The 72,089-nt window shown below is 39.1% G+C and overlaps 2 protein-coding genes across 2 annotated transcripts; both read left to right on the top strand.

Moving 5' to 3' along the window:
- Window positions 1-33,286: 33,286 nt before the first annotated feature.
- Window positions 33,287-37,236, top strand: LOC133794560 (proteasome subunit alpha type-6). The gene is made up of 9 exons (XM_062231851.1): window positions 33,287-33,471; window positions 34,165-34,259; window positions 34,392-34,473; window positions 34,681-34,777; window positions 34,979-35,037; window positions 35,203-35,285; window positions 35,471-35,566; window positions 36,317-36,376; window positions 36,987-37,236. Exons 1-9 carry the CDS (start codon window positions 33,396-33,398, stop codon window positions 37,077-37,079), a joined length of 741 nt encoding a protein of 246 aa, XP_062087835.1. The 5' UTR covers window positions 33,287-33,395; the 3' UTR covers window positions 37,080-37,236.
- A 629-nt stretch (window positions 37,237-37,865) lies between these two features.
- Window positions 37,866-42,164, top strand: LOC133794559 (uncharacterized). The gene is made up of 8 exons (XM_062231850.1): window positions 37,866-38,154; window positions 38,524-38,839; window positions 38,922-39,119; window positions 39,236-39,508; window positions 39,687-39,789; window positions 40,196-40,314; window positions 40,712-40,888; window positions 41,072-42,164. The coding sequence occupies exons 2-8, from the start codon at window positions 38,537-38,539 to the stop codon at window positions 41,885-41,887; spliced, it is 1,989 nt and encodes a 662-aa protein (XP_062087834.1). The 5' UTR covers window positions 37,866-38,154; window positions 38,524-38,536; the 3' UTR covers window positions 41,888-42,164.
- The last annotated feature ends 29,925 nt before the right edge of the window (window positions 42,165-72,089 follow it).

Raw genomic sequence — 72,089 nt, 5'->3', positions numbered from 1 at the left:
AAAGATAGACAAAAAAAATTTGAGAACAACAGAAAACAACTTTTTATTGTTCTCAAATTTTTTTGTTTTTTGTAACTTTATTTTTAAAAATTATTTTTTGAAAACAATACCACACACCCCGAATTTGTTTTCAAAAATTAATTTTTAACTTTTAAAAACAAAAAACAATTTTTTAGTTAAGAAAACAAACACCGTCTAATTGGTGCTACACTTCCAAACTCTATAGAGTCTAGACCGTCCAACCAATTCCAAACTCCCCCAAATTACCCTTCATAGACTTGAGGCTGTTGTTGTTGTTCTTTTAAAAAAAAATGAAACTTGAGGTTTGACCAAGCTTAGAAACGATATGTATTCAGTTAAAATCTTGCACCAATATATATTAATTTTTCGAGTTAAAGTTATAAAGATTATTATTTAATTGAGTAATCACACCTACATCGTAATTTACAATATTTTATTATCAACTCACCAAGTGTAATGTGTTTTTGACCAGCATCATATTTACAATTTTTTATTAGAAAATAACTGTGTAATGTATTAGTAACAAACAAGCATATTCATAATATTTTTTGTAATGTCCTAAAATTCTTAATAAGGTTTATGACTTTGATTAGGAGGTCGGGAGGGCCATAATTGATTGATTATGCCATTAAATGATTATATGTATGTTTATGTGAATTATATTATTATATGATGATAAATGCATGTATATGAGTCACATTTTATTATAAGAGCATTTTGGTAATTTGACCCGTTGAGGGCGTCATTGTGTATTTTCATGCATGTGGGTGGATTATGAATATTACCACATTATATGTGGATTGGTTCAAGCCATTCGACATGAGACGATCTTGAGTGCAAAGTAGCGGTTTAGTCATAATGAGATTAAGTTCGGGGCTTGAGGTGAGTCTTGGGGTGATTTTAATAATTAGAGCATTGCGGGGAATTAAATGGTAACGAGATATGAATTATTGGTGTTTGAGAATTTTGGAAGTAGCGGGAATTGGAGGGTGTTAATTATAATTAACGAAATAGGTGCGAAAGGATGATTTTTCCCTTGGTGACTGTTAAGGCTTTTATTTAGGCATGAGGGCATTTAGGTATTTTCACCCTAAGTTTATAATTAGCCATTAGAAGGCTGTGGAAGTGAACCAAAACAGAGCACCTTCTCTTCCTTCTCCCGTACACCATTTCCTCTCCATTTCTTCTTGAATTTTGGAGCTCTTTTTGAGGAACCAAGCCAAGGAACTAAGCTGTGATAAGCTAGGGTTGTGTTCCACTGTAACGCCCCAAACTCCAGGGACCGTTACGGTGTGCCTTGTAAACAGTGCTAAACTCGCTAATCGAGTCATTTGGCCAAAATCGTGAACTAAGTATGATTAGCGGTTTAGGGATTAAAAACTTTGGTTAGGATGTAACGTTTCACTAGAACGTTTAATTTATACATTGGGATCCCGAAAATAAGTCTCAGAGTTTATTACAGAAAATATTTACAACAGGCCGTTCTAAGCAGCAAAACAGGGTTCAACCCTAGTTCCACTTTAAACCTCGGCCGTGGCGGACGAGCAGCTGCATATGTACACGTCATCACCTAAGCTCTCCAACTCAAGGATGGTCCAGCTTCCTCTTGCCTTTACCTGCACCACGTAGCACCCGTGAGCCGAAGCCCAGCAAGAAAACACAATAAAGCATGATATAATATCAACAACGATCATAATAACCATTCAGGACTATCAGTCCAAGCAAATAGGTGACAATAGCCAAAAGTCACAATAATGAGCATCGCTCCTTCTAGCCATGTGACGATAGGGTCACCAGGGCTCAACCGATAAGTGTTTCTTTCTTAAGTTTGATTAGGACAGGTGCATGGTGAATGGTCACCAACATAACCTTCCTCCCGACTCTAGAGTCGTGCTATGGACAACGTCCCTGGGCCATGTGACAAACAATTACCGGGGTCATATATCTTGGCCATAAACATCTGGTCATAGACCAGGCAAGCGCTTATAAGTTCTTCGACCTTAGGGTCGGTCTAGCATTTATGCCATAGAGCCATTCAATGCGTGATTCTCGACTTAAGCTTGTTTAGGACAGGTGCAAGGTGATTAGTCACCAACATAACCTTCCTCACGACTCTAGAGTCGAAACTATGGACAACGTCCCTTAGCCATGTGACAAACGGTCACCGGGGTCATATACCTTGGCTATAGTCATCTGGTCGTAGACCAGGCAAGCGCTTATAAGTTCTTCGACCTTAGGGTCGGTCTGGCATTAATGTCATAGAGCCATTCAATGCATAATTCTCGACTCTAGAGTCGGTCCCTGACTAGTCAGTGTCTTTCACTAGTAAGACATGCCACCAATCACATATCACATGTTCCACATCCATAAACGAGGCATTTAGCATGCTTACCAAACAGGTAGTAGTGCTATTAGGGCCATGCATAAATACAGAGGCTCAAGCTCTGAACAGTATCATACTCAGTATATAAAGCATGTCCCAAACACATGTTTCACATGCATCATATGCAATATCCAGCAATCTAACATGCATCAATAACAGCCATGCATGTCACGTTTAATAGTCAACCAACATGCATCAAGAATAGCCATGCATGTCATACATAATAATCAACCGACATGCATCATATAATAACCACGCATGTCATACTCATTAATCAACCAACATGCATCATAATAGCCATGCATGTCACATATACACAGGGTGCAGTTTTCTTACCTCAGATTCGAGCTAGAACCAATATAAGAACGACCCTTGAGAACGATCAACCTTTAAGCCCTTAGCGGTCACCTAATCATAACCAAATATAAGGTATCATCAATAAAAATGATCAACATAAGTTTCCAAATCAATATCTAGCCTCCGGGACATCAACCCCTACTTAACCGAGTACTAGGTGCAACCCCGAGGCCTATGGCTTGAATCCCCAAGCTTAAAAACACATTTTTAGCAAAATTGACCTTAAGGGCCGCGGCCCTCCCCTGCTGCGCCGCGACGCGCCCTCAAACAGAGAGGGCTCTCCCTCCGCCAGACGCCAAGGGCCGCGGCACACCCCTGCTGCGCCGCGGCGCCCAGCCCAGAACAGCAAGAACGCCCACGCACGAACCAGTTTTCCCTGTGCGATTTCCTCTCAAACCAACCCCTCAAACCTTCAAAAAACCTCCCTCAAACATGTAATTAAACCCCCACATAACTCCCTTAACTCACTCACATCAAACCCCAATCAAACCAACACTAAAACCCCCTTTGATTCACACTCCCCACATCAAAACTCTAAGGCTGAAACTAATGATCAAAACAAAGCATGCATAAAAACCAGTGGCTAAAGCTCACCTTGGAACCGGTTTTGGACCTCCCTCACAAGCCAAATCAAGTCTCCAATCCAGCCCTTAAGTTTCCCTAGCTTGAAACTCCACCAAAAACTCAAAAACCCTCAAAGGGGAGGTGAAGGAGATGATGTATGGGAGAAGAGGAAGCAAACCCCTGCTTTGCTCTGTTTATTCCACCACCTTCTACAGCCTTTTAAATCTCATGTATATCCACCCCCAAAATGACCAATTTGCCCTTGTGTCATCTAAAGTCTTCCAAGTTACTCTAGGGGTAAAGTTGGAACTTTTAGCTTAATCTGTTAATCATAATTAACGCTTCCCAATTCCCGCTAATTTCAATATCCTCAAACACCAATAATTCATATCCCGTTACCCTAAAATCCCCGGTAACGCCATAATCATAAATATCACCCCAAGACTCACCCCGAGCCCCGAGCTTAAACCCGTTATGACTAGACCGAACACTTACATCTCATGATCGTCTCATGTCGAAAAGCTCGAACCAATCCACCTTATAGTGTGGCTATATTAATTAATCACAACCATGCACCCCAAAATATACAATTACGCCCACAGTGGCCAAATTACCAAATTACCCTCATAATTAACATATGAGCCCATATGCATGCATTCACCATCATATAATAATATAATTCACGTAAACATGCATATAATCATTAAATACTATAATAAATCAATTATGGCCCTCCCGGCCTCCTAATCAAGGTCCTAAACCTTATTAGGAAATTTGGGGCATTACATCCACCATTGAAGATGGTGTGTTGCTGAGATTGAGGCAAGTTTTTAGCCATAGAATCTCTTGTTCTTACTCTGTTTTTCTAATTGAGTTTTAGCTGGTTTTTGAGTTGGAAAGTTGGGAATTGATGGGAGTTTTGGCTAGGGTTCTTTGGGTTATGATGCCTAGGTTGTATGTAGATGATATTTGGGTTCAATTAGGGGTTTAAATGATGTTAGGAAGCTTTTGGTTTGGGTTGGAAATGGTGGAGCCGAAGGGAGAAGTTTCTAGGCAACTTCAGGCTGGGTGTAGCGCTATAGTGCCCACAAGGGGGCGCTACAACGCTACTCACGGATGCTTGGGGCGGTTTTGGTTCTGTGAAGAGTGCTAGGGCGCTAGTGGGTAGCGCTGGGGCGCTACCCTATTTCTTCAGAATCCCGTTTTGAGTGTTTTTAAGGGATTTTGGCTCGGGGTTTCAATCCTTAAGGCCCGGGATCGAATCTACTCACCGTGGGTACATTTCGGGGTCCCGAGAGTGGAGTTTAGGTTAAGACCCTATTATTGATGATTTTCATTAATCGAAGATTATATTTGGTTATGACTAGATGACCGCTAATGTAACGCTCTGGTTACCCCAGAACAGTTACGGTGAACGGTGGACCGGAAATTTGACCCACTACCCGAGTCCCTTGGTCAAAAACGTGCTCTAAGTGTAATTAATAGGTTAAAGTGGAAAACTAATAAAAAGGAATGGATATTTTCATTACAAACTGCTCTGTAGAGCTAATCAAAAAATTTACAAGTAGTTCCCAGTACAAAAGGTCATTACTGTTTCAAATTTACAATCCCGCCGACCTAAGCGGCAAAAATAGGGTAAGCTCCCTAGTTCCTCTGAGAACGCCTTGGCCGTGGTGGTCAAGCGGCCGCATATGTACACATCACCACCTAAGCTCTCCGCTCAAGGCTGGGTGAGCTTTTCTTTCCCTTTACCTGCACCACATAGCACCCATGAGCCAAAGCCCAGCAAGAAAACACAATAAAGCATGATATAATATCAACAATGATCGTAATAACCATTCAGGACCAATAGTCCAAACAAATAGGTGACAGTCGCAACAGTCACAAAAGTGGGTACAGCCCCTTCTAGCCATGTGACGGTAGGGTCACCAACATAACCTTCCTCATGACTTACAATCATAACCCTGGAACAGCGTTCCCTAGCCATGTGACAAACAGTCACCGGGGCCATATGCCCTGACTCTGAATAACTGGTCTTAGACCAGACAAGCGCTTATAAGTTCATCGACCTTAGGGTCGGTCCAGCGTTAATACCCCATATGAGTCATTCTTTGCTGATATCGATTAGATCTAATCTTCATTTGGCTCGGCGTTCATGACGCTATGTCATTTCTGACTCTTTAGGTCAGTGTCCCTGACTAATCAGTACATATACAAGTATTCAACATTTGCTAGCATTTAATAGGCAATCCATGTCCACATTTATCAGTCAACATGCCTCAATAATAATCACGCATGTCACATATACACAGGATGCAGTTTTCTTACCTCAGATTCGAACTAGAAAGATTAAAAGAACGACCCGTGAGAAAGATCACCTTTAGTCCTTTAAAGGTTACCTAATCATAACTAAACATGGGACATCATCAATAATAATGGTCAACATAGGTTTCCACACCAATATCTAGCCTCCGGAAGATCAATCCCAACTAATCCAAGTAGTAGGGACACTCCCGAGGCCCATAGCTAAGTTCTCGGGGTCAAAACGAGCAAACAAGGTGAAAACAAGGCAAGGGCTGCGGCCCTGGCACCATGGGCCGCGGCCCCCAGAACTTCCTGAAGCAAGGGCCGCGGCGCCCAGCAGGCACAAAGAACCCCACCTGCTTCTTCAAGGCAGGGCTGCGGCACCCCAAGAACAGGGCCGCGGCCCCCAACTCTGGGTCATTCCCAAACGTATTTTCAACACTCCAAAGCCTCCAAAATCATACCTAAACATTCCCCAATCATCAAAAAAAAGTTCCCAAGCTTCCCAAAGCTCCAAAACCCTCAAAACATAAGGTTGAAGCCAACCAAAAACTCAACAATTTACAAAATCAATTCAAAGCTTAGAAACTCGAAAAAAATCAAAACTTAAACTTCGATTACCTTCGATTGGATTGTTTTCCGTCAAATCCTTCGGTCAAGAAGCTTCTAATCTTTCCTAGGATCGCTATGCCTCAATCCTCGCTTGATTCCGACTCCTAGAACTCGAGATATCTTCGAAAATGCTCAAACAGTAAAACGAACTATTGAAAGGGAGAACGAGAGGTTTTCTAATCGTACGTTCTATCTGACAGCTACTTCAAGCTTAAGTAACCTCAAATAAAACCTAATGCTCGGGGTCCTGAAAATACCCCCGGGGACATTATAGTCAAAACCTCTTAAATTTCACCCTGATCTCAAATATTCCCAATTTATCATCAAATAAACATTTCTATTACCCCAAAATTGACCCCGTTATGACAAAACCGCTAATCCATTATATATGACCGTCTCATGTCGAATAGCTCAAATATATCTCCATAATAATGGAATCTCATTCACAAATCACATTATACACCCAAATACACATATCCACCCTCAATGGGCCAAATTATCAAAATAGTATAATTATTTAAATGTGGACCCACATGCACGCATATAGCATCATATCATAATATAATTCACATATACATGCATAATATCATTTAATGACATAATTAAACAAGTATGGCCCTCTCAGCCTACTAATCCCGCCATTAAACCATACCGGAGAATTCGGGGCATTACAACTATCCCCTCCTTACAGAAATTTCGTCCTCGAAATTCACCTGAACAGCTCGGGATACTGATTCCGCATGTCTGACTCCAGCTCCCAGGTCGCTTCATCGACCTTGCTGTTCCTCCACAATACCTTAACCAAAGGTATCGTCTTGTTCCTGAGGACCTTATCTTTTCTGTTGAGTATCTGGACAGGTTGTTCCTCATAGGAGAGATCTGCCTCAAGCTCCAGATCTTCATAGCTCAAAATATGATTAACATCAGACACATACCTCCGAAGAGATGAAACATGAAATACATTATGCACGGCACACAACGCCGGAGGCAAAGCTAACCTGTAAGCCACCTGACTAACCCTCTCTAGGATCTCAAATGGACCTACATACCTGGGGCTCAGCTTGCCTTTCTTCCCAAACCTTCTCACCCCTTTCCATGGTGAGACTCTAAGGAAGACATAGTCTCTTACCTGGAACTCCACGTTCCCGCGTTTGGGATCCGGATAGCTCTTCTGTCTACTCTGAGAAGTAAGCATTCTAACTCTAATCTTCTCTATGGCCTCATTGGTCCTCTAAACTGCCTCAGGACCTAAGTATCTCCTTTCACCTGTCTCATCCCAATGAATGGGAGACCTACATTTCCTACCATACATCATCTCATAAGGTGCAACCCCAATGGTAGATTGATAACTATTGTTGTAGGAGAATTCTATCAAAGGCAGATACTTACTCCAAGATCCACCAAAGTCCAGCACACATGCCCTCAGCATGTCCTCCAAAATCTGGATCGTCCTCTTAGATTGCCCATCTGTTTGAGGATGATACGCATTACTGAACTTCAATTGCGTCCCCATGGCCTTCTGCAAACTCCCTCAGAACTTGGAAGTAAAAGTGGGGTCCCGATCTGACACGATCGTCCTAGGCGCACCATGGAGCCGCACGATCTCTCTCACATAGAGATCTGCATACTGGTCAACTGTATAAGTAGTCCTCACTGGCAGAAAGTGAGCTGACTTGGAGTAGCGATCCACTATCACCCAAATAGAATCATGCTGACCAACAGTCCTGAGTAAGCCCACCACAAAATCCATCGTGATGTCTTCCTACTTCCACTCTGGAATAACCAAAGGCTGTAGTAGCCATGCCAGCCTCTGATGCTCAGCCTTGACCTGTTGACATGTCAAGCACTTAGCCACATACTCTACTACATCTTTCTTCATCCCTAGCCACCAATATAACGATTTCACATCCTGATACATCTTTGTGGTGCCTGGATGCAAAGAGTAAGGTGTAGTATGAGATTCAACCAGAATCTCTCCCTTCATTGCAGTGTCTAACAGAACACATATCTGCCCCTTGTATCTCAACAAGCCTAGCTCAGACACTGAATAATCTCTGGACACTCCAGCCAGAACATCCTCTCTGATCTTGATCAGCTGGGGATCACTCAGCTGACCCTCCTTAATTCTCTCTAACAGCGTAGACTGTAGCGTAATGTTAGCCAACTAGCCCACCAGCAACTCTATACCAGCTCTGGTCATATCATCTGCTAGTTCCCTGGCTATCAGCCTCCCTCATACCATGAATCTGTCCCGGACCCTTCCAGCTTAAAGCATCAGCTACCACATTGGTTTTTCCTGGATGATACAGGATCTCACAATCATAATCTTTTACTAATTCCAGCCAACGCCTTTGCCTCATATTCAAGTCTTTCTGGGTGAAGAAGTACTTCAGGCTCTTGTGGTCTGTATAAATCTCACACTTCTCTCCATAGAGATAGTGCCTCCATATCTTCAAAGCAAAAACCATAGCTGCTAACTCTAAATCATGAGTAGGATACCTCTTTTCATACTCCTTCAACTGACGAGAAGCATAGGCAATAACCTTCTCTGATTGCATCAAAACACAGCCCAAACCCTGATGAGAAGCATCACAATAAATCACAAACTTCTCCTGACCTGTCGGAAGACTCAGGATCGGAGCTGTAATCAATCTCTGCTTCAGTTCCTGGAAGCTGTTCTCACACTTATCTGACCATACAAATTTCTGATTCTTGCGTGTCAGTTCAGTCAAAGCACTAGCAATCTTTGAAAACCCTTCCAGGAAACGTCTATAATACCCTGCCAATCCAATGAAACTTCTAACCTCGGAAGCATTCTTTGGCCTTGGCCAATCTCTGACCGCTTCGATCTTCGCTGGATCCACTTTAATCCCCTCCTTACTGACAATGTGTCCAAGAAAAGATACCTGAGACAACCAAAACTCACCTTTCTTGAACTTAGCAAACAGCCTGTGTTCCCTCAGTCTCTGTAGAACCAATCTCAAGTGATACTCATGTTCTAACTCTAACTGAGAATATACCAGAATGTCATCAATAAAGACAATCACAAACTGGTCCAAATAATCCTTGAACACTCTGTTCATCAGATCCATAAAAACAGCATTAGTCAATCCAAATGACATAACTAGAAACTCATAATGTCCATACCTAGTACGAAAAGCAGTCTTGGGTATATCTCCCTCCTTGACCCTCAAATGATGATAACCAAAACGAAGGTCGATCTTTGAAAATACCTTCTTGCCTTGCAACTGATCGAACAGATCATCTATCCTTGGCAAATGATACTTATTCTTGATTGTCAGTTTATTCAGTTCCCTGTAATCAATACACATTCTCAGAGAACCATCCTTTTTCTTTACAAACAGAACTGGCGCACCCTAAGGTGAGAAACTAGGTCTGATAAAACCCAAATCTAACAGTTCTTGTAACTGCACCTTTAATGCTGGACCGACCCGAAGGTCGATGAAAATTATAAGCGCTTGTCTAGTCTAAGACTAGTTACTTAGAGCCAGGGCCAAAGGCCTAGGTGACTGTTTTATCACATGGCTAAGGGAGCGGAATCCCATGTTAGTGACCCTGTGGTCACTCGATAGGTTTATGTTGGTGACTATTTTATCAAATACCTATCCTGTTTAAGCTAGTGAAAGGATCACTTATCTACTCGATAGGTTTATGCTGGTGACTATTTCACCAGATACCTATCCTCGTTTAAGCTAGTGAAAGGATCATTTATTTATAAAGGGAACGGAACCCACCTGTAATGCCCCAAATTTCCTAATAAGGTTTAGGACCTTGATTAGGAGGCCGGGAGGGCCATAATTGATTTATTATGATATTTAATGATTATATGCATGTTTATGTGAATTATATTATTATATGATGGTGAATGCATGCATATGGGTTCATATTTTAATTACAAGGGCATTTTGGTAATTTGGCCGTTGAGGGCGTGATTGTGTATTTTTATGCATGGGGGTGAATTATAAATAATACCACATGATTTGTGGATTGGCTCGAGCCATTCGGCGTGAGACGATCATGGAACGCAAGTGTTCGGTCTAGTCATAACGGGTTTAAGTTCGAGGCTCGGGATGAGTCTTGGGGTCATTTTGATGACTAGAACGTTACCGAGAATAAAAGGATAATGGGTTATGAATTATTGGTATTTGAGAATATTGAGAGTAGCGGGAATTAGAGGGTGTTAATTATAATTAATGAGATAGGCGGGAAAGGACGATTTTACCCTTGGGATGACTTTAGAAGCCTTTATTTGACCTAGGGGCAATATGGTAATTTGGCAAAGGATATGTATCATTTAAAGGCTGTAGAAAATGTATGAAAAGAAAACAGAGCATCATCATCCTAATCTTTCTTTCTCTCCCGTACTTATTCCTCCTCCTTCTTCCTTTTGATTTTTGAGAGCCAATTTGAGGTAGCAAGCTAGGAGAGCAAGGCTTGAGGGCTTAGGACTTTGGTTCAATCATTGAAGGGGATCTAAATCAAGCTTGAGGTAAGGAATTCATCCATGAAAACAAGCCATACTTTGTTTTTCCTTATGGTTTTTCAGTTGAGAATTTGAGGTGTTAGTGGCGGGAATTCATGGAAGTTTTTGTGTAAGTTTGAGTGGGTTTTGATGAGGGTGTGATATAGATGATGATTTGGGGTTGATTTGGATGTTTGGGTGATGTTTGGAATTGATTTGGAGGGTTGGTATTAAGAGAAATCGCAAGGAAGAAGAACCAGAAAGTTTCTGGTCTGTAATTGCGCAGCAGCGCTAGGCAGGGCAGAGAGCTGGGCTCTTTGACTTAGGAAATAGGGCTACAACGCCATTTATTAGGGCTGCAGCGCTGGTCCATTTTTCAGCAAGCCTATTTTAGGGCTCGGAATGACTTTTAAGGATTGGGGTTTGGTTCCTTTGCCCCGTTTGAGTATATTAAGATTCCCGAGAGTGCGGGATGGATCCCGGGAGTGTGGTTTTAGATTATAAACCTTTTTATGATTTATTTTATTGATGTGATTCCACATTTAGTTATGACTAGGTGACCGCTAAAGGACCAAAGGGTTGATCATTTTCAAGGGTCGTTCCTTTATTTATTCTAGCTCGAATCTGAGGTAAGAAAACTGCACCCCATGTGTGACATGCATGGCTATGATTGATGCATGGTGGATGTTTAAATGTAAACATTGATAGCATAATGAATGCTTGGCAATTTTGCCCATTTGCATATGATTATTATTGAGGCATGCTGGTTGGCTAAATGTGATGCATGTGAAGCACGAGAAACATGAGATTAGGGCATGCCATGAATGATGAATATGAGATTGGTCAGAGCTTGAGTCTCTGTGTTTGCGCAAGATCATTATTATGCTCGCAGTTGTTAAGTAAGCATGTTGAATGCCTCATATTTGGAAGTGTGACACATGATATATGTTTGGTAGCAATGCTTACTTATGCATGGCACTGACTCATCAGTCAGAATTGGCAAAGGTGTTAGTATCAACTATGAAGCTGTGACTCATTAGTCAGGTTCGGCAGTGGTACTGGACACTGGTCACATAGCGCTGACTCATTAGTCAGGACGATCTTAGCATGTTCCACGCAAGCCATGTCGATTAGATCAAATCAACCTTCTGCATTGAATGATTCAAAGAGCATTAATGCAGGACCGACCCCAAGTTCGATGAATATAAACAAGCGCTTAACTAGCCAAAGGCTAGTCATTTAGAGCCAGGGCCAGCGAGCCCCGTGACTGTTAGGTCACATGGCTATGGGCACCGGCCCTTAGTGACATGCTTGTCAGTCACTCATTTGATAAGAGCCATGGCAGGGAAAGCCCAGGTAACGGTGTCGTTACCCGGCTATGGGCACTGGGCCCCTAGTGACTTGTTTGTCGGTCACTCAATATGGTTTAACAGGACCTCAAAGTGATATTCACTCATCTGATCAGAGCTATGAGCTCTGTATGATCATTTTGATCATCATATGCATGGCTTGGGCACTGAGGCCCCTAGTGACTTGCTTGTTGGTCACTTAGCATGGTTTATCGGAACCTCAAGTGTTGCGACACTCATCTGATTAGGATTGACTTGATAGTCATTCAATCAAGAGGGCATGATTTCTTATTTGAGCCCCTAGTGACTTGTTTGGCAGTCACTCATCTGATTAGGTGTGACTTGAGGGTCCTCCAATCAGAAGGGAATGATTTCTTATCCTGGATACCCCAGCTTTGTTTGAACTTATTTGCATGCTGAATAGAGCTATGTTTGCTAGGCATGCCATATATGATTTGATATCATGATATGACTGTTTATGAGCATATGAGTTTTCTTGTTGGGCTTCGGCTCATGGGTGCTTTGTGGTGCAGGTAAAGGCAAAAGAAAGCTGGACCATCCTTGAGTTGGAGAGCTTAGGTGATGACGTGTACATATGCAGCTGCTCGACCAATACTTGGGCGAGGTTTGAAAGTGGAACTAGGGTTAAACCCTGTTTTGCCGCTTAGAACGGCATGTTGTAAATAATTTTCTTGTAATAGACTCTAAAATTATATTTTTGGGATCCTAATGTATATATTAAACGTTCTAGTGAAACGTTATATCTTAACCGAAATTTTTAATCCCTAAACTGCTAATCACACTTAGTTACACGTTTATGGCCAAACGACTCGATTAGCGAGTTTAGCACTGTTTGCAATGTGCACTGTAACGGTCCCTGGAGTTGGGGCGTTACACCACCTTAGTGACTTTTACAACTGTCACTCTTCTGTATAGGGCTATAAGCCCAACATGGCTATCGGAACCACCAGTGTTAAATCACTTATCTGATTAGGATTGACTTGATAGTCATCCACTCAGGAGGGCAGGATTCCTTATCCTGGATACCCATCATTACGTGAACTTATTTGCCTGCATGAATAGGGCTATATTTGCTAGGCATGCGCCTTATGATTTGATGACATGTTATTACTGATCATGAGCATATTAAGTTTTTTTGCTGGGCTTCGGCTCACAGGTGCTATGTGGTGCAGGTAAAGGCAAAAGAAAGCTGGACCATCCTTGAGTTTGAGAGCTTAGGTGACGACGTGTACATATGTGGCTGCTCGACCGCCACGGCCGAGGGTTGAAAGAGAAACTAGGGTTAAACCCTGTTTTTCCGCTTAGATCTGCTGGTTGTAAATATTTTCTTGTAATAGACCTTTAAATTATATTTTTAGGATTCCAATGTATATTGTAAATGTTCTAATGAAACGTTATATCTTAACCAAAATTTTTAATCCCTAAACCACTAATCATACTTAGTTACACGATTTTGGCCAAATGACTCGATTAGCGAGTTTAGCACTGTTTATAAGGCACACCGTAACGGTCCTGGAGTTTAGGGCGTTGCATTTTTCTTGTATTAATTTCACTTTGTATTTCTTCTAACTTTTTATATTTATCTTAAAGATAGTACGTATAATTGTAATTTTTTATTTATTTTTTGTTTTTTTCCTTATAATTTTTTTTAGTTTTGGCATGAGATTTAAAACATATTAGTTGTTGGTGTTAAACTTATATAGGCCACGTGTCCCACAAATAAAGACACTCGAGCTGTAGTTGTTGTTGAAAGTGATTGAACATTAAACAATAATAAAAAATTGATAAACAACAAACTATGCTCAATCATGCATAATTATATCATCTTATTTAAGGTATGGAATTAGTTTTAAGAGAGACATTGCTACCTTGTAATAATGGCTATGAATTATCATGCTTCACCTTGTGCTCATCACATTCCAACAATCTACACACACGAAAGAAAAACAAAAATGCAATGGTATGATGAACATTACTCTCACACTCTCTAAACACCCATGTATCATCTCATCTTACAATGAAAATGTATGTGCCCTTTTATGAGTCACAATGGGCCTATTGGACCTAGATACCCAATGAAAGAGAATTAGTTGTCTTGGCCCAATGGGCTGACCAAAGACGTTTTAGAACGTGTCTATGGGCCCTAAGCATGTTAGTATGTTATGTTCATCCCATTATCACCTGATAATAATATTATGAAATACCGATTATGCACTCATCTTGTTTAACGCCCAAAATGTGACAACCACTAAGCGGTGATTGTAGTATAAGCGAGCGGTCGATCCACAAGGAGGTAACCTAAAATCAAAAGGTTAGTAGGAAATAACACAAAAAGTTAGTAACAAGAAGTAAATAAAATTGTAAATGGAAAGATGTTTGAGATTTTGGTATTGTATTTTTAATAAAGTGATGAAATGAGATAAGTGAAATAAAGGTAAGATGTAATCAAGAGTTTGAGAAAATGAAAGGTTTCAAGAATCATCCATATGCTTGTTTAGTTACTTGGTTACTTGATTTACAAAAATACACAAGTAAATAGTTCACATCCCAACATTTACTTGGAAAATCTAACATTAAAGTCCATAGTTTTTCTAACAAAAGTTCATTTGAGTTATAAAGTTCTTTACTTTAAAAACACAATGTTAATCTTATGAAAAATCTAAAAATGACAAAATACCCAAGGGCAATAATGCAATAGAAGATTAGACATAAAATTATGTATCAATATTACTTTTACTAATTAGAAGCACATAGAAAAAGCATGACTAATCCAATATACTATTAGCATAAGTAAATAAAGATAACAAAATAAAGATAGAAATGAAAGAACATAAATAACTCAAATATATTACATTAAGAACATAGTAAATCAAAGTAGCAAAATAACATCACTTGCATATGGAATCATCCCTAACCTTCCTAGGAAGATTAGGCCATTATGCTCATGATTCTTACAAAATTCTAAGAAGAAAATATGAGAAGAAAGTGAGTGGAAATTTTGCTATAGTTTCTCTACTCTAAAAATTACATACCAAATGTGAAGAAAGTGTCCCTATTTATAGATGGGGAAAATGACTAAAAAGAAATTAAACAACAAAATGAGGTTTACAAAATAAATCTGAAATATTAATAATAAAATATGATTTTGAAAAATCAAATCTTATTATTAATATTACCCTAGCTATTTTTGTGTATAGTCAAAATGCTCTTTTTCTAAAATACCACAAAAACATGATCTTTAAAGCTCAAAATAGCAATTTACAAACCCCAATACCCACAAAACATGGCTGGTGACACAAGAGGGTTTTGACCCATTTTTGGCCAATGAAAACGTGCCACATAGGTGGCTGGGTTGAAGAGAAGGCTGATGGGCTGCTGCGATTTGGGCTTGCGTGGCTGATGAGCTGCTGGAAGGAATGGGCTTGCGTTGGGATGGCCTTTGTTTGGGCTGTTGGGCAGCTTTGTTGAAGGAAGAAAAAGGAGGCTTGGCTGCTTGTTGCTGGGACACGTGGACGGAAGCTGCTGAAGGTTGAAGGAGGGACGTTGGAGCTGAAGGCTGAAGGATTTGAGGTGAAGAAGCTGCCTGGGACGCGTGGCAGGCGTGGAGCGCGCCAGGTGGCGTGCAGAGGTGATGGGAGCTTCAGCGTGGGCCTGCAGATTGGGCTGGAGTCTTGGGCCGAATGCTTTCAAAAGTACCATTTCCTTCATTTTCTTTTTCAGTTTTAACAATTTCTTTGTTCTTTTTTTTTATTAATGTCCAAATGCAATTTATTTCCTGAAAATTAAACACAAATTAAATTTAAAATTAATATTTTTAATTATAAAATATATTACAATAAATTCATGAAAATATTAATTAAAACTTAATTTATTTTACACTTTAAAACCAATAAATTTGCATTTTTGAGCACTAATCACATCTTTATATACTAATAATGACACCACATGAGCAATACTTAATTATGTCAGTTCATATAAAATATTCTTACATTATCTCACTTGGACTACATAATTACACTAATAAGTGCTCAATGAACAATAATGTATATACGCAAGAATCTCAAGAATCATAAATGTCTTAAAACTAATTATGCATCATATTGTATTGATAAGATACACATGTAATACACAATGAGACATCAGAGATTCACAAAGCATGAAGATGAATATCAATATGGATCCACTCGAAACATAATATCGACACTATGCCATAGGCTCGCATCAACAAATGTGCATACACAATATTAAAGAGTGATCCAAAGTATGCATGTATTCAACAACAAATGAAATTCCTTTCATTTCTATTATACATGATAAGATGACTCCCACTAACTAAATACACTTTAGGCACCTAACAAGCCACATAAAAAATGTGTCTTCAGTACACACAATTAGGTAAGCCTTGTTAATGTAGTCGATGACATGTAATCTCTAAGTGCGTGTCATAATGCTAATAGAGGACTCCACTGCTTTCTCATAAAAAATGGAACGTCATCAATACTATTTGAGTAAGAAGACTTCTCAAGTTCCGAGAGAAAGATATTATGCGACATTTATCACATACGTTCAGTAAATTCATAATAGAGTTAGCAACTCTTAATCCTGAAACGAAATATCGCAGTTACACTATATAATCAATGTCCTCGTAATACGCCACTCACTCTACCTCTACGAATGAGGATGCTGTAAGTGTCCATACAACACCTGATTAAAAAATAACTCCTCTTACCAATATACCTCTATGTATGAGAGAAGAAATTGTAGGTGTTTATTTAATTTGACACTTAATCACAAAATAGCTCCAATTATGAATGCTTAGAAATGGACTTTATCATCTATGCAGCCTGTCCAATCGATATCACTAAAACCAAGTCCTGTATGTCATGTTGTTGGTTTTTCGATTGCTAACACATCCTTGGTACCATAAGGATGGAAACTCAAGCATCTACCTAACATCCTTACAACAATTATCAAAAGAGGAATGCGCATACTTGAGAAAATATGAGGCTGCCTTTCAATAAGCATGCACGGGACAATCTCAAATTTAATATCTCGTTATATGTCAATATATATATATGGACTTTGGCATTTTATAACACATCACATGTAAGACTATTCCAAAATTCTCAATGAAATCAAAACATTAATCTCAACAAAAATTAGTCAACGCAAATTATTGTTATATTATTTTATAATATAATGTAATATTATATTATTTTATGATATAATGTTTTAGATTAAATAAATATGACAAAGAATGTCACATATTGTAACATATAATAGAGAGTTACAGTATTTAGATATATGAGAAATATCCAAATATGTAACATATTTGGTGTTACAAATTCAGCTATAAATTTGCAACTTCCAAATATTGCCATATGTGAAATGGCTGTTAGATATATGATTTTAACCCCAATAATGTGTTTTGGGGTTACAAAATCAATTGGGAGGGTATTGGAGCCGTTTGGAAAAATAACACAATTTTTGTGCTGAAATTGGTCAATGGCTGCGACCACAGAATGTTGGTGGCTGCGACTTGTGGGACAGAGAGCAGTGGCCGCGGCCACTAATGTCCCTAACCGCGGCCACATGTGTTTTTCTAACCATTTTTTCAGTTTTTTCCAATTTTGTTGAACGGCTCCAAAATCCCAAATAACTCCCAAATCTCACTTTTAATTCCATAAACATCAAATTAATCATTGGTAACAGCCATGGGGGTTGGTGGAATTTGAAATTCAAAGGGTGTCTCTAAACTCTATAAACAAGTGCCTATTGCTCACTTGAAAGACACAATTTTTCTATCCACTAGAGCACTTGGTTAGAAACACCTAGAGGCTTGATTATTACATAAAGCATTTCCAAAATCTGTGAGAGATCCCTTAGTGCTTGAGTTAGGGGGAAATAAGCTTTTGGATAAAGGTTTCAAACCTTGTTCAAGTTGGTGATCTTAAACACTCTTCACTTTGGTTGTGTGAGTGAGAGTTTATTGTTTTGTTCTTTTTCTTACTTTTTCTTCTATTGCTTTTCTTCTCATCATTCTAGTTCTATTTACTTGTATCTTTGTTTAGAGTTATATTTATTTCTTTTGTTTCAAACACTTTACTTTATTTATATTCTTTTGCTTAGAGTTGTATTTCTCTATTATCTTCTTCTATTTCTTTTATTATTTATTTGTATTTTCAGTCATAGAGTTGTAACACCTTTTAATCAATCATTATTTATTTGTAATATTTTTTCTAGAGTTGTATTTTCTTATCAATTTCCATTGAGGCAAATATATTTTTCGTAACAATTATGAGATAATTCAACCTACCGTTGATCTCATCATGAAGAATCTAAATACTTAGATTATGTGAGGTTTCTCAAGGATTCGTCATTCGGTAGAGATTATCAAATAACGATTTATTTGTCTCTTGAATAGATCAACATCGTAAAAAAAATGAGCAATCCACTATATCTTATTAGGATATAAACATATCATTACTCCCACCGACCTATCACATAATATTGACTAACGATAATGTTTCGAATTGACCATTTTGAGAATTTAATAGTCACTGTCTCGATGTCTTTCCACAAAATGGATTAAATTCATTAAACTCGGGTGTATTTGTCGGTCACCATCTCAATGCTTAATTGAGCCATATGATATTCTTAAATAAGAATTTGGTTCTCACATCCTTGAACATTGATTTCCAAGTCAGCCTTAAATAATAGTGCAAAATGAACCAGTCTCTTCTATCAGAATAATGACTAGCTATAGGCTTTAATTCACCTTAATTTGATTATCAAATAGTATATTCTTAACATGAACTTCCATCAGAATAAAAAATCTCAATTACCATGTAATTAAGCTTAAACTTTCATGCTTGAACATAGTATGGAAATCGTGATGTTATTATATCATCTGACCAATAAGGATTAAGAACTACTAATGACTCTTAATTAACAATTTAGAGGTATATGTCATCAACCTTATTTCTTGCTTAGAATTGCGATTTTGTAATACTGTTTTGATCCTTTATGTGGACTTTCTTATCATATTTTGGCTAAGGGTCAACAATAGTAACAGCGGAAGCTAAATAAAGAACAATTGCATAATATTTTGAACACTCACTAACACCAACATTGCCTCGTAATTCCAAAACTCTCGAAAAATTCATAACAACGAAATCATATTCAATCGCAACCTATATGAGGCTTTTAGGAAAGAAAGACTTAATCTAAATCCTTTTGAAAGCTTGACCCATATTGTCTCTTCAACGTACCTAACATGGTTGTGAATATGGAATTATGTTTGTGATTATATTAGTCCATACAAAATTTCAACATCTCTCCCACTTGGACCAATATAATCAACAAACACCATACTAATCTCCATTATCCAATAGGCAATCATATAAATCATGTATAACATTATACTGATAAGATACATATATTACACTTGATTTAGACTGGGAGATATTCAAATATAATAACAACCATTAAAACAACATGCATGTAGTACAACAATTGAGACTATATATACATCTCGTTTTGTACTTGTCACTTCGTCAAACAATAGATATAAGAAGTGACTGCATATCATTATGCATGTTTGGATTAATCGCTTTAGGTGTTTTCCACTTTGAAGCTTTCTAAGACACAAACGTTTTTTAAAATACCTTAATGAGTATAAACTTTGAGAAGATTGTGCCCAAGATAGCCATGCTAGAGAGATCTCATCAAAAAGGTAATGATCATATTTTGCATCTCTCTCAAAACTCATACATAGTATTATAGATCAATCTTTATGGACAAACGAGTAGAAAACCCATTATCACTAACTTTAACAGCCATTGGTGGTCATTTCATAATGAACATGTGTACTAACCTTGAATAAGTCAAAGCTTAATGCTCTCTAATCTTTTCCATCTTTCCTCCAAAGTTGTGACTAAAACAACAATGTTACTATGTGGAAACTTTTGATCCTAGTTGTAACACCCTGGATAGCCAAGACCGCTACACTGTGTATTTATAAAGGTGTGAGACTTGCTAATCAAGTCGTTTAATCAAAACGTGTCATTAGCTAAAGTGTTCCAGGGCTAAAAGACATTTTGGCCTCAAAAGATACATTTTATAAGTTATAAACAGTTTACAGAAGGGATCCCCAAAACTCAACAATGTTTAAAAGTTGGTTTACAAAATTCAACAGTTAAGAGTAAACATTAGCCATACTAAGGAAAAATACAAGGTTCTGGTCCTCTCGTCCCTGTAATCTCCTCAACCGTGGCGGTTGAGCGGCCTGACATGTACATTCACCCTGCAGAGCTCTCCAATCAAGGTTGATCGGTCTTGCCCTTGCCTTTACCTGCACCACGCAGCACCCGTGAGCCAAGGCCCAGCAAGAAAACAACATACACAGCATAAACAATATTATCAAACAGACATTCCAATAAGCATGTTCAGATATTCAATCCACAACATATAAGCACACTTCAAGGTACAAGTAACCTCATCTATACTCAGATTATTCAACAATCTCATTAATCACATTCATAGCCAAATATAATAATCAATTAACTCAAATACTAGGGTCGACACCTTAGGTCGCACCCTCTGTTTAACCCACTGACTTCGGCTCGCTTAAACCGAGCTCAGTGCATAATAAACTGTCATCGGATACCAGTGTCCGAGCCATGCCAATTGCACAAGTTAGCCGTGGCACGCTTAGGCCGTTGGTTTACAATTTACATGGCATAATACCATTCTTTCAGTCATATATATCAGGGAGCCCTTAGTCCCGTTCAAATATTCAACCGGGTGTAGTTTTCTTACCTTTGACTTCTAGATGAGTTAGTTATGGGCGATACTCCTTGAGCGCGATCCGATCCCCGAGCCCTAGCTTAGCACCTAGTCACAACCATGATGAAGGATACCATTAACAATCTTAAATGAGTTCCTAAACCAAGTTCTAGTCCTCGGAACATTGAACTTCACCAAATATGGTAAAAGATTCAATCCCGAGCACCCTAGGTTAAATTCCCAAGCCTAAAATCTCAAAATCCCAAAATCCCTTAAGCGCCCCGACATAGGCCACCCATGCCGCGACATGGCTCCCAAACAGAACCATCTAAGGCACAAAAACAGGTAAGGGCCGCTGATAACTCTATAAAATAGAGTTATTTTATCACTTTTTATGTGCTAATTATTGCTTAATCCTTGAGTTTTTAATTGATTTATCAAGTCTTTAAGTGATTTTGAATTTATTAGGTTAATTTTGATTTTTATATATTTTTGTGTGTTTTTATAGTATATTATTGAAAATTTTTATAGTTTAATTATTTAAAAATAATATTATTAAGTTAGGAGTAAAAAGATGTAATTTTGAGCTTAAATGTTTAAGTAAATTAAATTTTAATTAATATTTTCATTGAACTTTTGTTGTATATTTCATTATTGAAAATATTTAGTTTTAATTTAATTTATGTTTGTTTTATAGGGAATTTTTTTGTATGATATTTGCTCTTGAAAAGCAAGAAGAATGGTGAAAAAATGGCATTTCTGTAAAGGGAAAGCAAGGAAAGTGGTATTTCTCCATGCCCAAGCAAGGCCCACCTGCTGCCTGGCCCAATCCGAAGCTGTCCTCCTCAGCCTTCAGCATTCCCTCTCCACGCCAGCTGTCCCTGCCACCACTTCATCAATCAGCACTTGCCACCAACGCCAGCTTCAGCCCAAGTCAAATGCCACTTTCTTCCAACGCCTATGCTTCAGCTTCAGCATATGCTTCCAACGCCAGCTGTCAACGTTTTAACTCCCCAGCAATTCCCAGCACCAATTCACGTTCGGCCCAGCTCCAATTCAACCTCCAAAGCAGCTCCAACACCTGCTTATGACCAGCTGCCCATTTCCAGCCACACGGGCCCATTGCATTCAACCCAAGCCCATTTCGGCCAGCCTAGACCAAACACCAAACAACCACCAAAAAGACCCAAAAATCACATTTTCATTCCCAATATTTTTCACTCAAATATCAATTCACTTTTCCCTATTTTTCTTACCTAAATAAACATTCCTAATTTAATTTTTTTACCTTAGCTTTTCATTAATCTTTTTACCCAACCAAACATTTCATCTTTCCAATACCCTTACACTTACTCTATTTATCCTACCACTTCCCAACACAATTAAATTAATCAATTTATTTATTTTAATTTGATTAATTTAATCTCCACATTTTGCCTATAAATAGAGTCTTGTAAGACCATTTGGGGGGCTCTTCTTCTTCATCTTTTTTTCAACATCTTCTACACTCCATATTTCTCTCTTCTTTTCACTATTTTCTACCTACCATTTTCATCTTTTGAAGTGCATGTCAAGTATGTTATTTTGTAATTTTTATCTAGTTATGAGCTTCTAATCTTTTTCAAAGGTTATTAAGATGATGATGAAGCAAAATGTAACTAGATAGTATGTTTTGTTGTATGTTGATTTCCCATTTGTACAACATAGTTTATGGATTTTTCTATCAAAGATATGCATTTTTCATCTATTATTGATTGTTAAAGCATATTACACTTAGTTCTTCATTATACAAAAATATGATATTCTTTGATTAAATGTTTTTCATTAAATTGTTCACATCTAATTCTTAGAGCATAAGTATCATATTTTGCCTAAACATAATCTCTTTGATTTTTTGTAGTTTCATTAGGTTGTAACACAACTAATGCTTAGAAATTATATTTTATATAAGTGAAGAAAAATCCTACCTTTTTGAAAGAGTAACTTGTGCTTGAATAGAAAATATATTTTGAAAAAATATATAGTGTGATTTATTTCAACTATATTAAAACTTGGGAATCATTATACTTATAAATACTATTGAACTTGCATTTTGTGGATTCTAAAATCTTAATAATCTTATTTTACATATCTCATTTAAAAACCATTTTTATCATTAATATTTTTATTACTTGTCTTTTATTTTTCTAAAACAAAATCTCATCAAATATTTGGAAGTAGGTTAGAATATTCTTGCTTTGTTTGAAATAGTTTCTTTTGATGTTAGTCAACTCCCATGGGTTCGACCTCGTACTTACATGAACATTATATTCCGAAACGATTCGTGCACTTGCGAGTTTAATTATTAAAACACCCTCTTTTGGGATCAACAGCCGTGGCATTGCTTGGACCATGTCGCGGCCCGCCCTCCTTCCTCAGCATGCATCAGCTTGGAAGGGCCGCGACTCTCCCTGACCATGCCGCGGCGCAACCCCCAGTTCAGCCAAAATGACAACTCGCACACCAGATTTCTCCCCTGCGTTTCCCTTAGAACCAGCCCCTCAAACCCGTCTCAAATCACCTCCAAACACACAATTAAACCTCTAAACATCACCCATAACTTCCCCTCATCAAAACCCAACCTAAACTTCACTTAAAACCTCCTCAAATCCATACCTCCATCAAGAAACCAAAAGCTGAAAACTAGAACTTAAAAACAGAGCATACTAGTAAATTCACAACTGGAACTCACCTCAAACACGGTTTTGAATCCCCTTTAATGATTGAAACAAGTACCCTAGCTGCCACCTTTGATTTCCTAGCTCAAAACCTCATGATGGCCTCAAGAACACCAAAGAAGGATGAAGAGAAGGTAGTGTACGGGAAGGGAAGAGGATAACCTCTGTTTTATCTCTGTTTTAATCTACCACTTTCCACAGCCAGCAGCCTTTAAATCATATATATCCAAAACCCAAAATGACCAAAATACCCTTAAGCCAATAAAAGCCTCTAAACCATTTCAAGGGTAAAATTGGTATTTTCCACCTATCCCGTTAATCATAATTAACGCTTCCCAATTCCCACTAATCTCCATATTTTCAAATACCAATAAACCACATCCCATTACCCTTTAATTCCCGGTAATGCTCTAATCACATATATCATCCCGAGACTCACCCCGAGCCCCGAATTTAATCCCGTTATGACTAGACCGAAAACTTGCTTCTCATGATCGTCTCTAATCGAAAAGCTCGAACCAATCCACCTTATAATGTGGCTATATTAATTAATCTCAACCATGCACCCAAAATATACATTTACGCCCACTGTGGCCAAATTACCAAAATGCCCTTGCATTTAAAATATAAGCCCATATGCATGCATTCACCATCATATAATAATATAATTCACATAAACATGCATATACTCATTAAATATCATAGTAAATCAATTATGGCCCTCCCAGCCTCCTAATCAAGGTCCTAAACCTTATTAGGAAATTTGGGGCATTACACTCCGGTCTGCGGTGACGTCCACGAGATAACTATGATTAGGCCGCAGCTCGGCTCGCTAATCAGCTCGTGGAAAAACAGGGCGTACACCCTACAACTTCGCACACAAAGCAAGCCTTGGCCCAACACTCGCCCAGATGGCGTCTTTTACATCTCGGGCACTCTGGATAGGTCCGCCATTCCTCGCCGCCACCCTGACGGCCACCTTGACCACCCCGACCCCTCCTATTAGGACCAGTAGCGGTCGAAGTGTCAGGAGTCTTCCTCTTGAAATCACTGGGGCCTCTGCCCCTACCAGACCCAAAATATGGAGGCACCGCTCTGCGGCCCTCCCTTCTTGCTGCACTATCCCTCCATATTTTGTTCTCCGCTTCCTCAGCGGTAAGAGCCTTCTCAACGGCCTAGGCATAAGTTGTTCCTCCAGGTACTGTTGTGATCCTGACATCCCGGGCTATCATAGCATTCAACCCTCTAATGAATTTATTCTGCCTAGCTGCATCGGTAGGCACAAGGTCTGGTGCGAACTTCGCAAGTCTATCAAACTTTAGGGCATACTCAGTAACACTCATGTTGCCCTGAACCAGACTCACAAACTCATTCACCTTCGCTGCTCTGACAGCAACATTGTAGTACTTCTGACTGAATAGATCTTTGAAACCTTCCCAACTCAATGTAGTCACATCCCTAGTCTGCGATGCCACTTCCCACCAGATACATGCATCCTCTCTTAGCATATATGTGGCATAGGCCACCCTATCATGCCCCTCTATCCTCTTAAAATCCAGAATTAACGTAATCATAGTTAGCCACTGCTCGGCTTTCAGTGGATCTGGTCCACCCTCAAATATTGGGGGTTGTTGCTTCCTGAACCGTTCATATAACGGCTCCCATTTGTTACCAATCTCCCTAGACTGCACAACTGGTACCACTGCAGGTGGTACAAAAGGGGCAGCACTCCCTGACGGAGCCTGCTGTTGCAGAATGTGAATCTGCTCATCCTGACTCTGTAATCGAGCCTGCATCTCAGCCATTAACTGCTGCCAATTCTCAAGCACTGGCGGAGGAGTCTGGCCCTGGTCATCACCCCTGGTCCCGGACCTAGTACCGGCTAGTCGTGTAGATTTTCTTGGACGCATAGCTATCCAAGTCAATCTGCAAATAATGACTCGGTAGTCAGACCATGATGACAGGGTAAAAACATCTCCAAGATCCACCAATAGAATATCACCAAACACAAACCATCCACATATAAGCATCCATTCTCATGCACTGGCTGCTAATAAGCACGCCTCCAATCCAATCGCACAAAAGCTATGAAACAGGCATTCATACATGCACAACATACAATTAATCATTCACACATTCAATTACATGCACGCCGATGTTAATAAACATGCCTCAATATTCTCACACAACAGTCAAGGGCCAGGCCCTATCAGTATCTCATGCTTCCTAATAATCCAGTAAATAATAGCATTCATAGCTCATCACAAGCACATAAACACATAAACACATATACACATTAGCGAACCCGGATTTGAGCTTGTCCCTAGCAGCGAATGTACATGTCCAGCCTCTCTTCAGGAACCCTTAAACCTAGGATGCTCTGATACCAAGTTGTAACGCCATGGATAGCCAAGACCGCTACACTGTGTATTTATAAAGGTGTGAGACTTACTAATGTAGTGGCTGATGCATTGAGTCGGAAGGGCCCGGGACAAGTGTTCAGTTCGAGGCAGATATCTAATAAGATAGCTTAGGAGATGACTAAAGCGGGTATAGAGTTGGCGGTTGGTCGGTTAGCCAACATCACTCTTCAGTCTACACTCCTTGAGAGGATCAAAGAGGTGCAAGGGAAGGATTCCCAGTTAAGAGGGCACAGAGAGAGTGTGTTAGTTGGAGCGGCTAAGGGCTTTTCTATCTCGAAGATGGGATTACTGAAGTACAAGGGTCAGATCTGTGTTCCGATGGATTCTGATATCCGGCGAGAGATCTTGGATGAATCTCATACCACTTCCTATTCTTTACATCCAGGTACGACGAATATGTACCAAGATTTGAGAGCCTTGTATTGGTGGTTGGGAATGAAGAGGGACGTGGTAGATTATGTGGCCAAGTGTTTAACTTTTCAGCAGGTAAATGTTGAACATCATAGGCCAGCAGGGTTATTGCAGCCTTTAGGGATTCTAGAGTAGAAGTGGGAAGATATCACCATGGACTTTGTGGTTGGTTTGCCGAGGATTGTGGGATAGCATGATTCAGTGTGGGTGATTGTGGATAGGTATACTAAGTCCGCCCACTTTTTACCTGTCAGGACGACTTATACTGTGGAGCAGTATGCCGAGTTGTATGTGAAAGAAATTGTTCGACTTCATGGGGCTCCGAGGTCGATAGTGTCCGACAGGGACCCCACCTTCACCTCCAAGTTTTGGGAAAGTCTGCAGAAGGCTATGGGCATGTAGTTGCGGTTTATTACCGCATATCATCCTCAGACAGATGGACAGTCTGCGAGGACGATTTAGATACTGGAAGATATGCTATGAGCCTGTGTTCTGGATTTTGGGGGATTCAGATACTGGAGCACCCTTATCATATGAATAAATGTTTATTAATGATTTATGGACATTAACATTAATTTATATACGTACTACTAAAAAAATGGATTAGGCGTCGGTAGGTAACCAGAGTTTTTGCCATTTGTGTTGGTTCTTTAACTGACGACTATTTAGGTGTCGCAATTGATATGGGCATTAGCGACGGTGTTTAACCGATGCTATTGATACCGAAATCATCGGTTTTGCACTATTGCCCCTATTATTTTTTAAAAAATAGATTATATTTTACATTCAATTCATTTATTACCCATAATTGAGTTAAGTCTAATATCCAGAATCAAATGCAAATTAATAGAAACATAATCAAACTCAAAAAATCCAGAACTTACAAAGTCAAATGTCAAACTCTGTATATTCATAATTTACAAACACAATATACCTAGAAATTAGGGGTAAGCATCTAAACCGGCAAACCGCGGCGACCGATCGCACCGCACAACCCTACACCGCAAACCGCGGTGTCAAAAGTGGAATGGTTCGGTATGGTTTGTATCTTAGCTAAACCGCGCGGTACGGTGTGGTGTGCGGTTTGGCAGTGTGAAATTTTGGTTTGCACCACATCGCATCGTATACTTACAAATATGTTAAAAAAAAATTAAACTTTACATATATACTAATTTTTAGTAACCCAATCTAAAACTAGGAGCCCACTTAAATTAGGAGTCCACTTAAATTAGGGTATAACCTTATTCTCTAACACATCATACACGATAACAACTCCTTCCTCTCTCATCTCATTTGCGCCTCCTCCCTATCACCTCTTTATCTCACACATATTTTTTAACACACTTACATAGTGGAAAACCACCCAAACCACACCGCAAAAAATAGTTTGGTTTGGTCGGTTTGGTGCAACAAAATCACACCGCACGGTGTGTTCTAACTACTACACCGCACTTGTGGCGTGGTGTATTAAAAAGTGTTCAAACCACCCAAACCACACCGTGCACACCCCTACTAGAAATTACAAACTCAAATCACAACAGAAAAACCTTATCAAATGAATACAATATCAAACCCATAATTTACAAAAAAGAAATGAGTACAATATCAATCCAAAAACATTACCCCAAGCCTTGAACACAACCCGAGCTTCGTGAGCCACACAACAACCACTCTCCCTCCGTTGACTGCCACCACCACTACCAATTTCGATAACCACCACCACCACCACCACTTGCAAACCAGTAAAAAAATAGAACTGAGAGATTAAACACAACCGATCTATGCGCGAGTTCAATCCCAAGTCTTGGACCCCGTAGGCTTCACCCTGCCTCCGTCGTCGTTTTGCCTTTGCCTTATCTTTGTCATTGTCGGTGACGTGCTTCAGAGAGGGAAAGAGTGAGAATGAGAGAAGGAGTGATGGTGGTGAGAACGGGTGTGGTATTTTCAAATGAGAGAAATAGATGAGTTAGAGTTAGGTAAGATGGATTTGGCATTTTTAATTTCAGGCTCTTTTTTTTAATAATAAGCCCGTCAGCGTCACTGCATAGCCGACGCTATTGACATCAAAACCGTCACAATTTGTAGCGTCCTAAATTTGCTAACAAGGCTTAGGGCCCTGATTAGCGTGCCTGGAGGGTAATAAGTGATTTGTTATGCTAATATGTGAATTTGCTGAGTATGTGATTAGAAATGCATGTGTTAAGCGAATTAAATATGAATATGGGCCCCATTTGGTTATTAGAGACATGTTTGTAATTTTATCCCGTTGAGGGCATAAATGTAATAAATTTAATAATTGTGAATATTGTGATATATTTATGTTGCACGATCTGAGATAGTCTGAGGGAGCGGTTTAGCTAGAAAGTCACAACGAGGTTGAATACCCGACTCGGGGCGAGTCGAGGGGTATTTCGAGCATTAGACGTTTTATGGGGTTATCGGGTTATGTTAATAAATATTTGGAGATATATTTGAAGTTAGAGCGTTTAGGAGGGAATATCGGGGAAATTTACCATTTTGCCCTCGGGGACGTTTTTGGTACCTCGAGCCTTTGAGGTAACCTTAGAGACTTAAGTTAAGTAAAACAAAACTAAGGGAAACCGACCCAAACCTCTCTCTCTCTCTCTCTCTCTTTTCTCTAAGCCATACCAAGGGGAACTTTGAAGATCAAGCTAGGAATTGGAGCTCTAAACTTGGGGATTAACTCAGTTTTAATTTGTGGATTCAAGCAGAGGCTAAGGTAAGCTTTAAACTGTGATTTTAGCTATTTAATTCTGTGGTTACTAGCTGAGTTTCTATTTTTCTTGAAGCTTTGAAGTGGGAGATTGGAATTGGGATATGATGAGGTTTAAAGCTAGCTTCTTGTTAGGTTTTGCTGTTGAAACTATAGTAGAGCTTTTGTGGTAATTGAATTGGATTGTTAGGTTGATTTTGTGTAAATTGGCTTGGATTTGGTGGAGAAAATGGAGGATTTTTCTGGGTTCGATGGGTCGGGCCACGACATTGTTCTTGCTGAGCCGCGACCCTCTAGAACACTAGGGATGCCAAGAAGAAGGGCGGGCTGCGGCACACCCAAGCTTAGGCCGCAGTGCTCATGGGGTGTTTTTGGGGGTTGGCTTCTGGTTGAGGCGGGCCGCAGCATAGGATCATGGGGCTGCTGCGGTTAGTGTGTTTTTGGACTCCAAGGAGGTTTTAGGCTCGGGAATTCAAAAGTTAAGGCTCGTGATGGATTTTATCATCCGGATTGATAGAAATTAAGGTCCCGGAGACTGGAATTATGACCCAAAGTTATTTAATGGATTAGAACTTGATGGATGGATGTTTTTGATGCGTTGTGGCTAGGTTTTCAGCGAGGCTCGGACTAGGGGACCGTGCTCGTGATATCGGTGCTCGGAAAGCTTGGGACACAGGTAAGGAAACTGTTGTACCCGTAGAGCAGGGCGAGGCCCTATAGTTTGTGTTGTAGGGCACGACCCTATATGATTGTGTTGCAAGGCGTAGCCCCATTGATTATGTTTATACGTGTTTAAGTACTTGTTTAATTATGCTATGTGTGCATATATGTGAATGAACGACAAGAGCCGGGAACGGCGAAGGCTGAGAACGGCAAGGGGCCGGGAGCAGCGTTAAGCACGCAGAGTGCGAGTTGCCAGGGTGAGACCCTATAGGATACTTGGGATATCCTCACGGTGTAGACCGCGAACCCAGGGCTTGGTAAAGCGCCTGGGATGGCATGGCCGTTATATGTTTAGCCTGTTGGCGATTTTATTATATGCTGATTGATAAATATGCATATGTTGATTGCTTATGTGGAGTTTTCTTGCTGGGCTTCGGTTCATAGGTGCTCTATGGTACAGGTAAGGGCAAGGGGAGGATTGACCAACCATGAGTACGGAGAGCATGAAGTGACGCGTACATGTTTGGCCTGCCTGGCTGCCATAGCCAGGGGTATTTTTGGGAGATGTTTGTATTTTTTCTAGTTTTTTCGTTTAGTCGACTTTAATCATAATTTTGAGTTGTAAACATTTCTAAAGAGTATTTTGGGATCCCAAATGTATACCGCTTTATAATTTTCAATGTATGATTATATTTTCAAATTATATGGCTTTTGTTTATGGTTTAGCTACACTTTTGTCTTAAAACCTCGATTAGTGAGTTATTTGCACATTCTAAACTCACTTAGTAACGGCTCTAAGGAAGTAGGGCTTTACACAATTGATATCAACAACGTCGGTTTAGAACTGTCGCAATTGATAGCAAAAGGGATGATTTAGAACTGACGCTAATGGTCTTCACTAACGACGTCGGGTGGTGTACTGACGCAATTAACAAAATTTTGGCGTTAGTTTAAAAACAACGCTATTGAACTGACTTGATCAATTGTGACGGTGAGTGTGTGTTTAACGCCCAAAACGTGCATCCACTAAGTGGTAGTTGTAGTATAGATCGGGCGGTCGATTCCACATTGAGGCAAATGAATAAAGTTAATCAATAAATAAATGTTAGAGATAAATAATATGAGGAAAATAGAACAAGTGATATTTTTGTTGTTTTTTGAGATTTAAATATTAGAAATAAAGACAGACTAAAGTGTGATGTAACAATAGGTAACAAGTAGGAAGGATCAAGAGTCACCATTATACATACTTATTTATTTGGATTTTTTATTCACAAAAATTACACAAATGAGAAGTTCACATCCCAACTATTCATTTGGAAGATTTAACATTGAAGCACAAATATGTTTTACAAAAATGTATTCAAGTGATTATTATTCTTTACCATGGAAAGATGAGATAAATCTTATGAAAAATCTAAAAATGACATTATACCATTGGCAATAATGTAATAAAAGATTGAACATAAAACCTAACACAAATATTACTTTTACTATTTATAAAATACATAGAAAGAGCATGACTAATTCTATATAAATTTTAGCAAAAGTAAATATATATGAATGAGATGGAGAAAATGATAAAGATATTATCTATATTATTTTCACTAATTTGATAATACATCATAAGTGCTTGGCAAAATCTATATACTATTAGTAAACATAAATATAGACAACAAGATGAAGAAATAGAGATGAAGAAAATAAATCACTCAAATATATGAACTTTAAGCACATGGTGAATCAAAAATATCAAACAAAGTCATAGTGCATATAAGATCATCTTAACATTCCTAAGAATGTTAGCATATTATGCTAGACATTCTCATGAAATTCTAGAGAGAAAATATGAGAAATGAAACTAAAATTTGGTAGAGTTTTGCTACCTAAAAATTACATAGAAATTGTGAAAGAATAGTCCCTATTTATAGATGGAGAAAATGACTAAAAAGAAATTAAACAACAATTTGTGGTTTACAAAATAAATCTGAAATATTAATAATAAAATATGATTTTGAAAAATCAAATCTTATTATAAATATTAACGTAGTTATTTTGGTGTATGGTCAATATGCAATTTTTCTAAAGCACAAAAAAAGATGAGCTTTAAAGCTCAAAATGACAATTTTGCAAGACCCAATACCCATAATATATGGGTTGAAGGTGGCTGGTGGCAGATGTGGGTTTTGACCCATTCCCAGCCAATGGGAAGGCGCCACGTAGGCGCTGACTGGGAGAGGAAAATGACTGAGGCGAGTTGGGCTTGCTATGCTGGGTGAATTTGGGCTTGTTGGGATGGAGAAGGCTGGGTCTTTGGGCCTTCGTTGGGGTGCTGGCAGTTGAGGAGTTGACTAGGTCAACGGCTGGAGAAGGGAAAGCTTCAGCTACGTTGAAGGAGGCTTCGGTGGGCTGCTGGAATGCTGGGTTGTGTTGAAGAAGCTTTGGCTGCTAGGCTTGTTGGGCCGCTGGAAGGTTGAACTGGGCCTGCTGAGAAGGAAGCTCGCGGACACGTGGCGCAAAAAGGGCGCGAACACGTGGCGTGCAGGGGTGAAGGCGGGCCTTCGGTTTGGGCTTCAAGAATGCCATTTTTTAGTTGATTTTCTTATTTATCTCTTTATTTATCTTTATGCCAAAATGTACTTTAATTCCTACAAAATAACAATAAATTAAATCATAATAAAATATTTTCATTTATAAATTAAATTATATTAATTTCATGAAAATATTAATTAAATTTAATTTATTTTGACCATTAAAATCATTAAATATGCATTTTCACCACTAATTAGTGTGCAAAATTGATGCAAAAAAACGACACTAAGAGTCATTTTTGTTGTAATGACGTTGTTCAGAATAGAAAAGAGAATAAGAAAATAAAGAAGTGTGTGCATAGTTGAAAAAATATATATTATTTTAATTTTAATAATTGTTGTTATACTTTTATAATTTTAGAGTGTCAATATAATAATGCTTCAATAAAATAATATTATATTAGCTTAAAAAAGATAAAACAGTAATGATTATTTATTAATAATAAATTATTATTTGTATACAGTAAAGAATGATTTTTATCATATAAAATTATTATAAATTTATCAATAAAATTAAATGATTTAAAATACATAAAATAATTAGATTGCTAAATTAATTTTGAAATTTGCCCTAACTAATTATTCAATCGAAAAATATCACAATTTCCAAACATTATCCACACAAAATCAATTCTGATTCAAAATTGGATGCTAACAGCAGCAGAATCAAGAAGAGAAAATATTTCATCTCAGAGGCCCAATAAAGATGGAAGCCCAAATTCACACCTCTTTGGAGCCCATATTGATACCATCTAAAGGGAAAAGGAGATGCTCTGATCTGACCCAACTTTGCAAAACGACGTCGTTTTGCATAATTGGTGTCTGCTCTGTATTTTCTTGGAAGAAAAGCTTCTTCAAGTGAATATTTGTACTGCCTTCTCTTTTCAGTTCTCACATCTCACTTTTCCAATAGCAAAGCAAAGACACCCAGTTAAGCCCTAAGTCGGAAAAAGAGGAAATCGAGGCCTTTCAGTCATGAGTCGCGGCAGTGGAGGTGGCTACGATCGTCATATCACCATTTTCTCACCCGAGGGTCGTCTCTTTCAAGTGGGTACGTGATTATTCCATTTCTATGTACCTTTATATTTTATTCTTTGAATCACCACTGTATCTTAGATGCAGGGTTTGTCGATACTTGTTCTTTGGGGATTTTCGGAGAAACTGATTTATAAACCTAGCTATATGTACTTGCTGCATTTTTTTTTTTGCAAAAGAACTCTTAGATTGAGAGAAGAAATGAGGGGTTTGATCTATTTCTGTCTGGTTAAAGAGAAGGAATTAAGAAGATCGCATTCTGAAGTTTAATAGTTAGTCCCAATTCGGTGTCTAGGGGTTATTATCTTCCGTCGTTGCTACCCTCATTAGGTCAGTGACTAATGGTATTGTTGTTGGGTTCTTCAAGTATTAGTGTTATTTCGGCGAAAGAGAGAAAATTACTAGCGTAAATGTTATTTTGCCTAACAACAGTTGACACGACCCTCTTTTATTTATTTTTATTCTGGGGTTGAAGAATTAATCGTATATTTTTCCTAAGCTAGAAATTATTGTTCTGAAACAAGTTAACTTTATTATCAAATGTCTTGTCATTGCTTTTGCAAAAAGAATGATCAAATTAGAAATATCTACATTGTATTCGGTGAATTTGGTGATTTTAATGATGGGAATGAATTATTTGTTCGTAATTACTCCAGTTTATATGATACCCTGTAACAGACGTTTATCCTATTTCAAAATAAATGTGTAGAATATGCTTTTAAGGCTGTAAAGGCTGCGGGGATCACCTCAATAGGTGTCTGTGGAAAGGATTCAGTTTGTGTTGTTACTCAGAAGAAGGTCCCTGTAAGTATTGCACTGCATTGTCGCTGTTATTGTTCTTTGTATTTGTGGTGGGGGCAGGGAAGGATTTATTATAAACTTAAGCTTGAGTTTTCTTGGTTTGAAGTGTTATATATGTCCTGAAATTTGACGCAGGACAAGCTTTTGGATCAGACAAGTGTGACACATCTTTTCCCTATTACGAAGTTCCTTGGCTTACTTGCAACTGGCATGACAGGTTTCTTCTTCTATCTCTTTTGAAAAGCTGGATTTGGAACTGTTCATAATTTTGTGAATATTGTTGAAAATTCTTTATCCTTATATGAACCGGTGGCATCCCATTAAGCTATATCTCAATAGTAGTTTTGCTATTTCTTTCCCTAGAAGTAATTGGTACACTTACTTTTGTTACTTTGATTTATCTTTCTGTTTTTCCATTTTCCAGCTGATGCAAAAACATTGGTGTCACAAGCAAGAAATGAAGCAGCTGAGTTTCGCTTCAGATATGGATATGAAATGCCTGTAGATGTATTGGCCAAATGGTAGTTTCTTTTTGCTACTCTACTATGTTGTGATATTGTAGTAGTTTTGTTTTTCTTCCCGTATCTGGAATGATACACTTTAAAAGGGGTTTGCTAGAGATTTTTATTAATTTTAACTGGGGTGTGTTTGTGATCTAGAATTCTTTGCTTAACTGCCATGATAACTCCCTGCCTCATCTGTTGTATGTTTTTTGTGGACAGGATTGCAGACAAATCGCAAGTGTATACTCAACATGCTTACATGAGACCACTTGGAGTAGGTTAGTTCGTCATCCAAATTACTACTGAATTTTTCTTATTGCTTTCTAGGGAAAAAAAAAAGAGAGAAAGTTTATTGGATTTAATAATATTTGTTTGTTTTCTTTTTATATTGTGTCTGATTTTTTTATGTTTATTTCCCTGTGATAACTGCTTGATTTGGGAAGTTGCAATGGTTTTGGGTATTGATGATGAGTTTGGACCTCGATTGTACAAATGTGACCCAGCTGGTCATTTCTTTGGTCACAAGGTACACTGTCAAAAGTTTTCAGCACTTGTTTATGTGTTTCTGTACTAACTGAACGCTGCCTTTAGAAAAGGAAGTGAAAAACTTTATTTTCCTTTCAGGGTTTTGTTCAGTCATTCCCTTTTTATGTATGCATTGTCAGATATTTGTAATTCTTATGGTTTGAATTTCATTACTTTGTATTTTAGGCCACAAGTGCTGGATTGAAAGAACAAGAGGCTATCAACTTTTTGGAGAAAAAAATGAAGAATGATCCCGCGTTTACCTATGAGGAGACCGTACAGGTAGACATACGAGTAATGATTGAGTCACACTCTTTTTACACACTACACAAAGAAAAACACAATGACGTGTCAATATTATTAACCATTCATGATAAGTCACATTGTCCACACTTAAGAAATTGTGTGGTTAAAAAAATTGCCACATCATTAAAAATAGTGTGTCTAGCATCACTCTTATTGGATAATTATGATATGGAATTTGCATTATGGATTGTTTTGGCTTCAAATTATTACTTTGTGTATGATTTATTTTTCTGAAATTGGGCTCCTAGCCTAACTATACAATATTTGAGGATTAAAAAATAATTGATATGTAGTTTTTGAGGAGGTATTCTAACCTTAGACTGTGGGACCACATATCTGACCATTTCAGCTACCCTTTTAAATGTATAATTTAGCATTAAGGTTTTTATTTTTACACTAAAGTTATATTTAACAAGTGTGAGATGTTTACTATCTGTTTGTTATATTTTCTAGATACTTTGCATATCTGCCAAAAAGGCTACTAGTTGAGGTTAAAAGAAGAATGTTGCTTTCCTCGACGAAAGCATACTTTAGTGCAATCTTGGCTATAAAAAGTTGTGAATTTGTTATTCTTTTCCAAACTGCTCACAGTCCATGGCAGTGGTAGTATTTTCTGTTACGACATGTAGCAACATGATTATGCAGTTTGTTGACAAACTTAGCATGTTCTTTATTTATGGAATTGTATTGTGTCCAACTAACGTCATCATGTTGTTAATTTTGTAGACTGCAATTTCTGCCCTGCAATCAGTTCTTCAGGAGGATTTTAAGGCCACTGAGATTGAGGTAGTAAAGTTCATTTTGCTATCATTGTTTTATTGTGATAGGATTGTGAACTCCAAATGCATTATGGATTACAGCAGTTAAGTTAAAACTAAATTTTTTTATGCAACTTTTGATTTTCATTCAATGTTTTCTTGTCCGGATTTCCATGTATATTTTATTTTGGCTTGATATAGTGTTGGATATTGGAATCTAGTGTGTATAAGCCTAATTAATGTCAAGGCAATATAGCTGGTTCTCTTTTTGTTGAAAATTTCTATCCCGAACACAATGCTGAGATTACCATCTTGGAATCTTTAATCACTCGCCAGCTTTTTCCGCTTTAGATCTTACTCTGTCTAATGTTCTTCCCCTAGTCAGACGCAGCCTTTGGTAGTTTTGGCATGAAAACTTCTAGTCCTTGTTTGCATTTATTCTCGGTTCCTTGTGCTATCCGGCTTTGTTTTCATTGGCATTCTAATGCTGTTTTATGTTTTCATACTCTGTTAAAATATTTTCACGAGGGCAAATCAATTTTGGGCATTAATTTTGTTTCAGTATTATTATTCAGGATCTATGCTTTGACTTTTGATAGAAAGAAAGTTTGAATTGATTGTTACGATTAAAATTGTAGGTGGGAGTTGTGAAGCAGGAGAACCCGGTGTTTAGAGTGTTGTCCACAGAGGAAATTGACGAGCACCTGACAGCTATAAGCGAGCGTGATTGAGTCCTCACATAGCTGATTCTCTTTTGAGGAAAAGTTGGATTTGAAGCAATGCTTGCATACCTTTTTTTTTTTCCATTTAAAATCTTAGATTGACTTTATGTTTGAGAAATCATTTACAATCCCCCAATGAATTATTGAAAGTTATTTGCTGGGATAATACTATTGCCCTTGTTACCTGTTTTTTAGCCGACTTCACTACCAACTGGTGGATAAAATTGCTAGAGAGTATCTTGTATGGAATATGAATGTCATCAAATCCTCAAATGAATCTAGATTTAGAATAAGGTAGCGCTTGTGTTGTGCGACAAAAGAGCCTATTCAGATAGATGTTAGGGATTTGATAATAAATTATTGGCCGAGGATAAAAGTAATTGAGATAAGAATAAAATTCAATCTAGATGGATGGACTGGAAACATCCTGGCTTGGCTAGCAAAAAGAGTACTGGCTGGCTGGTAAAACTGATATTAGTTAGGTTTTTATTAGATTAGACTAAATGACTCGTTATTCTCGTTTTAAAGTTGTATAATTAGTTCAATAATTGACCAAGTGTGTTGAAGATAGTCATAATGTTGGGCCTTTATTATAATTGACATCTAAATCTAACATTGAATGGTTCTTTATATAAAAAAAATCCTGACATTGAATGATTCTCTAAAAGGGGGAAAAGAAATCTAAAGTAAAATGTTAGTACTTATGGGATCCTAGTGTTAGTAGAGAAATAATATGAGCATGACCCTAAGCAAAATAAACGTAGCAGGGTGGTGGCACAACCATATATATTCACACCTAGTACAACCAGTAGATCTGGAACCACACAAACTTGGCAGAGCAGCAGAGGTCGGTTCCCGCTACTTTTTCACTAACCTCTCGCCACGTGTCTCATCTTACGCGTGTTTTAATATACAAAAAGTACAAAATTACGTTCGAGGCGGCGTTTTGCTTCTTCCTTAATCAAAATCTTCAGACGCAACATTTAAACGACAAGCTTCCATTTAACCTCACTTTTTCGATTCCTCGCGGCTCGTAATCAATTTGCCAGACTCCAAGAAACCTATACATACATATTTAATTCAGGTTTGTTCGATTTATTACTCTTTAACATTTGGGGTTTTTAGGGTTATCCATTTCAGCTAATTTGGTTGTTTTTTCTGTTTTAGTTTCCTCTGTGTTCTTTCCACTTGTTTGGATTTTTAGTCGAATTTTGAAGGAAAAAGGGGGGCTTTTGTTATTCTTTAGTGTTAATTTGAAGCATACATATAGAATTCATAAGCTTTAAGTTTGGAAAGAAAAAAACAAACTCTTTTTTATGTTGCCAACCCATTAAGTTATTGTAATGTTAATGTACAATATCAGAAAACAAATTGAAGTTGGTTTTTTTTTTTTTTTAAATATAATTAGTTTTGTGTTATGGTGTCTTGAATATAAGATTCTTTCTTTTGACAGAAAGATTAAGCTAATGGCGACTGCAACAATGGCCACGGCAGCCGGTGCAGCTGCCCTCTTCTACTACACGTTGAACCGTAAATTACAGTCGGGACCTTCTGCTGAAGAAGATGATGATGAAATTGAAAGTAGTCTGCCTAACCATCCCCGGTTAGGAATTGAACGCGTTTCAAATAGGTTAATTCAGGCCCCTGCAACGTGGTTGGAGACGATTTCGACCTTGTCGGAAACACTAAGGTTTACTTATTCTGAGACCTTAGGGAAGTGGCCTATTGGGGATTTGGCATTTGGGATCAGCTTCCTTCTAAAGAGGCAGGTAAAAGACTAATGCTTTCAGGTTTTAGGATAACTTAGTATAAAACTTCAAGAGAATTGACTGAATCACTTTTCCAATTCAGGGTCATTTACATGTTGGGAGTGTCTTTGGTGGGAAAGACAGTCAGCAACTGAAGGGACCCGAAATAATTGCTGAACTTAGATATCTCTTGAATTTGTTGACGCTTTGTTGGCATTTTTCTAAAAAACCATTCCCTTTGTTTCTAGAGGAGACTGGTTTTTCTGAAGCGAATGTGCTTCTTCAGGAACCCAAAGCAGGAGTAAGTGGTTTTACAAAAAATTGACTGTTGCATTTGTTTACTTTATAAATTGTGGGAGGGAAGGCATGTTCCTGTACATTTGAATTTGATTTGAACTTCCTTGTTTTTTAATGCAGATCTTGAAACCAGCTTTTACAATTCTCGTTGATCACAATACTGAATGTTTTCTCTTGCTTATTCGGGGAACTCATAGTATCAAGGATACTCTAACAGCTGCAACTGGAGCTGTGGTACCATTCCATCACAGTGTTGTACATGAGGGAGGTGTTACCGATTTAGTTTTGGGTTATGCACATTGTGGAATGGTTGCAGCTGCACGGTGGATTGCGAAACTCGCAACTCCTTGTATTCTTAAAGCACTTGGTCAAAATCCTGGTTACAAACTAAAGGTATGTGCAATGATTTGTTGATTAGCTATTTGTGATCCTTAAATCTCTGTTGAACTTACTTGTGTTGGTTAGCTTTTTTAGATCTATTTAATTTTCGTCCAGCTTGTTTGGATTTTCTTCTTCTTATGATTCTTCTGGTTGAAAACGTGTAACAAATTTATCTATTTCATCAAAATAGATTGTTGGGCACTCTTTGGGTGGAGGTACAGCGGCACTTCTAACATATATATTGCGAGAGCAGAAAGAACTGTCATCAGCTACTTGTGTGACATTTGCTCCAGGTTCGTGCACTTCTTGTTGGCTGCTATGGTTTCCTTGTATTCCAAACTGCTTAGGATTATTTAGCCTGTCCAGTTTTGCCTGCTCCAGTGTATGTAACCATTCGAATCCATGAGGAGTAGCTCGAATGGTCAGGCATGTGGTTTGCTTCCACAAGTTTGAGGTTCAAGTCTCTTCTAGGTACCTACATAGCAATGGCTTTAGTTTCTTGGTTCCTTAGGCGGGGTGCCTGGTTTAAAAAAAAAAAAAAAGTATGTAAACCATTCGCCATTTGAGTCTGGGTGAGTGAATGTGTGTTAGTGGTGCTGGTTTAAGTCCCTGCAAAATTATCTTATCTGTATCTTTGTGTGCTACAGATTGTTGTTCTTATGTATCTAAATGTTGTGGTGACTTTGTATGACAATGCAGCTGCGTGTATGACATGGGACTTGGCAGAGTCAGGCAATGATTTCATTACTTCTGTTATCAATGGAGCTGATTTAGTGCCTACTTTCTCAGCTGCCTCTGTGGATGATTTGCGGGCTGAGGTCATGATCTATACCTCTGTAGTTTTTATTTATTCTTTTAGGATCATATAATCCTGGATTTTTATTTTTTTTGGAATTCAGCTTATTTTACTTCTTCTAAGTGTTTATTTTATGCTCTTTAACACTCATTTTGGTCATAACATGTAAGTAGTTATCCTATCAACATAAAAAGTATTATTTAATGAGTTATCTGTTCTAGTAAACTTGTTTTTGTGGAAAAGTGTAGAGATGGGATTTTTTTTTTAATAATAGTTGAATTCTTCCCTTGCTAGGACTTTGAAATTTACTTGTGTAGGCCTTGCCCTATGTACTCATGTTGGGTTTTATCTATTGTTGAACATTGCTGATTCTTATCAAACTTTTTAATATAAGCAATTTTATTATGTTCCCATAACAGGTGACAGCTTCTGCTTGGCTGAACGATCTAAGAAATCAGATTGAGCATACAAGAATTCTTAGTACTGTCTATCGTTCTGCTTCAGCTTTAGGTTCTCGCCTTCCATCTATTGCCACTGCTAGAGCAAAAGTTGCTGGGGCAGGGGCAATTTTGCGCCCAGTTTCCAGTGGTACTCAGGTAATTACTACTTTTTCGTGATATTCCAAATAAATTTTGTGGTGCAACTTGGATTTTCCTTTTTGTTGCATCTAGCCATTCGTGATCATATTTCCTTGCATGATATTCCAACTGAAGTAATTAAAAGATTGCAAAGTTTGTTTGATTTTATTATTTTTCTTGCTTCTCTCTTGACTCTAACAGGTGGTTATGAAAAGAGCCCAGAGCATGGCTCAGGCAGCATGGAAACGTCCTTCCCTTCGCTTGTCATCGTGGTCTTGCATGGGTCCTCGTCAGCGAACTACAACTGCTGTTTTAAACTCTCCGGGATCTGCCACTGAGACAGAAACTTCTGACCGTCTTCTGACATCCTCAAAGAGTACAACTAGAACCACAACTACCATTGAAACTATTGACCTTCCTGAATCTTCATCTGGAGGAATAGGATGGTCTTCAGAAATCGAGTGTTCCTGTACTGATGAAATAGTTCATGATGGTGAAGAGAATGGTGATGTCTGTGATGGAGAGGACCTGATGGGGCATAACAGACATGAAGACCGCATGACTGAAGTTGACTTGTGGCAACAGCTTGAGCAGGAGCTCTACGATCGGACAGAAGAAGAGGATGTTGATGTGGCCAATGAAATAAGAGAAGAAGAAGCAGCAGCCATGGCAGAAGTAAGTGATGGCCAGCCCGAGAGTTCTGCTCCTGAAGTGAATGAAGCGCACAGATTTTTCCCTCCTGGGAAGATAATGCATGTTGTTTTTCTTCCTTCCCAATCCGATGTTGCAGAGTGTGAAGCTGATGCTAGTCCAACCTCAAGCAACAGCTCAAATGATTGGCAGCCTGAAGAGGATAGGATCGGTATTTTTCTCACCCCGAGATCACTTTACAGTAAACTGAGATTGTCACAAACCATGATTAGTGATCACTTCATGCCTGTCTACAGAAGACAAATTGAAATGCTGATTAAAGCACTTGAAAAGGAACAATCTTCGGTTGGAGAGGTAGTATTATAGGGAGAGAATAGTTGAACAGGTAGCTTGTACATAAATACCCCAAACAAAGGATAGAAAATGGCTTTATTACAATGAAGATAGCATAGAGGTTAGAGCCTCAGAAAATACACAACTTGACTGATCACATATCTGTGAATGCCATGACGAGAGGTTCAAAAGAGCCGTACACTAATCTGCATACAGTTTTTTATTTTCCAATCGGCTGTAAACGACCTGGGCATTGAGAAATTGATTCTTTTTTCTCCATTTTGAATTAATTAACAAGACTTTATCTTCACTTCGTTGGCCTATTCCATCATATAAAAACAAATGTCTAACCTAACCAGTTTAAAGATTAGCTTCTTCTGTCTTGAACTTTAAAGCAATTTTGATTAACTGAGTTCTGAGTTTTGAGAGACATCTCTCTGGCTTTCATATTAACTTTGACGAAAATAAATTAAAAGTTATGTTATTTTCCTTATTCTATTACTCTACATTCATTACATTTTATTCTATCATTATCAGATCAATGTATATAAACCAACTTGATTGACGCAGTGGATTTCTTATTCATAACGCTAAAAGTAAATTATCCGCTTATAGCAGCCAAGTATCTAGAGGCTTATATACGAACACATCCCTCTCTTGGGGCCAAGTGATACTCTTTTCGATTGAGAAACAATGATGTAAGCAAGAATTGCATGACTTTTAATTATTTGTGGTAAATAGAAAATTCGACTTTTTGAAAGTAACTTTTAACAACAAAAAGAAACACATGTCTAAAACATTTTACAAAGTGTGGTTCAGTTATATTTAATAGTCTATTTTGAAGAAGAAAAGAATAGTACTGTTTTTCTTTACAAGTGCTCTACAGTCCAAAATGCTATATATTTTTTTAAATAAATAAAAAAGAAAAAGAGAGAAAAAACACATTATTGTATAAAAACAAATGGAACACTTTCAATTAACATTTCCATTACATACAATTAATCACGATTTTAGTTACATAATATGAATATAAGGTACTTGATGAGTCACCCACCATGCAATGAAAGCCAATATCAACTACAAAGTTTCCATTGAAAAATGATCTTCAATTAAGATAAGCAAGATCTTCTCTCCATGATGTTCTAGTACTCCATATTCAAACACTAAATCCATTATCTTTGCCGGCCAAAAAGTAATTTTATAAATATATATATATATAAATCCTCGGACAACCACTTTCATTTCCCACTTTTTTGATTGAATTTCTATATATTAATGAATGAGCGTCTGTTGTTCCACGGTCTGTTGCTATAGAATGATATGAAACTATGTGGGGGCATTAGTATGACCTTCATATATAATAATAGACCGTGATATGAAAGTGTTACTTATTGAGTGCCTTTCATCCACAATATTTGTATCATTATTATTATATTTTTATATGGGTAAACACTTGCATTAACACAAGTAGCTGCATTTATGATTTTCATTTCGTATCAAATTTATAAAGACCTATCTTGCTAGGGGCTTTGAATAAAGGGTCAAGCAAAGAAAGAGTATAAGCAAATACGAGAAGAGAATAGCATTCATTGATACATAGGAATAGGATAGGATAGGATAGGACAATGAATTTCGGCATAAATTAAAAACTCATTAATTTGACTAATTATGTGTATTTCTATTTTATACTTTTTTTTAAGTGCATTGTTTACTTGAGTATGCACTAGCCCGACAATAATTTAATTGACTTAATTATATATAATGATAAAAAAGCAATCCCACTGGTGAATTCTGGAGTTATCAAAATTTTGCTGGAGTTCCACATCAAATCCGACTGTGCGGCCCAATTATACATCAACTTTCTATCACATATTTGTATTATTAACTATATAATATTACTGGTTCAATTTTTGTGGTATTACATAGGGAAGACGGTGTAGTTTGGGTGGTTTGAATATTTTTTAATACACCACACCACAAGTGCGGCGTAGTAGCTAGAACACACCGTGCGGTGTGATTTCGTTGCACCAAACCGACCAAACCAAACTATTTTTTGCGGTGTGGTTTGGGTGGTTTTCCACGGTGTAAGTGTGTTAAAAAATATGTGTGGGATGGAGATGGTAATAGGGAGGAGGCGCAAATGAGATGAGAGATGAAGAAGTTGTTGTTGTGTATGATGTGTTAGAGAATAATGTTATACTCTAATTTAAGTGGGCTCCTAATTTAAGTGAACTCCTAGTTTCAGATTGGGTTACTAAAAAATGGTTAATATGTAAAATTATTTTTTTTTTAACATATTTGTAAGTATACGGTGTGGTGTGGTGCAAACCAAAATTTCGCACCGCATCGCGCGGTTTAGCTAAGATACAAACCATACCGAACCATTACACTTTTGACACTGTAATTTATAGTGTAGTGTTGTGCGGTACAGTCGGTCGCCGCGGTTTGTCGAGTTAGATGCTCACCCCTAGTATTACATATCTATATAAAAACGGATAATCTTTGATACTATATACAATGTAATCTGTAGAGTATTTCATAACCCGCTAGCCAGGTAATAAGCAATATAAAATGAAGAAAAAAAAACATGATTTGGACTTCTAATTGACTGACAACTCTATGTTGATATTGCACATATTTGAAAAAGAAAATGCCAATCAGTTATATAAAATAAATAAATAAATAATTCTCACATGACAATATTAAGGACATTTCAAATTCTTATTTCAATTAATTGACATAAATTTCCTCCACTAAAGCCAAATAATAATAATAATATGTTAGAAAATTTGTGTTACGTGATCTATCAACCATTTCAACATCTTATTAATTACAATTTGGCATATGTATTAACCCTATTTCCTCCAAGTTTAGGATTTGTAATTGTTAGGAAAGATCACTATTTTTTTTCTGTAGATGATTTGAAGGGAAATTAATTAATAATGAATAATGAATAATAATAATAATCTAAAAGTAGGTGAGGTGAATGAAAATAATACCCCAAAACTTAGTCCTTCCCAAAAGGATCAGTGTGTCTGTTTGTGGTTGTAAGCAAATCCTGAAAAGGTTCTTCTCTACATACAACATATCATTAAAAGACAAGTACACAATAATAAATAATGTATGTTAGGTATATGTGTATATATTGGAAATTTTGTATATAGTTCTTCACTTTAAGTTTTATTGGTGGAACTTTTAATGTTCTTAATTTTTAGACAGTTTTTGACACGATTTTTTATATCCGTGTATATTGTAACTATTTAGAGCATCGACGCATTAGGTTCAAACATGTTGTTGCAGGTGTGATTAATTTTTTTTATGCAAGTAGAGTACAACATATTTGAACCTAGTTTTCAGTACTGTAAATTATTCGGAATTTTCTGAAAATTTACAGATGCTCTAAATAACTACAATATACACGGTCATAAAAAAATCGCGCAAAAATCTGTTTACGAGTCGAAAATACTAAATAGCTCCACCGATAAAACTTAAACTTAAAATGAAATTCTAATAAAAAAACAAAAAAAAAATTGTCTCATATATAGTCGTGGTGGCACTCTGATATCAAACCCCTTCACACACTCCTATAGCTACCCAATCAAAACACCGCTTTTCTTTTCGAATTAATTTAATTATATTATAAAGCACAAGTGAATTTCCCAATTACAAAATAAAATAGAAATGTATGTTTTGCAATATCAATGAATAAGTTAATTCTTTTTATTTATTTAAGTAATTAAGTCCTCATCAAACAGTAGAGTGATATCCTTTTTACATAATGGAATCAATAATACACATTAAAAAACCATAAAAAACATATAATCATTTCACTCATGGCATTTAGTAAATTATTAACTTGCTTAGTGTGCACCACGTAAGTTTTGATATGTTGCCATGTCACAATTTATTCTGATTAATCACCACGTCACCCGATAGACTATTTCTAAATAATTATATCTATATATATAAGAATCTTCTAGACTTTCTTGTTGTTCGTTTCTATTGAATAAGTATGAATAAGAAAAATGGCTTTAGTTGACCTACTGATTTACTTAAAAAATTAGTGTAGCCAATTGATATAACTCAAAATTAAACAGCTGACCAATATTTGTAATATTTCCAAAAAAAAAATTAGTTAGAGAATATAAAACTAGAATAAACGAATCTTTTTTAATTTATTTTATTGACAGAGATTTAAACCTTAAATTTCAATATTAATAGTGTTATGTGCATTAGAAAGGCTAAACTTGCGATCAAAGTAGAAAGTAGAAAACAAAGGGCCTGTTTGGTATTGTTTTCTGTTTTTTGTTTTCAAAATTTTGTTCTCAGAAATAAGAACAGAAAACTGTTTTTGTAGTTTTAAAAAAACAAGAGGTGTTTGGTTAATGTTTTCTAAAAACAATTTTTTTAGTTATTTTTTTTAAATCTTAAATAAAAAATTAACAAATATATTTACAAAGAGAAAAATTCTTTAAAAGTTTGTAATAAATAATGAGATAAAATAATTTGAAAGAAAAAATGATGAAAAATAAGAAGTGAGAAAGTTAGGAAAGAAAATTTGAGAACAATAGAAAACAATTTTTTTTTGTTCTCAAAATTTTCTGTTTTTTGTAACTTTGTTTTTAAAAATTGTTTTATGAAAACAATGCCAAACACTCCAATTTGTTTTCAAAAAACAGTTTTTAGCTTTTAAAAACAAAAAACTGTTTTTTTAGTTAAGGTGCCAAACACCCTCAAAATTTCTTGGGTAAATCATATATAGTTTTTAAGAGAAATGTTTTTCTTTTGTTTTTCTTGCATGTACAAAAAAGTAGGATAATGAAAGGTAACACAATATACTAAACATGATAATTACGTTTTATTCCCATTTTCTGGGAGCGTCTTTTCTCTATGAAAACGTGGTATAGAGGCGGTATATTTCATGGTAGTTCCGATCAAACTGCCTACCATATTTCTGATTTAAGATCCCGATAACATGAATAATGATGATTTAGCACTCTTTATGACTCCCTTGCATTAGAAGATGAAGAGGAAGATGAGTTATGTGATGTTGAAGATCAAACTCTTTTAGAAAAAGGGACAGAAACGGTGGCTAAAGCTCTTGTGGGCAAGGTGATCACAACGAGACTTGTCAATCTTGACCATTTCAATTACAGTGTGAGGAAAAGGGAATTTTGATGTAGAATCGTTAGGGAGCAATATCTTCTTATTTCAGTTCTCACTGATCGCAGACCATAAAAGAGTATACGAAGGAGGTCCTTAGATTTTCGAAAAAAACCTATTGGTTCTTAAGGAAATGGAGGAGATGTGCGATCCAGTCGACATGGTGTTCGATTATGCGCCATTTAGGATCCAAATATTGGAAGTACCAGTGTTTTGTATATCAAAAAGTTAGGGTTATGAACTCGGCAAGTCCGTCGGCATCATTACGGAAGTAGTTTATAATTTCATGGGGGATTCTTTGGGAAAGTACATGAAGGTGAGGGTCATGGTGGACATCACAAAGCTGCTTACGCAGATCATTAAGAAAATAATCAAGTCGGGGTAGGACCCGATCATTATGCCGATTAGATATGAAAGATTACCATAGATGTGTTATTATTGCGGGGTGCTTAGTGTCACGGGCTGACATTTTGACAGCGGAAATGCCCGTGCGGCACCTTGACTCCTCTGAGCCAAGGTCAGCCTTCCAACCATTCGAATAACAATGGGCACATTTTTCGCGCGACTGTGTGCCTCTGCACACTTCCGTCTCTCGAACAACTCTCGCTGAGTCATGCTCTCAAGCATCTATGAGTGCAATCATGCATCAAGGCTATCTAGCCAAGACACTCACATTGTCCATAGGTTCTCACTGTGGCAAGGCAAATCCAAACACTGATGCTCACCCAGACATTCGCAAGTCAAGGTAGCATGTGTGGCTAAGAGCCAACACCAAGCTGACGTGCCAACACCTCCCTTCATGTCCCATTCAATATTATCCGATTAGCTCACGTCACAGACCAAGGACTCCCATACGTCCATGGTCCCATCCTCAAGGCACCATACCATCATGCATGTTGGTAGGCCTTCGAGACTGACTGCCAGACTAGTAGCACACACTGGACCTTTGTCCTGCTCAGGCATAGTGCACCCTCCAATGCTTGCATGCTAACAAGTCCCACGAATGACTTCCCGTGCCATCTCGTGTAGAGATTCATGGCCATGGCGCGCCACGACATCTCTCGAAGGTTTGGGCCACGTTCCATGCAAGCGGCATCCCGACAAACTAAGGGAACCGTACCCTTAAACCTCTGGCAGCACACTTCGACGCACTACCGGGGCGGTCCGGTAATGTCCATGAGTACTCCTACTCATGGAGACATATGAGTCCCCTCGTGGTCTTCATATGCCCGCCCTACTAGTCCTCCCAACTAGTAGTAGCTCACTTGACACACCTGCGCCAGGGGGTGGTGGAGAGCTGACACCAGGTGCTCCCCCTACAAAGAGCCTTCTGAGCTTTTAGCCTTCTACCACGAACATATATGATTTTTGCTTGGGAGACATATTTGGCTCTTAGCTCGCCAATTCTCAGAATCTCCAAAATCTAATTATACCATTGCGTTCATTGACCCTTCAATATGGAACCTACCAAGTCCCGTCCATTTCCGGGCAATATTGAAGATATTTACGAAAATGCCACTGCCGTACAAACTAGGCATCAACATGCTCACCAGCCTGCACCCTCACGTGCGCATCTGACCGAGCGCCATCCTAGCTTGTAACATGCCATCAAGGCCAGCATGTTACACTTGGCCACCCATTCCAAAAATGTAATCTCAAACTGCCAGGGTTAGATGGGATTGAGAAGATGAAGTTTGGGGAGTGGATTCGTTCACCGGCTTTGGAGAAATTGGTGTGTCATCCAACCAAGAGAAGTAGAGGCAGAGATGGCGGCAGTAACTATGACAGTGGCAGAGGACGTATTGCAGTGGCACCGGAAATGGAAATTGTAACGTTTCGAATTCCTTAATATGGCTTAGTGCCTGGATTAGGAGGCCAGGAGGACAATACTTGATTTAATGTGTTATTATGTGATTATATGCATGATTATGTGAGTTGTATCATTATATGGTTGTATTTGTATATTTATGTGCATGTATGTGACATATGGGTGAGATCACATTATTATGTGATTATATTTGAGCTATTTGGCATGAGACGATCCTAGGAAGCAAGTTAGCAGTTTAGTCATAACATGGTTAATTACCGGCTCGGGGTGAGCCTAGGGGTAATTTAGTACTTAGTACATTACCGGGATTGAGCGGGTAATGGGAAATAATTTGGTAATTATTTGAGGATATTGAGAGTGATGGGAATTGAGGGTTGTTAATTATGATTAATGGGGTAGGTGGTAATGACAAAATTGCCCTTGGGTGGCTTTGAGGGATTAGGTTGGCCTTAGGGGTATTTTAGTCATTTAAGGTTAAAGTTAGATAGACTTGACCAAAGGGGAAGGCTGTGGAATGAACTGAATGAAAAATAGGGCTCTCTCTCTCTCTTCTCTCTCGATCATTCTCTCTCTCTCTCTCGGTTTGATTTTGAAGCTTGAAGTTTAGGAGAATTTAAGCTAAGTTGAGCTAGGTCCTTGATTGGGTGAAGCTTAGGGTTAATTCAGTGATTGAGGTAATGATTCTAAGCTTGAATTTTGAAGTTTTCCTCTGTTTTTATGTTGTTTATAAGCTTGAAAGTTTGATTATGGAATTAACCACTCTCTCCCTCGGTTTGATTTTGAAGCTTGAAGTTTAGGAGAATTTAAGCTAAGTTGAGCTAGGTCCTTGATTGGGTGAAGCTTAGGGTTAATTCAGTGATTGAGGTAATGATTCTAAGCTTGAATTTTGAAGTTTTCCTCTGTTTTTATGTTGTTTATAAGCTTGAAAGTTTGATTATGGAATTGGGTTTTTGGTAGTATTTTAAGTGTTATAAAGCTTGGGTTTTATTGCTGGATTGATGGTTATGCTGTGTTGAGGTTTGGGATTGTTTGGTAGTATTTTTGGTTGAGTTTGGATTGAAGGATATGCAGGGGAGCTGGGTTCGCGGGCTCAAGTCGCGGCCTGAGCGAACCCTAGAGCTTTGTTGGGGCTCTATTTGCATGGCGCGCCGCGACCCTCAAGGGTAAGTCGTGGCCTGCCCTTGGCACCCAGACAGGGGAGCTGTCTGTCTGGGAGGCGCGCTGTGGCCTGCCTGTATCTTTGTGGTCAGGCATGGTTTTAAGAGCGAGTTTTCAAACATTAAGGCTCGGGATCGAATCTACTACCCGATTTTGTAGAGTTCGAGGTCCCGGGGGCTAGGACTTGATCTGGGAATCTTTGATTACTCATTTTATTGATGGGATTTCATATTTGGTTATGATTAGGTTACCGCTAAGGGCTCAAGGTCAGGATTGTTCTTAACTTATTTTACGCTCAAGCCTGAAGTAAGAAAACTGCACCTATTATGTGACATATATGATTATTGATGAAGCATGTTGAGTGCTCTATATATATGGATATATGTTGCATCATGAATGCTTGGTTGCATTGTTTACTTGAGAAACGCATTGACTTATCAGTCAGAAAGGGCAATAGTGCTGAGTGTTTGTAGTGAAGCTCTGACTTATCAGTTAGGAACGACAATAGTGTTGAGCATTGGTCGTATGACATTGACTTATGAGTCAAGAGTGACAATAGCGCAGCGAACGCTATTCGATATGATTAGATCTAATCAACAGAGCATTATACGCTCGTCTGACCTAATGGTCAAAGAAAACTAAAGCGCTTGGTTAGTCTATGGCTAGTTACTTAGAGCCATGGCTAAAAGGCCCAGGTGACTTGATGGTCACATAGCTTAGGGCACAGAACCCCAGGATGACTTAACAATCATCTATTCATGGCCAGGACCCCAGGGTGACTTAATAGTCATCTATCCAGGGCGCAGGACCCCGAGATGACTTAACAGTCATCAATTCAGGGCACATGACCCCATGATCATTTATTATGCAGCCATAGTGATGTGGGGTATTACAAATGGTATTAGAGACTTGACCTAGCCGGAAGTGTGGCTAACGAGGCCATCGGACCCCTAAGGGAGGGTGATTGTGATAGTCAGAATCCTGTGATCCCCAGGGGGGAAAGACCGGGTAAAAGATGTGCTATTCCACACTGCCTGGGGAAGGTCAAGTGTGACGATTCTAAGACTGTGTAGGTATGAGACTACACAGTTGAAGATGGCTTAAATGGATTGATGGGTACTACCTATGCCAATAAGATGCATCTTCTTTTCGGTAGCCCATCACTTGAGAACTCCAAAGTTAAGCGTGCTTGACCTGGAGTAGTCTCATGATGGGTGACCTCCTGGGAAGTTTTCCTAGGAAGCGTGCGAGTGAAGACAAAGCACGCTGGAAAGACTTGTGTTGGTTTGCAAGGCCAGTCGTCATTCTAGGAAGCAGCCATAGTGACATGGGGCGTTACATTAGGTGGCTGCATGGCCACCACGACCAAGGTGTTTCAGGGAAACTAGGGTTTAACCCTATTTTTGCCTCTTAGGTCGGCGGATTGTAACTTTTGAATTGTAATGACCATTTTGGATTGTAAACAACTTTCTAAGCACTATTATGGGATCCCATGTACATTTTAACATTTTTAATAAAATATTCATTCCTTTTGATCGAAATTTTAACCCTGTCCATTAATAACACTTAGATGCACATTTATGGCCTAAAGACTCGTTTAGCAAGTTAAGCACTATTTAAAGTACACCGTGTAACGGTCCTGGCTATCCAGGGCGTTACAAAAACTCAGGAAAAGGCAAGTGTGAAACCAATTAAAGGAAAAGGAAAGTTACCCAAAAAAGATGAAATCTTTAAATGGCATCTCGTTTCTAGAGCTTTCAATAGCACTGTTATGGAAATTAATAATTTTTCAAATCCCTGTAATGGGAATATGAATGAATTAAGTCCACAATTGACTCCTAATCCCTCTTATTTGAGTAGACCTATGACTTCAAATAAGGTATTATTTAAGTATATGAATTTTAGCAAGCATTGCGCATCAAATCATGAATTAGTGAGTAATAAAGAAGAAGATAAGATAGACAATAAGGAGGTTTCGGGGGGAATCATGACAAAGAAAATCTTGGTTGATGAACACGTCTTTTTTGGAGACCCAACCCACACGTTACTGCATGGAGACCCAAATCCCAGGCATCATATTAATATGGTGGCACGTGCGGACCACATGGGCCACTTAAACCAAATATCCAAGCCCAACGTAGCTGCTGAAGCTCCTTCGATTCCTCACTCCCGTGCCACGACAAAGAAACATAAAAATAAAAAGATTAGCTTCCATGGTGCGTTAAAGGCTAATAACCCAAAAAAGTTATTAAAACGCAGGGGGAAGGAGCTTCAAAAATCTTTAAAGGGAGTCTCAGAATGCATGGAAAATGAATCTGATACAGTCACAGAGACAGGAATTGCACTAACTCTACCAGACAAGGTTGGGAGTGAAGTTGAGGTGACAAAAATTTTGGTGGTCTTTGCTGAGCAGGGCCACTGATCATTATGAATTGCTTATCTTGGGACGTCCAAGGACTCGAGAATGACTGGACGTTCCAAATATTGCATTCCCATGCGCAGGATTTCAATCCTGACTTAGTTTTTCTTTCGGAAACGTTACTTTCACACTCGACACTTGAATTGATCCGAGTAAGACTTGGCTTCTATGGTAAATTGGTAGTCGATAGAGTAGGCATAAGTGGAGGTCTATGCTTATTTTGGACTGATAAAATCGAAGTGGATTTGGTGGAGTACTCTCAACATTATATCGATGTGTTTGTTATTACACATGATTCGGTTAGATGGAGATATACGGGCCTTTACGAAGAACCTGGCAGTAGTCTTCGACACCACTTTTTGAAAATGCTTGAATGTTTGGGAGATGGTTTTTGTGGTCCTTGGATGGCAGGAGGCAAACTTAATGAGATTTTGTTTGACCATGAAAAAAGCAGCAGACCGCCGCGGGGTAAATATCTTATGGATAATTTTTGGCAAGCTCTTAATCACACTAGCCTTTGTGATATGGAGTTTGAGGGTGCTCGCTACACATGGTGCAATCGTCATGTTAATGACACATTCACATAGAAAGATTGGACAAAATGATATGCAACAATGAGTGGTCTATCATATTCCCCAACTCCTATGTGACGCATCTCAAGTTGTGGGGTTCCGATCATAGATTGATTTTGACTAGAGTTTTACAGGAGAAAGACAAAAGAGAGTATCCAAAAACAAAGTCAAGGTTTCATTTCGAAATGGCATGGGAAAATGAAGATGAATGCAAAGAAATTATGAGGCAAAATTGGGGAGATCATGGCAATGCTAACGTGGAGGAGCTGAGGAGGAAAATCATGGGGTTTCCAACGGGCTAAAAGATTGGAACTTATCTTCATTCAGAAGAACCCGAATTGCTATGAGAAAGAAGGAGGAGTTAGTTAAATTGGACAAGAAATTAGATATTGACTCTTGGGATAAGTTCAGGAAGGTTGAACATGAGCTTGATGTATTGATGTATAAGGATGAAAAATATTGGGCCTCTAGATCAAAGAACTCCTGGCTTCAACTCGGTGACAAAAATTTAGCTTTTTTTCACCAATGTGTCTCACAACGTAGGAAAAAGAGTATTATTGATGGAGTCATGGATGGAAATAACAGGTGGGTGACCGATCCCAATGAAATAGCCTCAGCTTTTGAACACTATTTTGGCCAACTCTTTACGTCACACCAACCATCACGTGAGGTACTGAAGCAAGTTTTGAATGTTGTCCCAAGAAAGGTCACTAGTGATATGAATAAACAGCTTATGCGTGGCTTCTCTGAGTCAGATATGAAGATTGCTCTATTTTAGATGCACCCTCGAAAGAGCCCAGGAAAAGATGGATTGGGTGCGGGGTTCTATCAGAAGTTTTGGGACATTGTGGGTGGGGATGTTTGCAATGCCTGCCTCAACTTCTTCAATGGGTCAGGTAATCTTGACTGTCTTAATGAAACCATTATCACTTTAATTCCAAAATTAAAAAATCCAACCCATACCACTGCTTATCGACCTATTAGCTTATGCAATGTTGTTTATAAGGTTACACAAAGATGATAACTAATAGGTTGAGGGAGGTCCTGTGCAATATCTTCTCTGAAGAATAGAGTGCCTTCATCCCCATGAGGTTGATCATTGATAATGCAATGGTGGGATTTGAGTGCCTCAATGCCATCAAGAGGCACAAAAAAGGCAAGACGAGCTATTGTGCTTTCAAGGCAGACATGGAAAAAGCTTATGACAAAGTTGACTAGAATTTTCTGTGGGGTATTATGGAAAAGTTAGGATTTGACAATGTATGGATTGGCCTTATTAGGAAGTGCATCTCCTCAGTTACATACTCTATTAATTTGAATGGTACTATCATAGGCAATATCACTCCTATTCGTGGCCTTAGACAAGGAGACCCTTTGTCACTATTTTTATTCCTCCTTTGTGCAGAAGAGTTGTTTGCATTGTTGAGGCATGCTATTGGCATTGAGTAGGTTAAGGGGTTGAACTATGGCATAGGCGGACCCATGGTATCTCACCTATTCTTCGCAGATGACAATTTTTTTTTCTTGGGGGCCACTATGAAAATCTGTACCCATTTCAAAGAGATCCTAGCCTACTATGAGAATGTGTGATGTTCTAGCTAATAAGCTTGGAGTTCCTCTAGTTACTTGCCATGAAAAGTATCTGGGTCTCCCTTGTTTTGCTGGTAGAAGTAAAAGCGGTCTATTTCAGTCTATAAGAGATAGAGTTTAGAATAAGCTCTTTGGTTGAAAGTCAAAGTTATTTTCAGCTGGAGGCAGAGAAGTTTTATTGAAATCAGTTATCCAGGCTATTCCAACTTATGCTATGAATTTATTCAGACTATTTGCTTCTCTACTACGTGAGCTTCATAGACTGTGTGCAAGATTCTGGTGGGGAAGTGATGATAAAAAAAAGGAAAATGCACTGGTGTAATACCCTAGTTACCCAAGATCGTTACACTGTGTATTTTAAATAGTGCTAAACTCGCTAAACGAGTCATTTGACCATAAATATGCAACTAAATGTGATTAACGGTCCTGGGTTAAAAATTTCAGTAAAAAAGGATAGATATTTCATTAAAATGTTAAGTTTTACATGTGATCCCATAATAAACGTTTACAAAGTTGTTTACAGTTTCAAAAGGGTAATTACAACTCAAAAGTTACAACCCGCTGACTTAAGCGACAAATATAGGGTTTAACACTAGTTCCTCTGATAAACCTTAGCTGTGGTGGTCAATCGGCTGCATATGTACATGTCACCACCTAAGCTCTCAAACTCATGGCTGGTCCAGCTTTCCTTTCCCCTTACCCGCACCACATAGCACCCGTGGGTCAAGGCCCATCAAGAAAACTTAAACATGCTCATAAGCAGTGAATAATACATTTCCAAATCTTAATAAACATGCCGAGCAGTAATAACCCTACTCATGCATGCATGCATACCATTTATAAAATGACTACAATGTCATATGGGGCCAGATGCCCTAATTAAATGATTAACCAAATCATATCGGGGCTCGTTGCCCAATTTACATGATTAATAAATCACAATAGTCTCAACACCCTAGTATCTGGGACTAATAAGTTACCCCGGGGCCCATTGCCCTATCATTCGAATAACCAGCCTTGGAGCTGGCCCATCGTATCTGGTGTAATATCCAACATTTTCATAATAAATTTTATTATTATAAATCAGAGTTTCAATACATAAAATGTACAAATTTAAGAAATAGTACTGGAAAAATAGTATTTAAAACATGATTTTATATTGTTAATGAGATTAAAGAGATAGAGAAACTTGAGTAGCTAAGTATTGAACCCAAATGCCATATAATTTTAATTGAGGATTTTTATAAAATTAAGAAAGTTTTGCTAAATGGCTTATTTGAAAAGAATTTTAATATTTTGGGTCCAAGTGTAATTTAAAAAAAAAAGGCTTCAGCCTTTTACCTCTCCCTCTCTCCTTCTCTTCCTCTTTCTTTCTCTCTCTTTTTCCTCTTTGTGTGTTATTATTGCCGACGACGAACGACCACATTCCGGCCGCCACATATAGCCACGTGCCGGACCGTTGGATTCAGAGGCCTCCGAGTTATCGACCACGTGGGAATCTAGAGGTCACTCGCCGATTAAATACCTCAACCGGTCGATTTAAGTTCGACCACCCCGCGACTTCAAAGTTGCGATTCGGCCACCTCGAGCATCCGTTTGCCGATCCGTCACCACCATCGTGTTCCTCGTGTTGTGGGCTTCAAAATCCAATAAATTGTTCCTACATCTACCATAGTTGGTTGGTAGGCCCACCGCGATCCATCGTAGACCGACGGTCAAAACTTAGTGTTCGAGGTTCTGGAGTTTGTTTTGAGTTTCAGAAAATCATCGTTTGATTTGTTGTGAAACCCGATCATTTTGGTATAATTTCTTTAACCTATAATTGTGATTTAATTGTGATTGATTAGAATAATTGTTATTATGTGTATTTATAGTATATAATTATATATTCTTGATATATTGAATATTTTTCTGTAATTATACTGGCTGTCTGAGATTATATGTATTTCTGATACAAGTTTTGATTTTGGGATTGTCTATTTTATAGCCGTTGTGCTGTCCAATTTTCTAGAAAATATTAGATATTAAATAAATTATAAAAATACATATTTAATTGATTTTCTATTAATATGAAAATTATTTTGATTAATTAATTTTAATTATTATTGTTATTATTTTGTTAAGTAAATCAAGAATATAGTTTCATATATATATTTATATATGAAAAGTGTGATTTATAGTAAACCTATTATTTAACAATTATTATTATATATTAATATTTTTGTTAATATTTGAATATTAAAATAATATCAAATATTAGTTTCTTACAATTATTGATATTTGTAAGACCAGTGAATTTTGGAGAAAGTATATTTATTATATCACTGGAATTGATATTATGACTAATTAATAATAATATAAATATTTTTATTTATATTATTATCATTATATCGATTATTACAATTTTATGTTAAAAATATGATTTCTTTTATAAAATGACTATTTGAATATATACATTCATATACGTATTGTTATTGAAGTATTTTGTTATTAATATTGAAATAAGTTTAATTATAGACGATAATTATTATTGTTGTTGTGATTATTATTATTATTATTATTATTGTTGTTGTTGTTGTTATCATAAGAGTACATTATCTTATGAGCAAGCTTTAAAGCATAGTTTTATATGAAGAGTTATTTGCATTACGTTGATAATAATTATTATTATCATTTATATAGTTTCTGGTATTGTTAATATACACTATCAATAGTGTATATTTACAATTTTGATAGAATTTAATAAATGATGTGCCTTGAATATGATTTATATGGATTTGATTGATTGACTCTTGGTGAGCAGTTTTAAAATAAGCTAAGGACCTAAGGTAAGTAAATCTCACCTTTTGTGCTTAAGTGTAAGATGCATGACTACATTGATTGTGTATATCTGATGAGTTGAGTATGAGATGATGATGATGCATATGATAAGTATGTGAAGAATGGTTATATGAATATCATAATGATGTTGTGTGATATATAATTGATGAATTTCGTGATATGTGAAAGTTGTCTTACTTGGTTAAGATTGATATGAATTATGTGCAAGTATGTGTTCTTATGTTGATGAATATGTGGATTACTTTTATGTTCATGAGTTTGTTATATGTTATGATATATGAAGCATTTAAGTTTTTAGGCTGGAAACCTTAGACCTGAGCCATAGCTCTACGTTAAGGTATAACAATGCCACCAATCCAAAGCTTCATGTATTATGACTAAAGATGTTTTGAGTTATATGAGATGTGATACAATGCCTTAATTGAATACCATCAAACATGAATCATGAACATGAATATTGACATTTCATAATCTACATGTATGCATGGCATGTACAGTTATGTGATACATTATTATGTGATATAAGACCATGCATAAGAATATGAGAAAAGTTATGAAATGCCTTGAAAAGTCTTATGTAAAATTAAACATTTTAATGACACAAGACTTAAGCAAAGTGATAATAAGATGTTTGAAAAGGGTGCCACTGTTTCGATGAAGCAATTAAGTAAGTTCAATAAAGAAGACGGAGGTCTATAAGACTTATAGTGGCTGCCCACTAGTGTGGGCTAGGTCAGAGTTGACCATTCGGATATGTTTGCCATGTTCCCGTCTTTCTCCTCCATATGTGTAATAAGTATGGCAGCTATGGCAACGATGAAATGAGTGTTATGATGAGCCTAGCTGGAAGAGAACCCATGGGATTGTGTAACATTCTATATGATATGATATGTGTAACAAGCCCTGTAGGCATTGGGCGAATAAAATAGTGTGCACAAGTGAAATTGGGCCCATAAAAACGTGAAAAATAAAAGAAATAGCATAAAAGTAAAGTTTAAAAGTGCTTGAACAATAAATTAAATGCATAAGTATATAAGTCAGCATATTAGTACATATGCACTTCAAACTCACGACATTCATGTGTATGTGTATGCATGAGATTTGCTTACTGAGCGTTAGCTCATTATGTTATTTTCCAACATTTTGCCAGGTGTGGCTTTAGATGTTGAGCAACTTGTGGAGCACGGACTCAGTAGCAATGCAATAGTGGTTTAGGGTTTTTCATATTGCTACATTAAATTTAAAGTATTCATACGTGTAATAATTTCTATTAATAAGTTTATATAAAAGTTTAAATTTTTTTTGTATTTCTTAGTATCTTTTTATTTAATTCATTTGGTCAAGTGCCTAACATACTCGTAAACCCTGGAATTACGAGTATGTGGCGGATGTATCGTACCTTAGGGTCATCACACCTGGTGCTTAATTTTCGACGACCATTGGGTTAGACAAGCATATGATGCGCTCCTGATTAGATTTAACCATATCGACCAGCGCTCAGCACACTATTGCTGCCCTTGAATCATAAGTCAATGCTTTTCGACTAGTGCTATTGCCGTCCTTGACTGATAAGTCAATGCTTTTCGACTAGCGTTAAATGCTATTGCCATCCTGGAATCATAAGTCAAGCCTTTCTCAATTATATAATGCTATAAGGCATTCATCATATAAGAAATATCCATGTACAGAGCATTCAACATGCTTAATCAATCATTCACAGGCATAATCATAATCATGCACATTTATAGGGGCACACGCCCAATAAAAAATATATTCAACTTTCGGGCCAAGCCCTAATCATATACATCACGTATTGGATGCAATTTTCTTACCTCATGTCCAAGTGTAATGTAAAATAAAAACGACCCTCGAGCACGATCCTGATCCTGAGCCCCTAGCGATATCCTAGTCACAACCAAGTATAGAATCCCGTAAATAATGAGCAAACACAGGCTTCTGGACCAAGTCCTAGCCTCCGGGACGTCAAATTCTACTAAACTGGGTAGTAGGATTGATCCTGAGCCCTAAGGCTTGAGTTCCTGCACTCAAAACCTTCATTGGCCAAAAACTCTCATTTGTGCTGTGGCGCACCCAATTAGCGCTGCGACGCCTCACCATTTAAAGCCACGACTTTCACAACCAGATAGTCCAGCCCCAAAACACTTAAGACATGGGCTGCGACGCTACCCAGCTTCAGGAAGCCGCCTGACATCTGAGTTCATGAGGGCTGCAACGCGACCCCGTGAACTGAGTTTTCTCAGTCCAAAATCCTCTAAAAAATCACCCCAACTCCGTACCAAACTCGCCATTCAATCTCACAACATCCCTAGAAGCTCCCAAGCAACAAAACTCGCATTTCCGATGGATCAAAAACTCACCAAACCGTGAAATCCAATTCAAAATTTAAGAAACTTAAGGAAACAGAAAATCAGAAATTCAAAGCTTAAATTACCACTCATTAAGTTGTTTTCCAACTAAATCTTCTGGCTATCAAGCTTCTAATCTTCCCTAGAATCGTTATGACTCTAACTTTGCTTGAATTTGAGCCCTAAAACTCGAGTTTCCTTAAAAAATGCTAACGACGTCAAATGAGAGAACGTGAGTGAGAGAACGAGAGTGTTGAGCGTACTTTAGTTACTTAGGGTTCAAGTAACCTTAAGCAAATCCCAAGGCTCGGGGTACTAAAAACGTACCCGGTGGTAAAATAATCAAAATCCCCATAATTCCTTCTTGGTCTCGCTAACTCCAAATATATCCTCGAATATTCGTTCTCATTTCCCAATATCCTAGTAATGTAATAAATACCCAAAATTCCTTTTGACTCACCCCAAGTCAAGTATTGGTCCCGTTGTGGCTTTCCCACTAACTGGCTTCCTAGGCTTGCCTCGTGCTGAGTAACCCAAATATATCCTCATAATTATCAAGTCATATCATAATATAACTCACATAATCATATAATATCACCCATATATATCACATAAGAATATAATTTTCATAATTTGTCATCTTGACCGCTTAATCCAGGCCCTAAGCCTTATTAGGTAATTTGAGACATTACAACTGGTGTAGCTGGGACAAGTTATGTTGGCATAAATCCGATGGGGGATTAGGATTTCGAAACCTATTTTAGTTTAATAAAGCCCTCCTGGATAAGGAAGAAACACGACTGTTTAACTCACCTAACTTCCTTGCATGCAAGGTCATGAAAAGTTTCTTTTTCCCTAAGACATCATTCGCAAATGCCAAGGTAAAACAACAAGCTTCGTACCTGTGGTGCAGTGTTATGTGGGGAAGAGAGCTTTTTCTCAAAGGATCTAGATGGATTATTAATAATGGTGAGTCAGTCCATATTGCAAATGATTGCGGGATTCCTAAAAATGATGTTGGGAAGGCAATATCCTTCAAAGGGTTAGACAACTTGGTTCATGTGAGTTCTTTAAAACAGTGTTTAAGGAAGTGGAATGTTGATCTTATCATGAAGTCTTTCGGCCCCATGGAAGCTCGAGAAGTGCTGTCTATCCCTATCCCTATAACTGTGGGACCAGATCTTCTTGTTTGACACCACAATGAATCAGACTTGTATACTGTTAAAAGTGGGTATTGGTATGTTGTGCAACAGACGGGATATGGTCAAGCGTCTTCTGTTGTGTAAAATCGATATGCAAGTGCACGTAATCGTAACAAGTAATAAAGAGTAAGTGAGATCATTCCCACGAGGACTGTATATTAAGTATCAAAACTTAACTCCTATTTCTATTTGGCTAATGATAATCGAGTCACAAGAATTAACTAAAAATATTAAACAAAAACCTGAAATTAACTTCAAGAACTGAAAATAAACAACGTTAAGAAAATTAAATAGATTAAAAGCTAGGGCAATCAATTTCATTGACCATCCTCCTTAATTCTCATTAACACAAATCTTAACATTCAATTTTCTCTTGTGATAGCAGGTCAACAATAATAACTTATATTCGTACTAGGATATATAAGTCTCAATCCAATGCAAATTTTCTACATCTCTGTGATAAATAAACATAAGATAGGCATTAAGATTTACAACCCTAAAACTACACACACCACACATATACTCTCATCCTAATATGAAATCTATGTTCATTCAATTACAGCATATTCAATTCTCACTTCTCGGATATCGAATCAAAATCATATATTTCATGTCAATGGTGATCAATCATTCACAAGCATTAGAATCAAATTGAATAAATCACAAGATAAAATTGAAATCAGAACACTTGCATTAATTTAAAATAAAGGTTCAGGAGAATCCATTAACTCTCTAGAAAAATAGTTTAGTTCATGAAAAAATTCATAATAATCATAGAAGAATTAAAAAGCATCCAAAAGTACAGAAATTCAAAGTAGAAAAGAAGAAAATTGTGATGAATTCTTTGATTCCACTTGCAATCCTCCACAATGTGCCTCCAGTCGTCTCCTAGGGTTAATCTCCTATTAAAAACATCATTAAGAAAGCTTTTATAGTCCCCTAATTAATTCTGTGTGAAAAGATAAAATTTCCCTTGAAAAATGCCCTAAATTTGGCTTCCGTACGGACTGGCGCTGCGGCTCTATACGATAGCGCCGCGGCTCTGGTGTACTTCGCGATCCAGATTTCATCTCTGGATTTTGTAGCGCTGCAACGCTATCTAATAGAGCCGCAACTCTAATTCTCATTTTAATAGAGCCTCAGCTTTGTTTGGTAGAGTCGCAACTCTAATTTTGGCTGATTCATTTTTTCTTGTCTGTAAATGTTAGGGCTTCGACTCTACACCATAGAGTTGCGGCTCTAATTCCAAATTTTCACCAAATCATCAATTTGATCCCCGGTTTCGCTTAGTTTCCATTCCTTAGTCCGTTTAACATCGTTTCTTCAAGAATTAAGCGTTTTTCCTCCAATTTCAAGTTATTTCCTTAATAACCACACTTAATCCTGAAAACACAATAAACACCCGCCTAATATCGCACAAAACCAAATAAAAGACTAAGATTGCATCTTAAAACACGCCATAAAAACATACCAAAACTAGTCCTAACATCTTCATCTCTGGGCACTTCTAAATGGTGGAAGATTTTGTGGTCTCTTTGTTTACCTCCAAAAGTGAAAACTTTTGTTTGGAAAACGTCACAAAACTTCCTCCCCACCAATGTCAATTTAGCTAAACATGGGGTGTCTACAGAACAAGGTTGCCCATTATGCAATGAGAAACCTGAAACTACTGTACATGCTTTATGGGAATGCTCATCGTTGGATAACATCAGAAAGGACTGGCTCACAATCTATATGGGTAAGTTTAGGTGTTCTCATGACTTCTCTATGCTGATGCTTGAATGTATGGAGAGATTGACTAAAGAATAAATGGAGAATTTCCTCATGCTGTGTTGGAGGAATTGGTATCGTCGTAACAAGTTTATTCATGACCATGTGCGGTTGGATGATGAGCATGTTTTGGGGTGGTAGAAGGATTACTTATTTTAGTACCAAGAAGCCCAAGTGAAGTCCAGGCCCGGAACTACCCAGGAAGATCATACGGGGAACGATAGACCCGTTGAGAACCCTTTGAATGATGATGAAGTGATGTTGTTCATTGATGTAGGCATGGATGCAACTCACATAAGGGTTGGCGTTGGAGCGCTAGTCAACAATAACACCAACAATGTTGTTGTATCTATGGCCTCTCCCTTTTCATCAATGATGGAGCCACATCTTGCTGAAGCTTCTGAAATTGTACAAGGGATGATTCTTTGTATTTGCCTTGGCTTTCTGAAGGTCAAAATTAGGACTGATTGCCTGAGAGTTTGTCAGGCCGCTCGTTGTGCCAAATTTAGTAGCTCTGAGTTTGGGATCATCATTCAAGATATTAATAGGTTGGGTGGTAAGTTTACTTCTTATACTATTAACATTGCAATCGTGAGAACAATCAGATGTCTCACTTTCTAGCTAAATTGGCACTAACCTTGGAGTAAGGTTTGGTGGCCTGGTTAACCAGTTTGTCTATAGCCTTAAGTGGCAGCTTTCATTTTGTATGCTTTTTTGGCGGTCTACCTTAATGAAATTACCAGTTTTCACTAAAAAAAAAAACTAAACATGATAATTTGATGGCTCATACAAATTTATTAACAAATTATAATGAAATGACATCTTTGTTAATATCCTTGGGCTCTTCGTTACTAAATCGAACTATCAGTTATGATTCATAATTATAATTAGAATAAATAACATTTTTGCCCCCTGAATTATGACCACTATATGATAATGCCCTATGAATGATTCACGATGTTAAAAATTTCCCTCGAACTATAACGCCCTGGTTACCCCAAGACAGTTACTGTGAACTTCGAACCGTGCTTAACTCGTTAATCGAGTTCTTTGGTTAAAAACGTGCATCTAAGTGTTATTAATAGGCTAAGGTGAAAAAAAACCAATCAAAAGGAAATGATATATTTTATTTAAAACATAAAACAGTTCATGGGCCCATAAAAATTTTTGTAAGTTGTTTACAATACAAAACGTTCATTACAGTGTAAAATTTACAACTCGCCGACCTAAGCAACAAAAATAGGGTAGACCCTCTAGTTCCTCTGAGAAACACCTTGGCCGTGGTGGTCAAGCAATCCCATATGTACACATCGCCACCTAAGCTCTCCACTCAAGGCTGGGTGAGCTTTTCTTTCCCTTTACCTACACCACATAGCACCCATGAGCCAAAGCCCAGCGAGAAAACTCAATACTGCATGTATATAATATTAAACAATGATCATGATAATCACCCAGGACGTATAGTCCTAAACTGATGAGTGACAGACGTATAAGTCACTAACGTGGGATTCCGCACCCTTTACAAATAAGTGATCAAGTCGCTAGCTTAAACAAGATAAGTGACTGATGAGCAAGTCACGACTGTAAACCAACTGAGTGACCATGGAGTAACTACTGTGGGTTCCGTAACCTTATCCTTGTGATGATGGGGTCACCTGGGCCTTCTGGCACTGGCTTTGAGTAACTAGTCATGGAACTAGTCAAGCGCTTTTAGTTTTCATTGAACTTGGGGTCGGTCCAGCATTAATGCTCATGATGAGTCATTCAATGCATATGTCGATTAGATATAATCTTTCATCAGCTCTGTGTTCATGATGCTTATGCTGCTCCTGACTCTTAGGTCAGTAACATACAACCAGTGCCCAAAACTATTGTTGAACTTGACTAGTAAGTCACAGCTTCACAGCTAGTTCTGACACCATTGCCGATTCTTACTAGTAAGTCAGTGACATTCACAAGTAAGCAAGATTTGCTAAGAATTTGATATGCAATAATAACCGTGCATGTCACATATGGGGTACAGTTTTCTTACCTCCGATTCGAGCGAGAATTAGTAAAAGAACGACCTTTGAGAAAATGTCGTCGGCAAGCTCGATCATAAAAAATCCTTTAAGTGTTTTTCTTTTATGAGAATGTAAAGAGTTCAAATGAAAACCTGAGGCTATTTATAAAAGCCAGAATGTTGTTTTGATCTAACGGTTAGGCGCGATCCCCCCTATCGGACGGTTCTGGATCGTGCAGGGACATTAATGGATCTACTTGAGTACTGGATCGTGGTACCCCCGAGGCATGATCCGCGCCGCCCTGATCCAACGGCCCAGAAAAAGGGGACCTCAAAGGTCGCCCCATCCAACGATCCACCTTGTCGCAGAGGTAATAATGGGAACACTCGTGCGGATGGGACACCTTGTAGACCGAGCCAACTCGCTAGCCCCTAGCGCAGTGACCATTAGCTTGTTTGCTTTCCTTTCAAGACCTAGTGCCATCAACGCGCCAGTGGAAAGGGGACACGTGCACCCTTCATAATGAACCGGGGCTCTGGTAAACAAACCCGGATCTTGGTAAATGGTCTGGGCCCCTTGGATTCAGCCTGGGGTATCGTAGTAAGGTTTAATTCCATGATTGTTCAGCACGCAGTGACCCTCACCTGTGGGCCCGTCGCCTTAGAAATGAACCGGGAAGTGACGAGATGGTCCGAGAGGGAGACAAGCCTTCACCGCGCGAGCCCAAATGAAGGCTTGGGGGGTAATTGTTATCCCCGTTTCTTCCCGGGTGTTCGGGTCCACACTCTAAGCCTGTGGGTCGCTCGATTTGGAGTTCAGACCCAGATCAGGCCCATTTGGCAAGAGGAAAATGGATGTGGGCAGCCCAAGTTTGGGAAAGGCCCAAAGAGCGTCCGGGAGTAGGTGGTATGGTCTCGGGACCGCTCCCCCAAACATCCCGAGGCGCGGCAGAGAAGGTCATGGCTTGCAAAACCAAGATGGGAGCCGGGATTGCTGTGGATAAACCTGGACCCTAGTAAACGGTCCGGGATCCTGGTAAATGGTCCGGGACCTAGGTGAACGGAGGGGGACATGGGTAAACGAACCCAAGTCGGTTGTCCGAGGTTGGCGAGGCAAAGTGCCCAAGATACTAACATCGTCCCATGAAGCGTGGGGGTTGTCCCCACGCTTAAACCTGCAGAAGAGGCTACCTCGAGATTATACGCCGTTGGTTCAGAACTGCGCCGCCACAACTCTGACCGATCTTGTCCCCAAATGTTCCTCGTAGCCCAGAGAACCTAGACTGATACTAGAGTTTGTCTCATGCCTTAGAATAAGATATTATTTGGTGTGGCCCAATGGGCTTAGCTTATTGTACGTTTCATATTTTAATCCTTTGTATTGAGCTCCCATCAGAGAACCTAATGGTATTTACGCTCTTATTGGGCCCGGGTTAGCCCGGCCCAGGCCCAGTGCACTCTTGTGCCTATAAATGCGAATAGCGGTGCACTGAGGAGGGGATTTGGATTCTTTGATTGTAAGCAGTTACTCTGCTAAAACTTGTAGAAAAACTCCATTGTCAAAGGTTCGCTAAGCTCTAATACAACTGTCTCATGGACTAAGACTCATTAACGCCCCAACCACATAAAAACCTTGTCTTTACTCCTCAAATCCTTTCTTATAAGCTCTCTAATATTCTATTATTAAGGTTTCCGAAAAACTCGGTAAATAGATGAATTCTTACCTCAAGCTGGATTTGAGTCCTCTTCAATGGATGAACTAAAGTCCTAAGCTCCAAACTTTGATTTCCTAGCTTGGTTCTTCAAAATGAGGTTCAAAAATTCCAAAGGAGGAAGGAGGAGGTTGATGATCGGATGAGGGAGAAGAGGTGCTCTTCTTTGGTAAGCTTCTACAGCCCAAATGGATAGTGTACGCCCTGATTTTCCCACGGGCTGATTAGCAGGCCGAGCTTCGGACTAACCATGATTAGTCCATAAGCATCCCCCAGGTCGGAGCTCCTGTCTTGAGGTCGTACCCCCCTTAGCTCGAGGAATCCTTAAGGACTCGCCAAGACTCCCAAGACTGGAGCAAGGAATCAGAAGGCCGAAGGTCGGGTCAGATGCACAGCTCGTGGTAAAAACTAGATATGGAGGCTATGACCCCTTGTAAAGTCAACATATGCAAGATAAACGTGCATATATCTGACATCACGTGTCCGATATCTCCCTGACTTCTCGGACACGCTGCAGGAACGTGCATGTTCAGACACCCACGGCTGGGTTGGGCCGTGCGGCCCATTATCTCCTTACCTATCGATTTGACCATACTTATGTGTCAGGTTTAGGAATTAATCATGAATGTCACAAAGTTGATATGACAAATAAGAAGGTCACGGGATGACCTCCTTACCAACTTCCAGGTGCCTTCTCCTATAAAAATGGAGACCCTGGGAGTTGATAAGGGTTGGAAAAAATAGTCTCTAGAGAGATATACTTTGTAACCAAATACCCAGAATATATCAATAATATTGACTAGTGGAGTAGAATGATTTTAACCTTTGAACCACTTAAAAACGTGTCTTGAGTCACCTATTTCATCCTCTAAGATCTTATATCTGTTACGGTTCTACATTCAGCACTAATCCCTTCCTCTCTTTCTCTTAATTACCTGTTGGTGAAGAACCGCGTCAACAATTTGGTGCTTTCATTGAGAGCAAGTTCGATTAGTGCTGCTACAAACATCCAACTATGGTGACTACTCGATCCAGGCATGGCAACGAGACAGAACAACATGATGGGCAGGAGGCTCATCATACCGCCATCCCTGATGAACAAATTCCTGAAGTCCAGCAGCGGCCAGGAAAGCTGTCGGCGGGCCAAGACGACACTGGTAGTTCGGCGCCCCGGCCACCTAATCCGAACCCGTGTTATTATACTGCGGTGGAGATGGAGAACGCTCAGCTGAGGAGCCAGTTAGCAACTGCTAGCCAGCAGATCCAGGATATCCTGGCCCGACTACCCCCTCTCACAACCAACGTTAACGTTGGAGAGAGGCAAGGTGAGGCTCCTAAGTCTCGCCCGGGTAATCGGTCCAGGCATAGCCGTTCACATAGACTTCCAGCAGCCAACTCCACCCCTTCATCGCGTCATCGAGAAGAAAACTTCGGGGACATGCCTAGACCCGGACAACAGCAATACAATCGTTCGGTTAGGACGTCAACTCCTAGCTCTCAACCATCCTCGAGAGCGCCCGGGAGAGCTCGAGGAAATTCCCGAAGGAGATCCGGGGAGGGCCCGCGACGTCAGCCCGTCCCCGAAGACCGTCCTGCGCCTTGTCCAGATCGCCAAGCGCAAGACCAGCAAGTTGGCAGGGCCGAAAGGCCCCCACCAAATTTGATCCGTCCAGACGGAACTAGGATCGCCTCCCCCGTCAGGCATCCTCCTTCTCCGATCAGACATCCGTCTCCTCCTCGGCCCTTCCGAGACATCCCAGCCTATGGGGGTAGTAGGAGAGACCTGCCATCAACTGGACCTTCCCGGCGTAGCAGGGCGCCAGGGGAAAGCTCAGGTCGTCACCACCAAAGGCGAACTCCTAGCCTATCCAACAGGAGCCATTGGACCGGCAGTCGCGGGAGTGGTCTCTCTGGAGGAGACCTGCGTCAGCGATTAAGTTCGGCACAAAGTCACCAGACCACCCAGGGAGACAACCTTCGGGATCACCTCAACTCTCACAGAGAGGATCGAGCTAGAGATGGTAGTCAAGCTCGCTCGGGGGGGGGAGGGGGGGGCGATCCGAAGTACGTAACGGAGGGAATGTCCCAAACAACCTATCTCAAGATAGGAGGGGCAATAACCCACCTAATATGTACAATGGATCCGGAGCTGTTGAGCAGCCCCGGAATAACCAAAGATCTCAGGACCAAACCCTCGAGCGCCTAACTCAGATGGAGGAACTGATGAGGAAGCTCCTGTCAGAAAAAGAAAAAGACGAGTATGATTCGGAAGACGAGATGGAACTCTTCGCCCCCAACATAGCAGCGACGGCATACCCATATGGCTTCCGTATGCCTCACTTGTCGAAGTTCAACGGGGACGAAGATCCGTCGGATCATTTAGGGATGTTCAACACCCTAATGATGGCCCATAATATTGGCTCGGAGCTGAGATGCTTGATCTTCCCCTCCACACTGACCGGACCTGCCAGACAGTGGTTCAAGCAAAGTAAAAGACAGTCAATCAGCTCCTGGAAGACCTTCTCAGGTGACTTTAAAAGGGCATTCCGCGCCTCCTAGGCCGCCTGTGTTCAGGCCGACTCCCTGGCCAATGTGAGACAGCAGCCCGGCGAGACGCTGAAGGCCTACCTGAGCAGATTCGCGAACTTCGCTGCCCGAGCTAGGGACGCGGATGATAGCTCCATGCTCATGGCCATGAGAACCGGAATCCTTGTCGGAGGAGACCTATGGAAGGATATACAGAGGAAGGGAGTCAGCTCGGTTAACGAATTCCTTAACAGAGCCCAGGAATGGATAAACTTGGAAGAAGCAGAAGCCTCAGCCGCAGGAACCAGCCATGTTCCCGAGCAGCCCGCTGGAGTAGGGTCGGAGGTCGTGCCAGCGACCCCAGACGTCATACAGAACAACCAGCCTGGTGGAGGCAAAAGAAAGGGAAATGGCGAAAACAATCAGCAAGGCCAAAAGAAGAATAAGTTTATAGACAAGTTCAAGCCCGTGTTCGCGACATATACCGAACTCACCCAGTCCAGGGAAAGTATCTTCCTGGCCAACTCTACTCAGGTCCCCTGGAAGAGGCCGAAACCATTAAAACACCACAAGGGAAAGATAAACACTTCCAAATTCTGCCGTTTTCATAACGACGTCGGCCACAATACCGACGATTGCAGGCATCTCAAAGATGAGATAGAGACTCTCATCCGAGCAGGCCCCTTGGCTCAATACTCATGGAACAGGGTCCCAGCGAGTCGGCCTGCTCCAGACGTCCCAGCCAGTCAACCCGGGACTCGGATAGATCAGGACGTCCCTCCTCCCGTGGTCAGAGGAGAGATATCCACCATCTCTGGAGGCCCGCACATGGCTGGCACGAGCAGAGGCGCCCAGAAGAGATACGTGAATGAACTAAAAGCTCACAACGGAGTGGAGTTCGTCCTGGAGCAGTGTCAGTCAAAACAACAACGATTAGAGAAGCAACCGATCACTTTTACGAAGGAAGATGCAGGCCATGTCCAACTCCCTCACAATGATCCCTTGGTTGTAGCAGTCCAGCTCGCCAACCAGAAAGTAAGAAGGGTGCTGATAGACAATGGGAGTTCGGTGAACCTTTTATTCCGATCCACCTTAGAGAAGATGGGTCTGACTGTCGCCGATCTAAAGGCAACCTCCATGATGCTGTATGGTTTTTCGGGAGAAGGATCGGCAGCGATAGGGACGATCGAGCTGGTAATCACCCTAGGAGAAGAGTCTCGGATAGTCTCTAAACTACTCGAGTTCATGGTCATTGACTGCTCCGCTGCCTACAACGCCATTTTGAGGCTATCACTTCCATTCGACACCTCGCCATGAAATTCCCCACTTCAACAGGAATCTGCACCATCAAGGGCAATCAGCTCGCTGCCAGGGAATGCTACAGCATTTCCATGAAGGGAAAATCTAAACCCGGGCAGCTGGCTATGGCCATTCTGAGTGAAGAGGAATCCCAGGAACCCTTGGCGGCTCCTGAGATTGAAAAACCTCAAAACGCCGAAGGGGAAAGTGTCGCCCTTAGGGAGGACATTGACCCCTGAATAGGCGAAGACAGGTCCGAGCTCCAGGCTATTGAGGAGCTCGAGGAGGTGAACCTTGATCCACAATATCCATCACGGATGGTCAAGCTCGGGAAAAACCTCTGTAGCAAGAGGAAAACGGAGCTGATTACGTTTCTCCGGGCTAATTTAGATGTATTCGCATGGTCGCACGAAGACATGGTAGGGATCAGCCCGAGTGTCATCATGCACACGCTCCATCTGGACAAAAGCGTTCCTGCCAAGTCTCAGAAGCAAAGACGTCTAGGAACAACCCGAGCTGAAGCCCTAGAAGAAGAAGTGACCCGACTCAAAAAATGTGGCTTTATCCATGAAGCCAAATTTCCTATTTGGGTCGCCAACCCCGTGCTAGTTCCAAAGCCCAACGGGAAATGGCGGACCTGCATTGACTTCTCCGATCTGAATAAAGCCTGCCCCAAGGATTGTTTTCCACTGCCAAGGATCGATCAGCTGGTGGATGCCACGGCGGGACACGAGCTCATGTCCTTCATGGACGCGTACTCAGGCTACAATCAGATCGCGATGAATCCGACGGACCAGGAACACACCAGCTTCATGACCCCGACTAATGTCTATTGCTACAAGGTCATGTCGTTCGGTCTGAAGAACGCTGGAGCTACCTACCAAAGGCTAGTAAACAGAATGTTCGCGGACCAGATCGGAAAAAACATGGAAGTGTATGTTGATGACATGCTCATCAAGTCAAAGACTGCAGACAACCATGTTTCCGACCTGGAAGAATGTTTTAAAATACTGCGAGAATATGGCATGCGGCTCAATCCATAGAAATGTACTTTTGGTGTCGCATCCGGGAAATTCCTGGGGTTCATAGTTAATACCTGAGGAATCGAAGCAAACCCCGACAAGATCAGGTCACTGCTCGAGCTTCCTTCGCCTAGGTCGTGGAAAGATGTCCATGGCTTGACAGGGAGAGTGGCCGCACTGAACCAGTTTATTTCCAAGTCAACCGATAAGTGTTTGCCCTTCTACAACCTGCTTCGGGGAAACAAGAAGTTTGAATGGATAGTAGAATGCGAAAGCGCATTCCTCGACTTGAAGGCGCGTCTGGCTGAACCACATGTTCTATCCAAGCCCAAGGCAGGCGAGCCTCTTTTTCTCTACCTAGCCGTCACTGAGGACGCGGCTAGCGCCGTACTAGTATGAGAAGAGGACCAAGTTCAGAAGCCAGTCTATTACATCAGCAAGAGACTCCTCGGGGCAGAATCACGATACCTGCTGATGGAAAAATTGGTGTTCTGCCTAATCACGGCCTTGCGAAAGCTCAGACCCTACTTCCAATCTCACTCGATACACGTCATGACCGATCAACCTCTAAGGCAGGTTTTGCAAAAGCCTGAAGCATCGGGACGTTTGTTAAAGTGGGCGGTTGAACTCAGTCAGTTCGAGATTTTCTATACTCCACGAACTGCCATAAAAAGTCAGGCCTTGGCCGACTTTGTGGCAGAATGCACGGGATTCCAGGAGAATCCAGCGGAGTACTCATCTCAGCTCACCTCGCCCTAATCGTTG

This window comes from Humulus lupulus, chromosome 8 (genome assembly GCF_963169125.1).
Source record: "Humulus lupulus chromosome 8, drHumLupu1.1, whole genome shotgun sequence".
In the NCBI taxonomy this organism is placed as follows: domain Eukaryota; kingdom Viridiplantae; phylum Streptophyta; class Magnoliopsida; order Rosales; family Cannabaceae; genus Humulus; species Humulus lupulus.
Note: the sequence above shows the minus strand (reverse complement) of the source record. Positions and strands in the feature narration are given on the sequence as shown.

What these genes read in the sequence shown, in the direction of transcription:
- LOC133794560 (XM_062231851.1), top strand. Translation starts at nt 33,396, where the DNA reads ATGAGTCGCGGCAGTGGAGGTGGCTACGATCGTCATATCACCATTTTC. An exon ending in GTAGATGTATTGGCCAAATG is followed by an intron (nt 34,778 to 34,978) that starts GTAGTTTCTTTT and finishes TTTTGTGGACAG; the next exon opens with GATTGCAGACAAATCGCAAG. An exon ending in CCTATGAGGAGACCGTACAG is followed by an intron (nt 35,567 to 36,316) that starts GTAGACATACGA and finishes TTAATTTTGTAG; the next exon opens with ACTGCAATTTCTGCCCTGCA.
- LOC133794559 (XM_062231850.1), top strand. Translation starts at nt 38,537, where the DNA reads ATGGCGACTGCAACAATGGCCACGGCAGCCGGTGCAGCTGCCCTCTTC. An exon ending in ATCCTGGTTACAAACTAAAG is followed by an intron (nt 39,509 to 39,686) that starts GTATGTGCAATG and finishes TCATCAAAATAG; the next exon opens with ATTGTTGGGCACTCTTTGGG. An exon ending in TGGATGATTTGCGGGCTGAG is followed by an intron (nt 40,315 to 40,711) that starts GTCATGATCTAT and finishes TTCCCATAACAG; the next exon opens with GTGACAGCTTCTGCTTGGCT.